General features: G+C 28.6%; 2 protein-coding genes across 2 annotated transcripts; both read left to right on the top strand.

Moving 5' to 3' along the window:
* Window positions 1-2,058: 2,058 nt before the first annotated feature.
* Window positions 2,059-20,196, top strand: LOC129981781 (testicular acid phosphatase homolog). Its single transcript, XM_056092787.1, has 8 exons — window positions 2,059-2,142; window positions 4,488-4,583; window positions 7,575-7,655; window positions 10,448-10,600; window positions 12,160-12,252; window positions 14,252-14,341; window positions 18,981-19,066; window positions 20,067-20,196. The coding sequence occupies exons 1-7, from the start codon at window positions 2,077-2,079 to the stop codon at window positions 18,996-18,998; spliced, it is 597 nt and encodes a 198-aa protein (XP_055948762.1). The 5' UTR covers window positions 2,059-2,076; the 3' UTR covers window positions 18,999-19,066; window positions 20,067-20,196.
* On the top strand, window positions 19,010-44,116 carry LOC129980606 (prostatic acid phosphatase-like). The gene is made up of 10 exons (XM_056090988.1): window positions 19,010-19,066; window positions 20,067-20,393; window positions 24,015-24,044; window positions 25,436-25,531; window positions 30,340-30,492; window positions 35,751-35,840; window positions 37,372-37,503; window positions 38,132-38,252; window positions 42,014-42,099; window positions 43,603-44,116. Exons 1-10 carry the CDS (start codon window positions 19,010-19,012, stop codon window positions 43,957-43,959), a joined length of 1,449 nt encoding a protein of 482 aa, XP_055946963.1. The 3' UTR covers window positions 43,960-44,116.
* Window positions 44,117-50,557: the final 6,441 nt, after the last annotated feature.

The following is a 50,557-nucleotide window of genomic DNA, read 5'->3' on the forward strand; positions in this document are numbered from 1 at the left end:
GATCATAAGAGTTAATTGCATATTGCTAATAAATTTAAATGTCTTGAGTTTTAATAAATGAAATAAAGAAAATAGTGCCGGCTTCCTGGCATAGGGGTAGCGCGTCTTCCCCGTGATCTGGGCGTCCCGGGTTCGAGTCCCGGTTTGGGCATGGTTGTTCTTCTGTTGTTCTATCTGTGAGATGTGTGAATGTACCCTCCTGTAAAAAGGGGTTGTGCAAGCGAATGAGTGATGCGTGAGTGGCAAAGTTTTACTCTTGGCCCTAGTTGGCGCTGCTATAAAAAATAAGAGACGTTCCCCTCAGGCTTAAATCGCTGTCTTCGTAACGGTGGGCTTGTCAGTGGCAAGTGCCATAAGAAACAAACAAACAAGAAAATAGTAAAAAAAACGTACTGAAACGGAAAATCAGGAATCTGCTTTCAGGCATTTCACAGAAATTATTAGTAAGAATAATATCTTTTTTTCCGGTTAAAGCACTTATTCAGGTTAAAAAGGACACTTTCATTTTCATTTAATTAATAATAAGCAGTTAACCTCTTAAAAATGTTTATATTATGAGTTAAATTGCAAAGATCAAAGAACCGATTAAAAAAATGTCATGTTGTTTCAGCTTGGGCTGAAAATCAAGATAAAAACAATTAATTAGGATAAGGCTAATTCTGAAAATAATATTCAAAATTAATAAAACGAATTAACGAATTTTTAATCATTAAAGTACGTCCTGCATATAATCAGGCATTTCATTTCAACGAAAATTAATACATCTTTATGCTACCACCCTAATCTTCCAAGACAAATAAAGAATATATATATATATATAATATAATATAATATTTTAAAAATCAAAAAATTGAAGAAACGTGTACAGTAGTTTACCTTACATGACAAAAACATATAGCTTCATGTAAGGTAAACTACTGTACACGTAGTTTACCTTACATGAAGCTATATGTTTTTGTAGATTAATAAAAGTATGGAGTTTTTTTGTCTTTCATTTCTGATACAATTCAACAAAATCTACTTTACCTGCATCATGGGAATTTAAAATTCTTTAAACAGAGGCGGCTGAAATACTTCACATCAATCTTAACTTGCATCACTAAAAATGGACATTTTCGACAGTATAAATGATTTTAAAAAAAAGAAATAAAGATAAAGATATCAAAGTCTCGCAGGAACCAGCAAACAAGTTAAGTGAAGTAATAAGAATAGAAATAAAAAAACTTTGCAAGAGAAATGTGGACGATTAAATAATATTTTGTGTAACGATATTTTGTATAGCGATATGTGTAATAAAATATTTTGTGTAACGATATTTAAACTACAAATATTCTCGTTTTTTGCCCCTTACATATTGATTATCTTTTATCAATTTTTTTACTTGCATTTTAAAGTTCTATTTTTTAAATATTTTTTTTATTATGTGCAAAAAAAATTGGGATGATAAGAATTGTATTTACTAAAGACAATCCTAGATATGATTGAAGTTCTTATAACATAAAAATAACAGTAATGAAAAATTAAGCCCCAAGAAGAGTAATATAAAGTACTGCTAGGAAACTATGTACTTTATAGAAAAATATTTGAACAATACATTAATCGAACAGATGGACAAATATTTAAGATTTTTTTCCGGATGATATCTGTGCCAGTCATTGAAAATATCTCCGAAAATATTATTTTTGGCCTTCACATAAAACATATTTTTTAAAAAATATTTCTGACAACGAATTGTGCCTGTTATTTCATAAAGAATATTCTGCAGCCTCCCATTACTTGATTTGTTAGAATATATATATTGAGTTAACGACAACCGAAAAAAATGCCCTTTAGAAAGTAAAAAACGGATATTTTTACTAAAAACAAAGACTAAATTTTGAACTAAAGTTGTACTATTGTCAAATTTATTGCATTTAAGCAAGCTATATAAGTTATAGCCACAGTTTGAATTTTCTCAAATAATACCTCTTATCACTTCACTTTTTACATTTTGCTACAACACCGAGGTTGCAAATCTAAGATTTGTCTTGTTTTTTGTTCCATTTTAAAAAAAAAATGCTTTGGCTGTTTCTTTTGATGAGCTCTTCTTTTTTTAGTCTATCGCTGCTTCAGGAAAATACTAAATTACTTTTAGTACAAACAGTAAGAAAATTTGTTGAATTACTCTTATTTAATTGAATAGCTGATTTTGGTTTTTTCTATAGATCATATTTTTTAAACAACTGAATTAAATATATTTTTACAATGTTTACCACAGATTTACTTCTTTAAATATACTGATTAATAGTAAAAAATATAGAATAATTAATTTTTCAAATTCTTTCTAAATAATTTTATAAAAATTGAAGTTTTAAAAATTACAGAAATCTTATGAAAATAATTGTATTACCAATTTCAATAAAATTATCATTGATTTCAAAATTAAAAAAAATATTTCCCTTTCCTAAAATTTAAGTTCTTATCTACGAATATTTCTTTGATACGCTAACGTAGGATATGAAATTTTTAGTTTTATTAATTATGGAATGGAATTATTAGTTTTGTTTTATTGCAATAAAGATTCGCAAAAATTTACACTTCCTGTTTCATTTTTACTTAAAAAAATGATTATAGTGGTATCTTAACAATTAAAATCTTATTTAGGAATTAAAATTTTAAATAAGCTTAGTTTGGTTATTAAGAACTAAATATAGCTTGAATGTTTTGGCTTCACTACTTTAGATTCTATCTAAAAGGGGATACTTTATTACATAAATCTAAATTTATTTTACAATGTATTTCTAAGAATGAAATTATTAAATTTAAAACAAAGCGGCATTTGAAATTTTCTTTATTGAATTAGGATAACAGTTGTATCTCAAAATTTGAAAATGAGATTGTTCCTTACTTGCATAATTGTGTTTAAACGGCATATCTAAAACCTAAAAGTATAATTAAAATGCTTAAGAATCTCCATAATAGTTCAAACATTTGTAGATTATTATAAGTTATTTATTGTTATTAGATATTATTGTCATTTATTATAATAAATATATTATAATATTATAATTCTCTTTTTTAAACCGACACGAACAAAGGATTCCATTTTTTTAGTGTTTTGTAATTATCGACGATTTAGCTGTTGATACTGTAATCGAGAAATTTCCCAGACTATCAAATGAATTAGTAATAATATCTAGAAATTCTTCTTATCTATAACATTGATAAATTTATAGTTTTAATTCTGACAGTACAATCAGTACGTGGTCTTTCCGTTAAACCTCCAGCTGCTTATTCCGCGAATTCCGCGGGTTGGCAATCGGTCCATTTTCTGTTGCTTTCCGCGTTTTTCGCAGTTTAGAGTCTATATTTTTACGATTACAGATTTTTATTATAGTATATTATTATCATGTAACATATAGTATCAGTTTACTTTCTTTGAAAAAAATCTTTGAACTTATTTGCAAACACTACATCTAAATAATGATTTTAAAGAATTATGCAACCAAAAGTTTAATAGTTTAAAAAATAATAGATAGTTTTTACTCGAACAATATCATCGATTATTAATAGCAATGGAACGAGATTTTTTTTTTACATATTTGTATGCAGAATCTGTATATCTCTATGTATATGAACATTTATTATACAACGTAGTTGAAACATACATGCTTATATGTATTCTTATATTATGCATGTTACCTACCTAGAATAATACAAATATAGTAGCATACATTAATATATGGTAACATAAATATAGTATCATACATGCATACACTACATATATGTATGTATATATGCATGTAATAAGCACAGATGTGGGATTTTACAGTAATGTGATGTGTACACATTTTACATATATATGTATATATATAGAAACGTATATGCAATATATGCATGTATGCACATATTACATATACGTTTACATATATACATACTATTTTACTTTTATAGTGAACATGCCATACATGGATAAATATATATAATGCATTATAAACAAATGTAACGCATTACGTTCAACAGGATATTTGTATTTAAACGTAGTAAAGTATACAGGTTTCTCATTAAAGTCTCTTATCATTTTTTTAATTATCGAATGGCTTCCCCTATCTTCATTAGAGACATCTCTAGTTAGGACTGCTTGATATAGTGCTTTTTGATCCACATGGCTTATTTATCACCTTAATTCATTTGGTAATTTAGTTCAAACTCACTCTATATAAGTATCTATGTATAGATAAGCATGTATCCTCAATTACGTACTCAAGTACTTACTGTGTTACGTATATAAGCATGTATTTATTATATATTTAAGTATGTACTTACGTACTTAAACGCATAAATATACATATACGAATGATAAAAGTATTGCTGATATCAACATCATAAATATACTGATCAAGAGTGTATTAATAATTCGAAAAAATAAATTGAAATGCCATCATAAATTAAAGGAAAAATTATAATTATAAAAAGAATGTATGAACAATATCTGGTTTTTTCTTTAGCTTTTTCGCCATGGCGATAGATCTCCTCTTGCTATATATCCCGGCGATCCAAATAACGCAACTTGCTGTCCAGAAGGTTTGGGAAAGTTATCATTGGTAAGAGTTGACCTATAGTAAAAGTTTCTATGTGTATTTATTTATATGTGCAATCTGAGACATCTGAAATTTATTTATTGGATGAAATTTGCTTTCATTCTTTGTTATCATACCCAAAAATTATTTTCTTCTCTCGTTTTTGTTTAAACAAATGAAACTAAATATTAAAAAATGCTATTGTAATGATAGATTTGTCTTTATAATAACAAGATATCTGTATTTATTATACTTTTATGTAAATGATGTCAAATCAAAAGTAAGGGAATTAAAAAAAAACAGGGTTTTTTTTTAAAAAATTGAAAATAATTGGTTAAGAAATACTGAAAATTTCTTTGTGGGCTGAATTTAAGTAAATTTCGTACAAGCCTTTTTAAAAAGACACTTTATTATATTGCTTATGGCTATTATTTTAAATTTTAATTTATATTTCAATATTGCAATTATTATAAAACATGTAAAACCATTTTTCTTAATTTTGCTATCTTGTAGTGCTCTGAGCATAGGATTGATGTTTAATTCATTATAACAATCAACTAAGTTCTCAAACTTCTAAATTGTCCTTCAAAACATACATATAGGAAAAACTTCAAAACTCTAACACGTAAGGAAGTCAAGGAAAACACGGTTATTGAATAATTTTAAGTATATGCAACAATAACAAGAATTAAATACAGAAAACTTATAAGGTTATTTGCTTTTTTCTTTCAAAATAAATTAAATTAAAAAGAATTTGCGAAAATCATTGAATGAAAGTTGTAAATTTGAATAATATTTTTGTAATGAATGCATATTATCTCTGCTTGAAGAAATAGAACTGAAAATAATGAAAATAAGTTTGACAAGAAATATTACAAAAAAAAAGCTTTATAATAAGAAGTAAAAACTTTTTTTTAATGAAATGCAAACATAGCGCATGAGTTTAAGATATATTTGAAAAATTCGTCAAGCACGAATTTAAAGAATAAGAAAAAATATGCTAAATAAAAGAAAAGGAAAGGAAAGATTTAATTGTCGAATAATAAATTAATGCCATGGCATAAAGGTATTTATAAATGAAATAATTTTATTTTTTCGTCATTATAATTATGAGATGATTATCAGTAGTCATCTCAGGAATTAACAGTACTGCAAAAATATTTATCAAGAAAATGCATTCAAAAAAAATGCCACGTTACTTAAGGAGCCGAAATTTTTCAAAATAAAATATAAAATTTTTCACAACCGCTATATCTATTCATTCCTTAAATGCATTTCAGAATTTATGGTTTTTATTTTTTTTATTTTTTAAGAAGATAAAAACATCGAATCATGGCATCTAAAGATCATCATCATAAAGATAATCATCCCCATCTTAAAGTAAACGTAACAGTTTATTTTTGATATTATAGTCATATCGTTAACTCTGTTTCGAATAAATTTGGAAGTAATATTTTTTTTTCTTTTTTGAGTCTTTTGAGCAATTTTTAAATGCAACATTACAGTCTGTATGCAGTCAAATGCAAATACAGAGATTGATCTGTATTTTTTACATTCAATTTTTCGTTGTTAGAAAAATTCGAAAAAAATTACTACTTTTATTGTTTTTACGCGAAATAATTAACAATAATATGTCCGACTTTATAGAAATTTTCATGAATAACATTTTAGAAAATAATTTTAATCCTTAATTTCGAATACCGTGTTGAAATTAAAGAAACTGAATATTCAATAAGCGAATAAATGAAATGTGTCTTGGTCAAAACAACCAGAAAAGAAACTGAAAACTGTGAACAACCCACGATTGCTACCAAGGAGAGAGAGAAAAGAAAAGAGAAAGAGAGAGAAAAGAATAAAAGAAAGAAAAACTTTGAGAGATCGAACGCAAAGTTCCGATGTAAATGAAAAAAAAATCAGTTGCCTGATTTTTAAGGTTTACTTGATGGAATTTCAACTCTGATACTTCTAAATTCTAGAAACAGAGAGGTTGAGTTTACCCGCCAAATCAGTCAATGAATTATGTTCGCAATGGGCTCTAGTAATTTAAAGTCTTACATACTTTCTAGTCTTATATCTTCAAAAGATATTAAATGTTTAACTCAATATAAGATATCAGTTTTAATAATCTTCGGTAAAAAATAATGTGCACTTGCAATTTAAACTGACAATAAACATGAATAGTCGACTATGAAATTTTATATTAATGCATTCATAAAAAGTTTGGTATATTAAGCATTCATAAAAAGTTTGGTATACTAAGCATTCATAAAATTTTCGGTATATTAATGCCTTGATAAAATGCCTGGTATATTAAGCATTCATAAAATGCTTGATATATTAAACATTCATAAAATGTTTGGTATATTAATGCATTCATAAAATGTTTGGTATATTAATGCATTCATAAAAAGTTTGGTATATTAATGCATTCATAAAAAGTTTGGTATATTAATGCATTCATAAAAAGTTTGGTATATTAATGCATTCATAAAAAATTTGGTATATTAATGCATTCATAAAAAATTTGGTATATTAATGCATTCATAAAAAGTTTGGTATATTAAGCATTCATAAAAGGTTTGCTATATTAAGCATTCATAAAATGTTTAGTATATTAAGCATTCATAAAAAGTTTGGTATATTAAGCATTCATAAATTTTGAGTAATATAGCCGGAATAATGAGACGAACGTTTGGTTAAGAAAAGAAATCTTTGTGCCCTAGCAATTCTAGAAAAAAAAAAATTGATCTCTGTATTCCATAACAATTATAATATTACGCTATAAATAAAAAGATCTAAAAAACAGAAAATAATTTAAATTAAAATATTTCTGCTTATTTGCACATCATTGAAAATGTGTTTCTAAAATTTCTATTTTAAGAAATTTATTTCTTCATATTAAAAGAACTAAGTTATGCAGATTTTTTTTTTCATTTCCTTTCTTTTATTTGAAAGAATGAAATCAGAAATTCCTCTTCTTTACTTTGAAATGTAATATAAATTATGTTTTTTTAGCTAGGAAGGAGGCAACAGTATGCTGTCGGAAAGTATCTCCGTTCTAGATATGAAGATTTTATCACCTCGAATCCAAATGAAGTAAGTCAAAAGGACGCTTAATTAGATTTTGGCGAATTTCCTCAAATAGCTTGCAGTCAAAAATACTGTTCTATTCGAGAAAAAACATACTATCTCATCCTTCTTCTTTCGTTTATTTTCTAATTCTGGTGAACTTTAACGCAACAAACGTTGCATAAAAGAACAAATAAAGTATACAAAGTATAAATGTGTTGTATTAATGGGCAAACAGAGGGTTGTGAGTTGTCATAAAAAAGAACAAAAATTGTAATGGGGAACTCATGTAATTGTTGTACGTAATTAACAATTACATGAACTCATTACGTTTATTTTGTAATTGGAACTCATGTAAAAATTGTGATGGGGGAATTCACGATGTTGGAATTCATGTTCATAAGGTGAGAATCGCAAAATATATGCACAAGTTTTGAATAACGAAGCCTCTGTGAACTTACAAAAAGCACACATGTGGACGAAGAGCCATCTCCATGCCAGTGTGCTGTAGAAATTTCAATAGAGATTTGATATCAATGTGTGCGGAAGAATTCTCGATGATTATCTCTTGAGGTCGTATTTGATACTAGAATACACGAATGGAAGAATGTGCCTTATTAGTTTACGATATGTCCTCTCGGAAATGCTGAAAAGTGTGCCGGCTGATGTTGTTACAAGGATATAGACAATACGCATAAGGTCCATTGCTTGGCTTTCATGTTCACCGTATCGTGATCTGTATCACATTTACGGATTTTGATGGAGCCAATTTAAATTATTCATTTTTGTGACGCCAATGGATTAAGCAGGGAATCCCATAACCCAGATTGCTGTTGAGGCAGACATCGAAAACCTACTGAGCATCTTCGCATGCGACTAAAACCTTTTTTACATCGTTGCAGATCGCACAATGACGTCAGAAGTTTCCCTTTCCAACAAAAATTGTAATTATTAATCAAACAAATCTTTTTTGTACTTATTACAGTAACTTTTGTTGTTCCAACGTGATATCGAAATCTGCCCATGTTTTCCACGGTTTTCACCTTTTTGACTTGGTTTGCGTCATCATGATCTCTTAAAATTTTTGTTTCAATTAAATTAATTAACAGTCCCTGGAGTTTGTGTGTCCATTAATGGAACACTATGCGTACATAAGTGTAACACTGCGCAACGGAACGCGATTATCTGTTATTTAAATTTGTATAATAATCGCCAAATCTTACCATTTTGAACAAGTGTTTTATTATTTAAAAAATAGCAGATTTTGAAATGAGTATAATTTAATAATTGATTCAGATAAAAATCATCAGACTTAAATCAAGTCAAGGTTATTGAGTTAATTTGTAAAAAAAAAAAAAAAATATGCAAGTATAATTTCGGTCTTTTTAAAAATTTTAATGGAATTGATTCATGTTTGCGTCATATATGGTATCATCAACTGAATTTTTTGGATATTTGATATGTAAAGAGTGATAACAAATCACAGCATAGAGAAGTATGCAATCAGACTTTATATAATATGAATAATGACTTTTGATCTTAGACTGTGGCAACACAAAATTGAGTCTGTTAAGTATTTGACAATGTTATATGCTTGAATATCACATAATAAATAATATTTTTTGCGTTCTACTGATTTCAATCTAATATTTTGAGAAAACAAGTGATCTAAAAATTGAAAACTATGTAAAAACTTACAGTTTATCATTTTCTGACTTAATTTTAAATCAAATCTAACATATATATTTATTGCACAAAATGAAATATGAAGGAAAATTGTAATGCCGTTAGCATGAGAATTGTTTTATGCTTAATTCGTCTGTCTACATTATATCATACAGTGCATTGTTTGTCAAGTGATTTCTGCATTACGTTTAAGAATAGAATACAGCCTGAAGGAATGCAATCATATTATTAAAAGCTTAGCTGCAAACTAGGAATCAATTAAAAAATATTTTAACAAATTAAAAGCAAGTGCTAAGATTGAGTGAAACTATAAAGCATTTCAACATGGATTAGGACAAAACAATAATTGTTACGAATTTTATGGAAAAATTATTTAAAAAAATGTTAAGTTATAGAAAAAATTTCACAAGAATAAAATATGACCCAATATTTTTTTTTTAATTTCAGAGTTAAATAAAATTACATTTTATAAAAACGTGAATTTTCAAGTAATTAAAAAAAATTAAGTAACATTTTATTAATTAAAAAACTAATTAATTTTTAAGAATGCTTTCTTTTTCTGCATGCATGGCATAGAAAGCACCATGAGCCGAATTTAGTGACTCTAAATCTAAATGAGTACATTGTTGCTTATAGCATTCTAGATAGAAAGTATTTCACTAAACATTATTATACTGATAAAACAGTTTTTATGTTGAAAAAAGCCGAAAGAAGAACAATTCATTACACCTAAATTCATTAGGAAATAATGTATTTCTTAAATAATAAAAACTAATCTCTCACGTTTAGAAAATATTTATACCTTGTCTAAAAATAGTTATTTATATTAAACAGGGTATAAATATTTATGAATAAAGAAATTATTTATTTCAATTTATGAATACGAGCATAAAAATTTGTCATTTGTCATTTTCAGAATAATTAAAACAAATTTCTGATAATTAACTAAACCGGTAATTAACTATTACAGGTTCTTTCCAATAAATGTAATTTTTTATAACGGCATCTAAAATTAATTTTCCTATTTTTTAAACAATCATGGATGAAGTGCAATCGCCAGAAATTGAATAAAAATATATTTATCTTCCATCCCAAAATTTGTATTTTATTCTTTATTTTTCTTTTTTCCGTAGATTTCTGTGAACAGTTCAGATTCAGATCGATGCCTGAGAAGTGCAGAAGCCAACATTGCTTCGCTCTACGCACCTGAAGGGATGTGGAAGTTCGAAGAAGGTCTCGACTGGCAGCCCATTCCCGTTCATTACATTCCTTATGCACAAGATAAAGTATAAAAATTTTAATTTAATTTTCGAAATGTTTCTCTTTGGAGCTCATTCTTCCATATAAACCATGACAATTTGAGTATATCGTAGAATATTGGATTACAATATCTTAAGAAATCTAATCTAGGGTCTGCCGAGTTACAGCTGGACAGGCCCTAAATTATTAATTACTCTTGCATTTTATGCTTTTACTAAGACAATAAAATGTTTTTGATTTTTTTTTAATATTTGAGTGTTCTTGCATGTAGCCTTGAGTGTTCTTGCTAGTTTTTACAAAATAAGGCTATAAACATTTCTCACCTATTAAAATGAACATTTATCATTAGGAGAATCCACTTTTCTTTGAAAAGTTTGGCAATATCACTTATAAGTCTTAATATATATTCTCAAATTTCCATAATCAAATTGAATTTGCTGCTTAATGTTATTTTGTATCATTTGTGATTTACATCAAAGAATATCGACGGATTTAAAAATTGTTATCAATTTAATTTTAATTATATTAATATTTCAAAGACATTTGATTTAATTGATATTGATATTCTTTTTAAAGAAATTGCCTAATAATGGTTTCTATATTAATTTTACTAACTGACTGTATTCTTATTTATGTAGTTTAGCAATTAAGATTTATGCTGTTTGGCATAAATTTAGAAATACTTATTGAATCTCACAAGTCTCCAATCATTGACTCTTACTTTTAACTTCCTATATTTATGAAATTTCAAATTATAATTTATTAAAAATTATCTGAATATTAATTGATGATATTTTTAAATTGTTTAGACACGTACGATGTGATATAGAAACAGAACTTTTGCAAAGTGTTCTGCATAATGATACAAAAACATTAAGAAACGTGGAATCCTTAGTTATACTCTAGTCTCTACCTTTGATTTACTCTTATAAAATTAACAATCTCATTTTATGCCCCTTAGATTCAATTTGTGATCTACAAGTTATTTACGATATATATCTTGATTTTTCAAAGCATATTGAAGGCGTTGTCTATAAAAAAAGTCTATAAAGGCTCGATTTTCTGATAAATAAAAATAAAGAATTTTTTAATGAATTGTTTTGAAGATTTTGTATTTTAGTACGTCCGATTTAATCTTAAATATTTCATTTATGATACTTACAATAAATTACTTATAATAATATATAAATTAATATTTTAAGTTAGCCTAAAAATATGATCAATTAAAATTATATATATAATTTAACAGGGGAAAATTATTATTCTTTCACTTGTTAAAAAATTGCTTGAATGAATAAATTTTAATTTCTAAGTTGTTACTCAAACGTAAATTTAATATTTTAGAATTTTTTTAAATAACGAAAGTGCAATGGAAATAAGTAAGAAATTCAAATTTATTACTCCTCATATTTCTGTATATCTCTCTTCTAAGTTATTTTTGCATTTTGTAGTCTGATAAAACATGTTCATAATGAAATCTTTTTGTCATAATAACTGTTGTATGAACACTGTTAAATAACGATAAAAGAGAAAAATCCATTTGTCATTTGATAAATATTTTTAAAAACTTATTACTTTTATTTAGTTCTTGAGTTTCCCTTCATGTCCGAGAGCTGCTGATGAAGCAATGGCATTATTTGAATCCGATGAAGTGCAATCCTTCTTCCAAAACAATCAGGTAATGCCATTTTAAATATTTTTGCTCAATGAATTATTCACAATACTATTATGCCCATGTTTCGGTTGTTTTTTGTACTTTTATGAACATAATTTTTTTCCTGATATTTCCATGTTTGTTGTAAAGAAGAAGATGTCAGCTGCATTTCATTAGAAGATGTCAGCTGCATTTCATTAGAAGATGTCAGCTGCATTCGCTTGATGATAATTATTCAATTCATATTTGGGATTTACATTTATATTAAAATCTAACATGTCCATACTAAAAATACCATTTTTTTCTGCATATAATAAAGTTCCTGTTACTAAAATAAAAAAAATATTCTTAAATAATATATAGGGTATTAATAAATGAATATCTCAAATTTGCAGAGCTCTTGAAAGAAAGCAAAACGAAGTACGACTGTACTATTCATAGGAATCAAAAATTACAGTTGGAAGTTTAAATTCAACACAGTTATAAGTGCTCATTGGGAATCTATCCATAAATACAAGCGAAATCGAGGTGGAATGATAAATTATCCCAAATTTCTTTCGGCATATCTGTTGTATCACATTGAAAAACTGTAGATATTTGTGTCCAAAGTTCAGTAACCTCAGATGGTAGCGGTGGAACAAACGTTTCTAGCTGTTTGATGTAGCTCTAGAAGAAGAAAAAAATGAATGTCGCCCTATGCGTATACCTTTCGCTTTCACAGTTTCAAACCAGACATGCAGAAAAAAGTGGGATGAGTTATCGCAAACGCTCAATATCCTTTGCGTTTATGGAAGGATTCATATTGAACATTTATAAATATCTTAAATTTAAACTTTCGACTGTTATTTTTTATATCCGATGAATAACGGAGTTGTACTTTATTTTGTTTTCTTTTGAAAGTCCTGAAAAGTTGGGAAATCATTTATGAACACTCTGCATTTAATTTCACATAATATACAGGGTGAGTCAAAAGTCTAAATACAAATGATGAAGGTAATGATTAACCCCTTTTTCGTTTTCAGGAAGGTAAATCTATTGAAAAAAAAGTCGCTATTAACTTACATCATGTTCCTTTAATATAAATACATCAAATATGATCTAAATTGGATTTAGTGACCCACTGGAAGTTTCCATTTGTCATACTTTTCTCTTTCTACCATTTTAGATTTAAAAAATGGAATGATAAAAAATCATATAATGGTTAATATTAACATCCAAAATTGACTCTATTTATCGCCATATACCGTTCTAATATGTAAAAGGAAGTATCTTAATTTTATTTCATGAACCAAATGATGTCTGTCTTTTCTTGAAGGTATTCAGTTCATAAAATGGAAAAATATTGTAAAAATTGTGTTTTATGGTATATATAACGCAAAAGGATTATGTAATTTGTTACTAACAAAATTAAGACCTTGACATACATAATTTTAGTTTTGAAATGTGTCATTTGATTTGTTATTCTAGTTTCAGATTTATGTCTCTTATGAGTTGATGGCTAAAGTAGACAATTCTTCAAAATTGTCTTTAACTTCCATTACAAACAAAGCTTCTATATTTTTTTTAAGATAAAAGATGAAGTAAAACTTAGTGAGATAATTCGATCTTCAAATGTATTGCTTCAAATAATACATACTAAAGGAATTTGATAATAGGGTTCAGAATATGAAATTTAACAGGAAATAAGATTTGGAATTAAAAAAAATCTATTTAAATATCGAAGCTACATAGTTTGGAGAAATAAATATCAAAACACTGAGTTTTGGATTATCTTACGCCTTTTGAATATAAATTATCCGATCACAAAGAACGCAATAATATGACAGTGCCTATAAGGCCATTAAAATTTGTTTGTAATATTTGTTTGATATGAATCTACATATTAGATTTATATATGCTAAAAGTAATATGCATTCTGATATATTTTGTTCTCTGAGTGAATACATTCTCTGTAACTCTTAATTAAATTTTACTAATAATTTGTCTGATTTCATTATACTAATTCAGGAGTGTTTTAATTTAGAAATCATTCGATGACCTGTCCCAACACGCAGGATTCAATGTTACTAAAGGTCTCAATGTTATGGCCTTCTATGATACTTTGAAAGCCGAGGTAAGATTATTTCATTTTAGGTTCCTTCTTGTAATTATCTGATTTTTCTGGACTTTCATTTGAATGTTTAGCAGCATTCAACGGACTTTTTGATAGATCGAATTCAATATTTTAGAAGGAACTCTATTTTACATGTTTTTTTAGCTGCCTTTTGGATGTGCGCCACATGTCATTGAACTAAATCGTTGCATATAGGCATGAAAAAGTACAGACCGACGGACAGTCAACCCGTTCAGAGATTTTGTTCAAAACTTGACATAAATTATTATTTGCATGATAAATCTGGGTACCAATTTTTTTTAATATAGTTCTTTACGTTTTGAAATTATTGTGTTCTCTTCTACTCTAACGAGTAGACAGATAGATTTCCTACGAATGGACTTCGTCCAAAATTTGAAGAAAATGTTCAATAAGGACAGTTTTTGACTTATTGTGTTCAAAAATAGACATACAGACTAACATAATTCTAAAAATATACTTTTCAGATTCGGAGAAGTCTAAAACGTGGAATTTCAAGAGAATCTCAAATCTGAATTTTTGGGCGATTACAATAATTTCTCTTTACATATTTCATATACGAGAAAGTGTCAATATTACTGAAGTATTTAGCTGCTATTGGCGATGATTGGCCGGAACCTTGCCACTACCTTCCTTTAGTTATTTATTTATTTATTTTGTTTTGATGCGTTAGATGAAGGTTGAGTTAATGAAGTGTTAGATGAAAGTTCATCTCCACGGAAAGTTATAATCTTTCTGAATTCTAAATATTTAGAGAATGTATGTGTTTATGTGATGAAACCCAAGCCAAAATTCCATTGTTCCCAGGGTGTTTTTTTTTTTTTTTTCCTGAAGACAAAACAAATTTGGCTGTCATGATTAAAGTCTGATATTTAAAAGGACAAATAAAACATAAAGAAAGAATATTATATAGTTTTTATGGACTTTTGAGCTACTACCTTTATAAAGTCCTATATTCTGAGCTTCTGAAGATGCGCATGCGCAATTTATCAAATTGATAAAGATTCTCTGTGAATAGTCAAAAAGTAGATCAATGTTTCGGCAGTTTCTGTCAGTACACAATGCTTTATATACATACAGGGCTGGATGTGTTTTGCTGACATCTGCCATTGTGGAAAGTTTCACCATTCATCATTTCTGTTTTCTTCTTTCCAATTAGAGATACAAAAGCATACAGTGGCATAATCCTAACGTGCTCGAGATTTATAATTTTTATTATCATTTGTTTCCACCAGGTTGCTATAAACATGATGCACAACAGCACAGGTACACAGCTAAACATTACTAAAAATAAATTAATTATTTATATTAAAATATTTCTGCTTTATAATATTATGTAAAATGAAAATTACCAAGGAAGAAGATCTAATCGAAATAGGCTGTGTTTCTGTGGTAAATTTCTCTCGGTTCTTACAAGATGCATATTAGCTTCAACAACATCTGGCAGAACAAACTTCTACATTCTTCTCTTGATGGTTCTCTAGGATTCGGTAACATTCTATCGAAATATCCAAGTTTAAATTATTTACTGCAATTATAAATTGGCATGCCGGCGTCCTGGCATAGGGGTAGCGCGTCTTCCCCGTGATCTGGGCGTCTCGGGTTCGAGTCCCGGTTTGGGCATGGTTGTTCTTCTGTTGTTCTATCTGTGAGATGTGTGAATGTGCCCTCCTGTAAAAGGGGGTTGTGCAAGCGAATGAGTGATGCGTGAGTGGCAAAGTCGTACTCTTGGCCCTAGTTGGCGCTGCTATAAAAAATAAGAGACGTTCCCCCTCAGGCTTAAATCGCTGTATTCGTAACATTGGGCTTGTCAGTGGCAAGTGCCATAAGAAACAAACAAACAATAAATTGGCATAACAATAAATATATTTTCAAAAACGAAACCTCTTCTCAAATTCCACAATTGTCAAATATTTTGCAATCTGTCACATTTAAACATACTATTGTGACACACACATCAAAGGAATGCTTATCATCTTCTGCCAATCTCATTCATTGTAAAGCACAAAACTTCTTTCTCGTATGAAAACAGAATTTTTGTTTTCAGATAGGACAGAAAAAAACAATGTGTCACATACAGCTTCCAGAATACGCATTTTCATTAAAAAGTATGTGTTTGTAGTATATTAGGGGTGGAAATAGTTTCAAAACTAATATTAATACATGCATCTTTAATGTTGAATTATCACTTATTAGCAATGATACTTTTTATCAACCGCTCTCTTCAAAACGTTTGACTGAAACGATAATCATAGTAAAATGTTCTTATCTGTCTATCTATATATGTCTCAATATATATGCTTTGCAATTATTCTAAATCTCGAAACATGTAGGAAAAGTTAAGTAAAAAATAATTCTGATTAATTAACCAAATAAATAATATTGCTGATTGATACTACATAATGCGAAAGCTCTGACATTTCTATTACAGTCTTAATTAAAAATTTTCATTATGAATTTTTATTCGCATATAAAATCAAAATATCTCAGTACATACGATTTTTGAGCACTTAGATCGGTACGACTTCTTTAAATGTTCTTTAAATTAATATTATTTCAAAAAATACACAACCTTACAATCCCAAGTTGGGTGGAGCCTTATTGGACACTCCTTGAAAAAGGGGCTTATTTGATTTCTCGTTGTTTTTATGGCTCTCCTGAACTTCTAAGACTTCGAGCAGGTAAGATATAAGATTTCAAAATTATATATATATATATATATATATATATATATATATATATATATATATATATATATATTTCGGTATTTTCGGGTCACGAGGAATCATTATTAGACAATGTCTGTATTTCCTCACAGAAAAAATCCCTTTCTTTGAATCCCTGCCTGAGGGTGACCCTTGAAAAAGTCTTCAGGCCGGATTCTTTTTTTATAATTTGTGGTTTAATTTTTATTTGTTTTTTTGTTTTTGTTTTTCCTATTAATTTGTTTCTAATACTTTTGTATATATATATATATATATATATATATATATATATATATATATATATATATATATAATCAAGTATTCAAAAAGGGATTAAAAGATGATTATGTTAGATATTGCTTTACTTTGATCATATATTCCTCATGAACTAGGAATAATGAATTACATAAAGCGTTTTAATGATATATTATGTTTAAAACATTATGAAAAACTGCGAGGTGTGCTGCATAATTATTCATTTATAGCTCAATTGTAATGTGCAATTATTGAGTCACAGCACAGATTAATGTGTCTAATCATGTGCTGCTGCATTATTTAGATATATTGTTTCCGTTAGGTATTCTGAAAATAAAAAAAAACTTGTGATGATGGAAATAAGATGAATTCTTGTGTGAACCTGGGAGAAGCTGTCAAAATGGAAAGATGTTTATTTGCGTTTTCGTATGCCTTGTTAAAATGAAGGAGAGAGTAAGTGAAATGCAGGGGAGATTAATTTGTTTAATAAAAACATTATTTAAATAATCAGATATTTATTGACTCTATCTACGATAGTATTTTGCATTTAAACTGTAAAATATGGCATTACATCAGTTAAAGGGGGATAATTAATTCCAAGCGTAAACAAGCCGTTAATTATACAACTGCACTATATGATCATATATAAACACTTTGAGATTTAGAATTATTATTAATATTTTTTCTAATTTCTCCCGAAACATTTGAATAATGCTCTTTCTATGTGGACTATATATAGAATATTCTTAAACTCGGTTTGTACAGAGAAGATTCCATCACGAAGACATGTAAAGGATCGGCGAGACATTCAGAAAGAAGAAAATGATTTTGGGGTTAAAAATTTTTACTACCGTCATATGCTATAATTCATTGCTGCCTTCAAAATTTCTACTTTGCACTGGCATTTGTGAATAATTGAAGGTAACAGCCAACGAATAAGTAGCACATTTAAAGTAGCACATAAGTAGCTCAACGATCATACATCACAAACTATGAGGGGGCTTTTCCAATAAAGAATAGGAATAATTTTTGGAGATGATGAGAAAAAACAAGGAAAATTAAATTAATAATACACGTGAAAGGGCACATGTTTCGCGGTTATGACTTCACTGCTGTTGCCACTGATAGCTGGTCGAATATGTATTATCTCACTTTCGCCTAAGCTAAAAGAAGATATGACATGTGACAAACGCATTGAAATTTTGTTTTTTCTTAAAAAATCGTCAGCTGAAATCTACGCTGATTTTTCAAGAAGGAGGTAATGCCACATTTTCATACTAATAAACTTCTGAACATGTGTTCTTTTCTTGCTTTGTAATTACGATATTAGATGCACGCTAATGACAGTTTACTTTCGCTTTATTTCATTACTTTTCTTTAAATTATTAAATATTTTTTTGTCAATATTATGTCGAATTATTCGTTTTAAGTAGATTAAAAAAAATTTCGTGATATACGAATTTAAATATATACTTCAGTTTCTTTAGATATATTTTATAGCGATCTTTACCTCCGCAGTTAGAATGTTAGTTTTTTTTAAATTTTCACTTCACCATGCATCTTGAAATAATTCAATAAACTCGATTTTCCATCTTGACAAAATACTAATTGTAATAACTTTAATTATTATCGAAAATTAAAGTTTTGCTTGTAATCTGCAGGGCCTTTACTTCAGGTAATAACAGATAATATGAAAGGAAAGCTGAATGGATCTATCTCTGATCTGAAACTGCAAGTATTTTCTTCTGTAAGTATTTTAATTTATTATTTATTTTAAAAATAATAAATAATAAATAATTTTATATGTTGTTATTTCTCCGGGATATTTGCTATCTTCCATTTTCGTACACTCCCAATAAATGTTAATTTACTTTCTTTTAAATTATTTCAGTCATCGTCCTTTCCATGTTCTAAAAATGAATTTTTTTCGTTTTTTCCTACTTGAACTTTGCTATCTCTTATATATTTTGTATCAATAATGACAAATTTATAAAATTATTTTTTCTTTTGTCATCTAATTCAACGAATCTAATTCACAAAGCAATTAAATTATTTTTTGTATTATAGCAATGCGTTTTCAGTACAGTGAAAACTTTAACTTAAATTTTAAACCGGCTACTTCGACCCGCCTTGACTCACACGAGATTTCTGAATGACCGGACCTCCGCAACAGCATCACTGGCTGTGGTTCTGTTCTAAATGCCATTACCGGCCACGGTACGAGTCTTCCCTTAGAAATCCCTTAGAAAATACTTCCCGTCATCAATGGGAGGAACCAACCCCCACATTTTTCTGTTCCCACCAGTGGCGAGAACCAACCACCATCCCGGAAGTTTCGCAGTGTAGTAATAAAGTCATATAGGTTTGATACTCGATTCCATGGAAATTTCGTTATGTACCGCTGTTATAAATTGTTTTGCTATGACAATGCATATAAGCAATTAATTGCCAAAAAATGTACCAAAATATCACAATTTATTCCAACCAATGATTGATCGTCAGAAGAAAAGCCTGTCAAAGATACCATATCAATCTACTGAGTACATTTGCTAATGATATGAGATTAATCCAAACCACGCTAATAGCTGGCAGTTAATACACAAGTACTGGATGATTGAAACAAATTACGAATCTTAATAACGACAAATGCCTATGTTTGCCTTCCAAGCTTTCGACAAAGATTTTTTTTTCTTTTAAATCAATTTGCTTTCAATTGCGATTTTGTAATCTGGCTTTTGTTTTTTCAGCATGACGACAATATGAGTGCTATGCTGTTGGCCTTGACATCAATATACATGCCACGACCTCCTTACTCGTCTACCATAGTGTTTGAACTACACCAGTTGCAAAACAAAACGGGAGCTGTACGAGTCCTCCATCTGAACTCTACGACACCAGAAATAGATGTGGGATACCCCCATGTTCTCAATTTGAAGGGATGTTCCGAGTTCTGTCCTTTGGACAAATTCGCCAAAATAACTCAGAAGTTTACACCAGACGATTGGGAGGCGGAATGTCAAGAACAAAGCCAAAAGAAACTGGAAACAATGCCAGACGATAGCAATATGAGAATGGTTATGAAACAGCAATTCAAAAGATTCTATCATTAAAACCATTCTAATAGGCCCCAAGACTTATGTCTGGATTCTTACTTTGTTCTTTAAAGATTATCTAATATTTCGTATCTTTATAAAACTTGTGCAATTAAGAAAAGCTTATTATATTCAGAATTTAAAATTGAATGGATTTTACCTGTTTATTAGAATAATACAATTTTCTCAAATATCTAGTAATTTATATGATGTAATAATAATCAAGAGATAGTAATTCATATAACACATTAAAATGCTATACCATGCTGCTGCTCAGTTAGAAATTAACCTCGATATATTTTACAATAATTATAGAAAATATGTTAGTGTCTGTATGAAAGAGATTTTAACAATTTCTTTCTATGTGTTCTGAAAATATTACCTCGTTCATTTTTATTCTTTTTCAAAATAAAAGATACTCATTTATTGATACTTGTTTAGTTATTATTGATATTTTTTGAATTTAGACAAACAGTTGGCAAATCAAATAATTGTTTAATAGTAATTTTTTGAATACTTTAAAAAGAAGATGTTCAGATTATGGTTTAAAGCAAACAATTCAGCTCAGATGTTTGTTTATTAAAAATTTATGATTAATTAAAAAAAGACTTCATTGTTGCCATAAAATACCATAAAATAGTTAATCCCGCAATTTTCATCTATATCTAAAAATTTGGGATTAAAGAAAAAAGTTTATGTTGAATGTTTGTGTAATTTTCATTATGAATAAGCCTAAGCAACTTTATAATAAATTACTCATATAGCTAGATTCCATGACATCATAATACATTATGATTTCACGGGATTTGGCAATATATATATATGTGTGTGTGTGTGTGTGTGTGTGTGTGTGTGTGTGTGTGTGTGTGTGTGTGTGTGTGTGTGTGTGTGTGTGTGTGTGTGTGTGTGTGTGTGTGTGTGTGTGTGTGTGTGTGTGTGTGTGTGTGTGTGTGTGTGTGTATTTTATCTCACCCCTATTTTGTCAAATTAAATCCATCCTAACGCATGCGCAACGCAGAGGGTTTCAAAATCCGTTGGCAAACAATACCTACCCAATCCTATATATAGAGTGTTAGAAACATATATAAGACATAATATTTCAATAGTATATATTTATGCACTTAGTATGACTCTTACAGCGGAATTTATTCCTGTACATAATGGATTGCATACATTCGAGCTTACGGATGTGTTATATATATATATAACACACACATATATATATATATACACGAAAGAATATGATATGTAATGTTCATACGGTCAAATAAATATAAATATGCATGTATATGTCGACAAATATTTACTCAAAAACAAAGCAAACGTAAGCAAGTATATATTATAATAAATTCTTTTGCATGGACTTACGATGCTTACATTAAGAATTATAAATATACTTATGTAAATGTAATCAACTGTATGAGTATAGTGACAATGAGCAAGTTAATAGTTTGAAATCCATGGACTGAAATTCATCATAAATAAAATTTCAAATTTGTAAATATAAAATATGCATTAATAATTAGTGTGTTATTATAAATTGAAACACACCCACTACGTCCTATTACATAAACTATGTGCACAATCCGACAATTCATATCATTTCCTCCACCCCACCAATCGTTCGGAAGAAACCATCAGACTACCCAACGAAACCATCCAACAAATGTGTGTTTCAAAACCGGATAAATCAGTATTAGCGAATAAAATTTCTTTTCTATGAATTTATTTCCTAATTTACATATTAGAACTATAAGGTACATCTTCATGATTACAAGACATTTCAACAAAATTATATAAACAGTGCGCACTGGTATGCAAACACTACTTGTTATAAGAATGGATGTCGATATGAAATTTCATTTTTATTTTCTCCTGTATGAAGTATGGTCCGAAAAACATAGTGTTGGAGCTATGTCCGTCTATCTGCCTGTGAACACAATAACTCAAAAACACGTTGAGAAAGATGGGTGAAATTTGGTATATGGGTTTAGGAGCAAATTTGTAGATTATTATAAAATTGTGTCGGAAATCCCTTCAGAGGATATACTAGTTGTCCGAGTATAAGTGGACTCAATAATTATAAAACATAATGAGCTAGATCGGTAAAATTTAATACACAACTTTAGCATCTATATGTAGATTTTGAACTAAATTTGTCCAGGAGTTGATTGTTTATCGGTCTGTACTTCTGCATGTATATAAAGACAATATGTCAAAAACACACTAACATAAATTAATGAAATTCAATATGTAATTTTGAGACAACTAAAGTTCCGTACAAAATTTGGTTGAAAAAAAGGCATCTGAAGTGCATATTTGCATTACATATTTAATAAAAATGCCAGATTCAAGCCAAAAATCTGTACTTGTTAATTATTACAACAGTGAATGCTATACAAGCTTTTTAAACTTTATCCAAGATTTACAATTTTATGCAGGGGGAAAGGGGATAAGCTCTTTATTGGAGAATATGAGAGAAAGCTTCTGGGATATCTTTCTAATTAATTATAGGAAGATTTTTGTACAATAATTATAAATCGGCAATTGCAAAAAACTGAATAATGTGCCCCAAATATTTTTTTTAAATATTCTGCTCTTTTTAGTTTAGTATATTATTATTTTGAATATCACATACAGTTCTAGACAAAATAAATATTTGTTCAAATGTGCTTATTTTACTTACCTTGGTGGCAATTTTTTTCCGTGTCAATTCGTACCGTATAAGAGCAGATCTTTAATCACTTCCACAAGAGTTGTGACTTCGTCATAAGTGCATTCTTTTAAGTGTTAAAACCATGAAGCAATGATTTGACAAAGCAAACCAGTACCATTGAAGAACATAATGTTTCCAGGAGTTGTATGTTTCTAGTGATTGATGTAAATATGACCTCATTTGTCTTTTGTTTCCGACGCAATACAAAAAATCATCTTCTTCCAACTGACTGACCACCCATGTTATTACGGGAAATGAAATTCTCCAAATTTATTTTTCTTCATTAAAAAAAAAAAAACTAAATGTTCTAAGAAAAGTAATACTAGGAAATGATACATGGATGAGAAACTATTTAAACAATAAAATATTCGAACACATGAACAAATATTTAATTTTGAATTTGCGATTGAAAAATGATTACAAAAATATCAAATTTCGACAGTAAATCGAAGATTTTATGAAGAAATATATCTCATAATGAATCACTATTTATCTTGTAAATCGTATTCCTCTGTCATCTATTATGTGATATGATTGAATATTTACTTAGTCGACCGCAACCCTGAAATAAACCCTTTAAACTGTCATTTTTTTATTTTACTATTTAATTAATTTTTATTTTACTAAAATCAAAGACTGAGCTTGAAAGTAAAGTGGTATGAATGTCAAATGTATCACATTTACGCAGGGTATATAATTTATAGACATAGTTTTGAAATCTCTCCAGTAACAGTTCTTATAGTTTTGCATTGTATTATTTCATTTAACATTCCACAGAAGTGCAAATCTCCTATTTGATTTTTGTCTCCAAAATTGTTTTTATGTACGCAATGCTTTGGCTGTTTCTTTTGACGAGCTAATCTCTTTTTGGTACGTCGTTGCTTCAGGAAAATACTACACTACTTTTAGTGCAAACAGTAAGTTTATTTCATTCCTATGATTTAAATTTGTTATTATTTTTGATTTGTATAATTGCATTTTTAAAAAAAAATTAAATGGGTATATACTTAGCATATTTTTCTATAAATTTACTTCTGCAAATATACGATCGGTATTAAAAAGATAGCATAATGCATCATTCCATTGCTTTCTAAATATTTTAATAAGAATCGTAGCTTTAAAAAATTATGGATCTTTCGTATAAATAAAAGAATTAATATGGACTATTTCTGTAAATTTTTCAGTATATCAGATAATTTTACTTCATATTTTTTCCTATCCAGTTTTTAAACTCTCTTCTGTGAATATTTTCTTGACTTCAGCCGCGATGTTTAAATGTTTAATTAAGCATTACATTTGCAATAATGCATTGTTTTTCTTCCTTTTTATTTTATTTAAAAAATGGGTGCAGTAATAGTGTAGATAGTAATCTCGAGTTGAAAATTTAAGTTTTAAATAAGCTAAGTAATTAGGAAAAAAATATCATTTTGTGCGCTTCCTTGTTTTAAATTCTACCTTATTGTAGATAATTTATTCTGTTAACCTAAACTAAACTATACAGATATTTCTAACACATTTTTTCTAACATTTTTAATATTGAGATAATGCAGAGTTTCTTATTTTTCTTAGTAAGTTACATAAATAGTTATAACTCATAAGCTGTATCGTGAAATTGGTCCAAATAGCATTAATGAATATGTGGAAAAATGTAACTTTCTCACTATATAATCTTTGTATTAGATCAAGCATAATTTATTGTATATATAGTAGAAAATAAGTTTATAATTTCCATACTAAAATCTTATTTGTTTAATGTAATATTTAAACTCACTTTTTTGTGATATTTTTAAATATTTTTTCTAGTTTTTTAGACAAAATAGAACTGTAAAAGTACATTTTTTATACAGTAACGAAATTGTTTATGAAATTTTTATTGATCTGAGGAATATGAATTAATTTAACATTAATTATCGGAATCTTGAATCCCAGCATGAAGATGGTAATATATGGTATTATTATTAATCAATTTCCTTATTTAGTCTAAAATGTCAAAGCTGAATTAAATTGAAACTATTTTGATTATCACCAAATCTTACAATGGCTACCATCTAATAACCAGCTGCTCTTTCTCTTAAGTTTTTTTTTGACAAATTATCATATTTCCTTTATAAAGAAATCCTTCATAAAATTGATAAATATATGAAACTGACTCCTTACTTCGTATCTTGAAAAAAAATGACTTTATTAACTAGAAGCATAACTAAAAAATAAGATTTAAAAATTAATTATGTTATGTTTAAATCAAAATATAAAACTTTATACGAAAATGCTATTAAAAAATAACATAACAACATCTTTCTCTCTTCAGCTTTTTCGACATGGGGATAGGGCTCCAATTAAAATATATCCCGGCTATCAAAACAACATTGCTTGCTGTCCCGAAGGCTTTGGAAAGTTATCTTTGGTAAGATTTGACCTCAAATACAAATCTATATATATTTATATATGTATCAAGTAATATTAGCAAAATAAAAAAACAAGAAAATAACGTAAAATAAAGTTATAAAAGAATTAAAAATAATTATGAATTTAAACGCTTATTTTTTTTCCTGATAATGGTATCGCTTTATCACGAAATAATAATTTTAACAACCTGTAGAAGTAAATAACTAAAAATAATTATGTTCTGAAAAAGGGAACACGATAATGAAAATAAAAAGTTTGTTGCAAATGATGCTATTAAAATTTAATTCATATAAAAATAACTAAGTAATTGTATCTCCTTCTAACTACGCTTACCATCTTCCAAGAATTATAGACAAAGCTCGTATCACTCATTTGTCACGCAGTCATGTATTTTTGGTGAGATAGGAAATTATAGGTTATTTGTTAACCTAGGAAATTACATTATAGGGAGTATTTAAATTATTGAAACTACTCAAACCGCTATCACTGCTTTATTTTATCAATTATTAAAAATTATAGCATCAATTATAAAATTAAATTTTTTTGCAGCATATATATATGTGTGTGTGTGTAATTGTTTGAAACCATTTGACAGATAAAATATAAAATTCGAAGATATTTAAAAATCATAATTAGTTTTGCATGAATCTGAAGTCATATATTAAAAACTTCTTTATATAATTGGCTTTTTTCTCCAGTTACTGACATACTGATTACTTACTGATATACTCTTATCATAAAACAATACTCTCTCCTCAAGTCAAAATATTTCATTTTTGAGACCACACTTATTAGTATATAACTAATAAGTGTGGTCTCTCTGAAACTTTCTCGCATACTCTCCAATAAAGATACGAATGTATTAATTAGATTCTACTAGCGGACAATAGTTACGAAAGAAACAATTGGAGTGCAATCTTTAAGAATTAATTATTGGAATGCGATTAATTCTCAACTACCAAAAAACCAAATTTGTATTTTAGATGCCTTTTTTTCGACTGATTAAAATCCAAATTTGATAATAACCATGACAGAGATACTACCATTGTAGCTACAGAATCTCATAACGGAATTCCTATATTTATATGATTGCATTTATGAGTTATAACATTAAATGCTTACGAAAGTACAGATCAACAAACAATATCAAATGAATTTAGCAAATACTTGAATTCAATATCTTAATGAATTTAGTCACAGATTTGAAACAAATCTGCATTTAAGATAATAAATCTGTGAACCAAATATCATCCATCTAGCACTCGACATCTCTTTTTTTATTCATCATGTTAACTTATATTCAATTCGGCGGACACACAGAATGTATTTCGCTCAAAATTTCACAGAAATTTACAATTTAAAGAAGATACCACGTACCAAATTTGGTGTTCCTTGCGTAAAGCCGTTTTGAGCTATCGTGTTCACATACAAACAAGTATAATTACAAAAATGTGTTTTTCAGACTCGAAAAAATCTGAAATGCGGAGATATAGCAAAATTCCCAATTAGATTTTTTTAACAATTACAATGCTTTCATTTTATATATTTCGTATTGTGAAAGTAGAAATTTATTTTCAGTATGAAACGGTTTCTTAATGATTTCTCCTTGTTCTTGATTTATGTTTTGCTTATGACCCTTAGATAGAACACCAATTCAAACCAAGTCTAAGAGATCGGGGAGAAACGAGTGCAGTAGCTTCTGAGGGCATAAGACCGACATATGAGGATGACACACACACTCGCTTGCACAACCCTTTTTTATAGGGGGGGCTCTTTCACAGACCTCACCGATAGAACGCAGAGAAAAGAACAACCATGCTCGAACTCTGTAATAGCAGATCACGGGGAAGAAGCTTTACTCCTAGGCCAGGAGGCCGGCGTTTTTTATTTATTTCTATGCTATAGGCAAAAGCGAATGGAAGCTGTTTTCATTCGAATTTGTATGGCATATTGATGTCAAAGAATGAGAATTATTTCTGGTATAAATTATATCAATTTTTATTTTCCATTTAATATTAATAAATATCAGTTTAATATTTCTTTAATAAGCATTGCTTACTGTAATTTGCACCAAAGAAAACATTTTTAAGGAAGTCTTACTGATCAAAACATTTCTGTACTTTTATATACTTTTAAATATATCCACAGAATATTGGGAGAGAAATTAAAAACTCAGCAATGTGTAATGAAATGTCACGCTGCCAATAAACTGGCACATATAAACACAGTCGATTTTAAAATATTTTCTTTTGTAATTGATTTTTTGATCGTAATATTTCGTTCTTAATACATGTCGTGTACTTAGATGAAGATAGTCAAGGCTACAGAAACTGAAATTTTGCGGAAGAAGCGTTTGAAGTCTTTTTTCAAGTAAAATAACATCATGTTATTCCACTAAAAGATTGGGATTTAAAACCTTTAAAGAAATACTTGAAAATAATGCCGTACTTCTGAATTTGTTTCCAAAGTCGACAATTTATTTATATGCGTTTAGATGAGATTCAAATGCTGAATTCAGTGCAAGATGACAGAATTAAAAAAAAATATTTTCTTAAAATTATAGTGTAAATTTATATTTCTAACTGATGATAAATATGAGAAGTCAACTGATTTTTATGACATAATTTTTATATTAATTACATACCAAAAAAAAGAAGGAATATTCGTAACTCATACATAATGAAAATTTTAAAAAAAATTGTGTTCATTGGAAAAAATGGACTTATTGGATAATAAATATTCCATTATAGATTAAAGACTGATAATTAATTTAAATAAAAATATTTCCAATTTTCACACCCTAATAAAAGTGTGTTCAGAAATGCTGTTTTTATTGAATTTATTTCTTTGTATTTTAAAGAACACCTTACAATGAGTTTTGCTTGAATTTTTCTCCATCTTTCCTTTCTCTGAAGGAGATGAGATCTGCTAATTTTACTCTTTTCATGAAGATAATACTAAAAATATGTTTTGTTTTACTTTAGCTTGGGAGGAATCAAATGTATACCATTGGAAAATATCTACGTAATAGGTATAAGGATTTTATCACCTCACATCCAAATGAAGTAAAAAATATTTCTGTAAATGTTGATGAATTTTATGAAATAGTTTACAACAAGTAAGTAACTGAAAGCAAAAAATTATCTTAATGGATGTCAAAATGGCTATCTCCACTTATTTATTTCCATATTCATAGAGATGCATTTTTAATTGCATAATGCTTGCTTATTTGTAGAAGTAGGTAAGAAAATGGCTTGTTTATAAATAGTTTTTATTTTATTAAATAACTTAAAAGTAATATTTGCACAAAAGAATAAAATTAGAAAATAATGATAAATAAAAATGAATATCAACTTTTAGAATTACACAGGAATTATAGGATAGCAAGAAAATCGTTTGCCGTCCAATCAATTTTTTTTTCTCCTTTAAACAACTGAAGGTGATTATTTACACATTTATTTCATACTTTTTATGCTATTGTCCCTTGTCTTATTTTCTTAATTCATTTCAGCCTAAATCTAAATGCTCTACACATAATATAAAAGAAAATATAAAGCGTATGTGAGTGTGGCACTCTGTAATGGAGGTCAAATATCTATAATTTACAATTGTATAATAATTTTCAAAACTTACTGTTTTGAAATAAAACATAATACATGGAGGATATACACATTTCGTTATAATACAAAATGTTTTTCATTAAAAATTTATTTACTTCAAAGTAAAGTTATAAAATTTTTAATTCCCGTACTTTTGATCACGTTTTTTCTAAAGCTTTAGTTTGTAATCGAACCATTTCATGTTCATGTCATACACATTAGTTTCCAATGAATTTTTGGGGCATTTTTTTACACAAGGCATGACGACAAAGGAAAATATAAGAAGGTATACAAATGATGTTAAATATCTTGAATTATAACTTTAATATCTGACTGTGATTCACCAAAATTGAGACTATTAAATATGGGATAAAATTAATGAACTGTTAAAAAATCACCCATAGAAACTGTATTACTGGAGTTTCATATTAGGTGTATGAATAAAATTCCGCTCGTTTTTAATAATAGATGGCGTTAGTAGTGCTGCTTATTTTTTAATTAATTGGGAAAGTTGTATTTGAAAGGTTTGATAAGAATGTTTCGGTGAGATATGATACATTAGTAATATAACTTTAGGTTGTTCACTCATTAAAATATTAATGACGAATTACAATCATACCAAGAAAATAATTTTCAAACTTTAGACATTGCTTTTTTTTAGAGCTAATCACTTTTTATTAGTGGTAATTCAGCTTAAGTACTAACGTAGCAATTTCATCTTAAAGGAATTCGAATTCGACTCTGCGTAGTATTTATTTCATTTTTTAAGATTAATAATTTAATTTTAACTATATACAAATATTAACTATATTATTCCTAACATAAATTTTCATTCATATAATGATTTATTTGTGTTTAAATTTTTAATTTTTCAGTAGGATAAAAAATTACAATAACTAATTTCTTTGTTACAAAAAAAAAACTATATTCTTATAATGATTAAATTTTCTAAATTATCGGAATACAATAGTAAAAAAAAATGATTTTTAACATATGGAATCGGTCAAAATTAATTATTGAACAGAGACCAGCTGTCAAAGTATGAAAAACTTACGCACGTGATTTAAATTTTGTAATTTGTTTTCTCGGAAGGTGTCCAAAAAATATTATTTTTATATTAATAAATTTCATACAAATACTATAGATTGTAAAATACTTTCAATTTTTTTCAAAGTGTTATAATATCTTGTTTCTTTTGTTTCGACAGATTGCTGTAAATAGTTCAGCCTCAGACCGATGCCTGAGAAGTGCAGAAGCCAACATAGCTTCATTCTACGCACCTGAAGGGATTTGGAAGTTTGAGGGAGGTCTCGACTGGCAACCCATTCCAGTTCATTACCTCCCTTATTCACAAGATAAAGTATAACAAATTTGTTTTATTATGTTATTGCAAAAAAATGGATGCTGCCAAAATAAAATTTATTGTGGAAATTACAAATGTAAACGTCGTAATTATTTGTATATATGTTAGGATTATATCCGGAATTACTACTCCCTTGGGGCACCTCGTAATTGAGGATGAGAAGCTTCTGGCATGGTGGTTGCTTCTCTCCACCTTGGAGGACGCACGAAAAGGTGGGGGTCTGGCTTCTCCCATCGATGATGGGACTTACTTCCTTAGGGAACGGTTGTACCGTGGTCGGTGATAGCCCTTGGGACTTAACCAGATTTCCCACCAGTGTTACTGTAGAGGCGGTCCGATCATTATGTTTTTTTTTTATTATTTAATTCGTGTGCCTTTGAGGTGGGTCGGAGAGTCAGTGATATGACATACTATAATTATTTAACGATGTGCAAAATTTGATTTTGCTGGTAGATTCATAGATATCATGATTATAGCACTGTATACAAGAAATTATATGTTTCCTAGCACATTATTGTTATAGAAATTCCACCAAGAATATCGGTAGTGAATATATAATTAAAGGCATCAAGGAAACTATTGAACAATTGTAAAGTCTTCCTACTCACTACAATTCCTCTTTATCGGACAGTCAGGGAAAAGAGCAGCAAACTTTTATTTAAAATCAATTTCCCTTAATTCCAAGAGAGAGGATAGAAAGTATTTCTATATTGTAATTGATATAAAATAAAGCAATAAAAGAGCAAATTTCAGCACAAAAATTGTTATTTTATGTTATAAAAAGCAACAAGAATTATTTTAAGTTGTCAAAAAATATCAATTATATTCATATATAGTTTATAATCAAGTAGCACAGAATTGGGAAATATAATTATTTTTAAACTTATTAAAATTAAATTGAATAGGCAATTTTTTTATTTCAAATTTACTGTTTAATCATAGGTTTTAAATTTCTGAGATTTCTTTTTAATATTGGATATTTGTAACATCATCCTAATTAAAATGATTCCCATATTGAGAGGCTACCATAATTAACATTTGAATTATATAACTTAAAATTATATTTTATTAACAAAATTATATTTATTTTAAAATTATATTTTCAATTAAACATTTTAATTTTTACTCGATTAGTATATTTGTGCAATAAAAAAAGTAAGAAATTCAGTTTTAATATTTTCTATACTTCCTCATTCCTTATATATATATATATATATATATATATATATATATATATATATATATAAATTCATTTTTCTTTTTAAATTTTGAATCTCATAATAAAAGGCATCAGCAACGAAATCGTTTTTGTAATATTCCTTCTTAATCTTTTGTAATATTAATTCTTAATAATAATTTTAATATTTGTGCATTCAATATAATTGAATAAATAATAATGTAATTTCTGAGTTGAGGGATAATTTATCATCTGACAAATAATCTTAAAAATTTGCTACTTTCTATTTAGTTCTTGAGTTTCCCTGCATGTCAGAAAGCTAGTGATGAGGCGATGCAGTTGTATAAATCCGAAGATGTGCAATCCTTCTTCAGAAGCAATAAGGTTTCGCTAATTTAAATATTTTTACACATTTATTTGCATATTAATGTGCATTACTATGTTTTAGTTTGTTTTTGAGAGTACGCTTTTATGAAATGCAAATTCCTATAAATTTATGTGCATGATTTCATTTCGTAATTAAATCTTACAAGTTAATGATGATGTTACTTTCATGTTAATTTAATATTATTACTGAAGTTTTGTAAAAATGTAATTAGCATTCATGTGTAATGTAATTATACACGATGCTTTGTAAATATACATAATAAATACTGCATTTTATCTAACTAAATTGATAATGATGGTGTCATGTCCGCGTTATCACTGAAAGGGGGTGCAGTAGCTTCTGAGGGTAAAGACACCTGAGCACCTAAAGGGCAGAAGTCTGACTTCTAACTCACATGAAGATGAAACTTACACATTCGCTTGCACAACCCCTTTTTACAGGGGGGCACATTTACACACCTCACAGATAGAACACAGGTGAAAAACAACCATGCCCGAACCGGAATTCGAACCCGGGAAAGATGCGCTACCCCTATGCAAGGACGCCGGCAACTAAATTGACAGATAGCTTAAAAAGAGAAATACAACATTCATGTGAGTCCTTTTGAAATAGGCCATGGTGGCCTGGTGGTAAGGTCTCGGCTTTGGAACCGGAGGGCTTCAGGTTCGAGACGATTCCACCGAAGAACCGTCGTGTAAGGGGGTCTGTTGCACGTTAAATCGGTCCTGACCAAACGTCCTCCCGCTGGTGTGGTGTGGTGTAGTGTGGAGAGGGGGATGCCAGCTCAGGTGTCGTCCTCGTCATCTGACCGTGGTTCAAAATGACGAGGTCCGTCCCAAAATATCCCTAGTGTTGCTTCAAACGGGACGCTAATATAAATAAACTAAACTAAACTAAACCTTCAGTAATAAAAATATTATTAATTTTTCAAAGCATCTTTCTAACATATCGAATACATGTTCGATGAATTAAAAATGCAATTCTTATTTTCTAGAATATCATTATAAAAGGAAATTTAATTATTACCTAACATTCCAGGATACTGTCTTATCAACTATAGAAATTGACAAAAACTTTTAAAAACTGTCGTAATTATTTAATTTCAGCCATTCTAACGTGACATAATATTTATTTCTTTGGTAGTCTTCATAAAAAGCATTGCAAAATAATTTTAAAAGAGAAGCAGAAGCAGTGCTAATTTCTACCAACAATTATTAAATATTAATACTTATGAGAAATGGAGCGGATCTATATCAGTAAAATATTGCAATGTGATAAATAAACATGTTCTATTCATACAATGACTCGTTGCGCCTTGCGTAACTAGATAAAGGTTTTTGTTCACAACTTTTCATTCATTAACATAAAATTCCACTAATAATAAAAGATAATAAGTGCTTGTGTGACAGCATGAGTGTCTGTTGGCTATATTCAGGCCAGATGGTTTGATTTAATTCTACCAGATTTAATCAAATGTATACTTTTGAGGGATAGAAATGTCACTTCAGAGCAATTTTTACATTCTAATCAGAATTTTAATTAACAATTAGGCATATAAAATAATGGATAAGCTGCGATAGTATGACTTTTGCAAGTTTAACAAAACTAAGGTTCCAACTTCCATTTACAGGATTTCATCTTTATACAAATTAATACATGTGCATTATATATGCATTAATACATGTGCATTATATATGCATTAATACATGTGCATTATATATGCATTAATACATGAGCATTATATATGCATTAATACATGTGCATTATATGCGCATTAATACATGTGCATTATATGTGCATTAATACATGTGCATTATATATGCATTAATACAAGTGCATTATATATGCATTAATAAATGCATATTATACATTAATATATGCATATTATATCTCTAACACTATGTATGAAATCTTTCCTTTGAAGCAATAAGGTAAGTCTACTGAAGGCAATGCACTTATGAGAGTATTAAAAAGAATGGTATTTTCGATTTCTTGTGGTGTGTGATATCGGTATGTGACACATGTTTTCCTATGCCTAATTTTTATAAAATATTTTTTGTATAATTAGTGTCTGTGTGTGGTACTTGTCTTCCAATGCTTAATTTAATATATATATATATATATATATATATATGTATGTATGTATGTATGTATGTATGTATATATTGGATAACTAATTGTGTGTGTTACTTGTTTTCCTATGCCTAATTTTTATAAAATAAGTTCTGTATTATTAATGTATTTATTAAAAAGTTTAAAATAATCATTCAATAAAAGTCAATCGTATTATTCAAGATGCTTTTGCAGTTTGATTGCAGCAATGCTTCTTACAATGTTAAGAATCTCCACGTCTTTTATAATACTACAGTGCAATGTAAGTCTGTCTGTTGACGCTTTATTGGAAGTATAGCACCAGACTTACATCTACTAAGTTTGGAATTGTATACTTCAAATGATGTAAATACGTACATTGGCATGATTTTTAAAAACAATTTTACTGTTAGTAATTCGTGATTTAATTATCTAAAAACTTTCCAAATTGAGCCTTTCAGAATTTTAATCAGTTAAAATTTGAAAAACATTTTGACGTTATTTAGAGATAAATTCTGAGATTTTTGTTGTTTGAAATTAATACTTATAGCATTTTATGGTTCAACATTTTTTAATTTATTGAATTTAACTTCAACAAATGAAATTTTCCTGAATTTTATCATTTCTTTAAAAATCAGTTCCATAAATTTCAACCATTCAATTCCTTTTTGTTATAAAACTCAAACCGTTTTCATTGATTCATAAAATATTTTACTGCTTATTTTTCATTGAAAAAACATTATGATTCGTATTTGTGCGTTTCATAGAAAATGAAATTCCAATACCATGGAACACAGCCTGCAGTTATAAAGCCGGAAGTGGAGTGTTGTGAATTGTATGGCGAGTTATGATTTTAATGGCGCTGTACTCATTCGATTCGATTCGACTCCAATAGAAATACACCAATGCGTAATAAAGTGAATACGTGTAAAGTAATAAATCAAATTGGTATTCACATGTATTTGACATCCATTAATCCCTCAAGAAATAATTTGTTAAGAAAATCATGAGCATCAGATAATGCATAAGAGATTCAATTGAAGTTAAGGACAACCAAACAATAAAAACAATTTCATTATATTTCTTTGATAAAAATAAATGTATCAGATAGATGTTGGAGGTAATAAAGTTTCATTCTTATTCATCCTGATACATTTTATTCTCTGGATGAACGCTTGCAATACGTTAAGATATAAAATATTGCTATTTATTAAGTTTATAATAATATAAATAATTATATTATTTACATTATGATATGCCGGCGTCCTGGCATAGAGGTAGCGCTTCTTCCACATGACTTGGGCTTCCTGGGTTCGAGTTCCGGTTCGGGCATGGTTGTTCTTCATCTATTCTATCTGTGAGATGTGTGAATGTGCCCCCCCCGTAAAAAGGGTTTATGCAAGCGAATATGATGCGTGAGTAGCTGAAACATTCTATTGGCCCTAGTTGGCACTACTAATGCAAGAGGCTACCCTTGGCTTAAAATCGATGGCTTCGTCCATTATAAACAACAACGTTATAATATATTAAATTATTTATATAAAATATTAATTAGATAAATAATTTAATGTATTTTTTTCAATTACATTTTTTATTTAGGAATCATTCGATGACATGTCGCAGCACGCAGGATTCAATGTTTCCGATGGCCTCTATACTATGGCTTTCTATGATGCTTTGCTGGCAGATGTAAGATAACTTAATTTTCTATCTCTTATTTCATACTTATATTTTTTTATGTTTTTCTCTTTTATTTCCCTTGATTGTTGATGCATTTAGAGTTTATTCATGAGAGGATATTAAGCAAATCCAATTGTACTTTATATTTATAAGTCACGGCAATTCATTAATCATTAAATGTCAGCAAGCAACTTGGATAAAATAACCCAGTTCAGCACAATGGGGAGAAGGCAACAGTCAAAGCATACAGAATATTGAAATTAATTTCAGGTGATTTTGTAGTCATTTGATAAAGATCTCTGCGTACATTATTGTACTTTGTGTACTGAATTGAAATTCGCGTTGCCTTTTTGACATGTATCATATGAGAATGTATTGAAATGAAAAGAATAATCTTTGTTCTCATTTTACAGGGATAAATTCAGACAATCCTCAAAAATAATCTTCCTATACAAAATAATACGCGTCTAAATAAGGATGTATCTAAGGTTCTGAAAGCTTACAGATATTATAATGATATGAGACAGATAATTATCCGATATTTAAGAAGTGAAGTCTTTTCCGAGTAATAATAAATCTTCTTGAAAGAATGGTTGTTTTATCTAACAATTTTTAGTTATAATATTTGGTTATTTTTGACGAAGACTGAAAGGCTGAATGGCTTTGTCCTCTCCTAATTTTTATGGCTTTACAGCATTAGAAAAAATTTGACCACTTAGGAAAAATATAATTTTTGAACATTGTTTTTTTTTTCTCCCTCTACTTTTTTGTGCTGGAATTGCATCTACACCAAAGCTCTGTGTGTTGAATTTTTATTTGTTTGGCGCTATTTTTTAATTTCTGATACAGAAACAGAAGCATCACTGTCGTTGTCATTGTTTTAATCTGAAATACAGGATTGAGATTAAAGAAAAAGCCTCTGAAAAGAAAATTTATATATAAAAACTGCTGTGTTACTACCCTTTAACTTCTTAAATGCTTGTATTCTAAGCTTCTGAAGCCTTAAAAATATTATAAGCTTATTAAGAGAAGGGTGATGATTAAAATCCAAAAGTAGATCAATGCTTCAACAGTCGTGACACTGCAGTAAGCCCTGCACACTGACTAGGCCAAATCTAATGAAGAAAGTTTTATTCTAGACACAGACACGGTCAAATATAAAGTATCACGTTGAGGAAAATTTTGCAATTTCCATTTTTGTTTTTCCTTCCTTTCGTGCCAACATAAATTAGAACATAATATCTTTAATTATAAGCTCAAAAGTATACAATGGCTTAATATTAATACGCGGAAGGCTTATAAATTTTTCCTGATCAGCTTACTGCATTTGTATCAGCATAATGCTGCTTTTATGATATGTTGCGCAACGATACAGCTAAATACTAGTTTAAATAATTAACTTATTTCTATAAACTATGCCTTTTTCTAACATTATGTGAAACAATAATTGCAAAATCATTGTCAGGATGGTCTAACTAGAATGAGCTATGTAATTGCAACGAGTCTCTTTTAAAATATCCCATTTTTATATTGTCCTCAGAAATCTCTGGTAGAACAAACTGGTTCCATGTTCTTTTCTATTTCGACTTCTACTCCCTTGGAGGATTACATACTTCCTCTGAAGCTGGACATAGAAATAAATATAACTTATTCAAAGAAAACCGTCTCTCAGGTAAAACAGCTATAAAAATAATCAGGTCTCCGCCTCTCTTAAACATTCCTCTGGTGATATATTCATCAAATGAATGTCTATCGACATTTGCCTACCACAAATTGTGTAGACCAGAAACATGTTCTCGTGTGATCAACAAGGTTATTAAGAAATGATGATCCACAGGCTTTATAGACATCTTTTATTATTCTTATTTCAATAAAAATGTATATTTGTGCTGTATGAGGATTGAAATATTTTGAACTGTTGATTATCAATAATGTTATCTTAAATATGGAAAATTGGAATAATTTAACATTCTTATAATTTTATTGTGAAATTTCACCACAGTTCTTGTCGAAAATTTTATTCAAAACATTGTAAAAATACAACATTGTTCATTTGTTTATGAAAATCATGAGAAAAGAAAAATAAGGAAAAATTTAATGTTTAGTTAGCCGAAGAAATAAAATTTCTGGCTACATATTAGCGTGGCTTTCGCAATTTTATTCTAACCTTAATTACAAACTTTACTATGATTTTACAATAGATATAAAAATCAAGTTACCTCAGTAGATATATTATAATATTTAAATTGACATGATCTTTTTAAAAATATCATCAATAATTCACTTCTGTTTTTTTATAGAGAATACATAACCTCCCATTCCCAAGTTGGGTGGAGCCTTACTGGACCCTTCTTCAAAAAAGTGTTGATATGATTTCTCATTGTTTTTACAACTCTCCTGATCTCCTGAGACTGCGAGCAGGTGAGGTTACAAAATTTGCATATGAGTAAGGAAGTGAGAAATTAGGAAAATCGAGGCTGTATTAAAAAATTGATAAAATGCAAGTTATGAATTTGCATTTCATAAAATATTCATTATATACAAGGAATAATTACTAATATAAAGTATTATTGAATTAATGTGTTAGAAATTATGAAAAATGTAATTGTTATGTTGTCGTAGTGCAGGTGAGATGTTTAATTATTCAATTACTGTTTTTAATGTTGTTACTATGTTCAAACTGTTAAGGTGTACGTACACACTAGAAGATTTTTTTTTCATTTTAACTTTAAAAATACAGTTTTTCCACAGTAGGTCATTAATATATGTTTAAATTCTTTTCAGTGAGAAAAAACAATATTACACTAATTATTAATTAATTAAATAACATTTAATGAGCTAATTAGCCTATTTTTTGAAACATGATATCTTAAATTCTAATTTGTACATACACTCAATTCTAGTTGGAAACGATGCCTTATATTAGTCTTCATGTTGTCTGCCTCAAACAAGTTATAAAAATGTATAGTTTTTTTTAACAATTTTTTCATCAACGATAAATAGAAAAAGCGAGATATATTCTGCAATTTGAACTTTTAAATATCTATTAAAAATTTATTTCTATAAATATAACTTTGATTGAGGCACAAAACATCCGCTATTTCATACAGATTATTTTGATATGTAAATAATTGTATTTGGTTCATTTCTTGATGAGTTATGATTGTTTGAATGAAGCAACACAGTGGAAAAATATCATTCTTCATAAAATGAGTTTTAAAAACACCGTAACTAGAGTTTTTAATGAAAGCACCTCAAGAAAAATACTTATAACTCGAGAAATATTTCGAATATTGACAACATCTTGGTATCGTTTGAAAGATAAAGGATCAGAGAACATTATTAAGCAATAAAAAAATATTCGATATTTTGAACGATTTTCGAAGTTTCAAGTGTGTACATACACCTTAATATACAGAAAAATGAAAGAATACAATTCAGACAATAATAGAAATTTTTCTGACTCATATTTCTTTGGGATGGCACGGAAAGAAATTATTCTCTATTTTAGTCTGGCCTAAAAGTACCTACTATTTGATTGATTTTTTAAAGAACATTGAATCCTCCTTTTAACTAACGGTAGAGTGGGATGAAAATTATTGATTGATCTAATATTCAAATAAAGTTAAATCAGGCATAAAAATTTTGTTGGTAATTGTTCATATTACTAATGGATTCATCAAGGAGTTTTGTTCCAAACTATATCCTTCCTAATAATTACTGAAGAAGAATGTGAAAGTCTTATTCCAATCCTTTCCAATGTTAATTATTCACGATTTTAAAAATGTTTTATTAATTGTGCTTATTTATGGTCTCTTTGATTTGAATGATCCCACAGAATTTTGGTCAGATTCAGCTGTGATAATTAAATTAATTTCTTATTTAATTATCTTTCTTCTGTTAATAAATTTCTTTCTTCTGTTGGGAGGTTCCTTTTACAATGTTAATGTTTACAATGTTAAATTTCCAGTTCTACCTTTGCGAAGAGATGATGTGAGGTTGACTCGTCTGCGTGTGGGACACACGCGTTTTACGCACAAATATTTACTATTCGGAGAAAAGGCACCTACATGTCCTACTTGCAATATTATTTTTAGTGTTAGTCATATATTGATTGAGTGCCCAAAATTTAATACTCAGGGTATTCATTTTTTCAAAACTTCATCACTAACAATGTCAGACATAGTGGGAGTAAATCACCATTATAATCTTTTTCAGTTTTTAAGGGCTATTGGCTTTTGCGAATATATCTAGGTTTTACTATTTTATCTAATAACACTTTTTAACTGTTTACCGTGTGGAATTTAATCTTTTAAAGTAATTCTTTTACAAATCTTCTGATACAATTATTTTAACGTTGTTTTTATTCCACGATCGTCAATAATCTAACCATACGACTGGCGCAGTTTAGCCAAGGTTCGCTCTTGCGCCACTAAAATTCACAACTCACAACCTTTTACAATTATCAACAATTTCTATTCTTTATGCTGGCTATCTGGGCTAAAAAAATTACTTCATTTTGCAATAAGACTGTAAAAATGTGACTTCATCAGAATGAGAACATATGGTTGATAAATTTCATCACGATTGTCTCCTGCCAGGATGATTAAAAGCCAAAAATAGAAGTTTAGTTTTAAATGCTATTCCATATAAACAGAATAAAGATATCTTAAAAAGACAAATGCAAAAGAACACCATTGATCATACTTGACCTTGGAGTAGAAGATAGCATTATATGTAACATAAGTATTACTAGCATGACTAGATGTTTATCGTCATGAGTATTTTCTACAATTTAACGGAAAAAAATTCCCCTAGCATTTTCGTGATGCTTCTATTACTGCCTATCTAGAGTTCCCTAAAATGTTACATAGGAAATAGCGACGATATTTTCGGCATGTCCTATATAACGTTTGTATCGGTAGAAATAGCTTGTAGCGTATAGCTATGAGCGATGATAGAACCTGGGACCTTGTGGTTCGCAGCCGAGTAACAATACCACTAGACAAAAGCAATTGCCCGTGTTTCGTAGCTGTTATCTGGCTTATAAGCTTTCACCACAAGCACTCTGCATCTATTCTATATACATTTAAGAAAGATAAAAGCAATATCGCTGGTGATTTATCAGATGACAGGGACCGATATTCTAATTCTGTATTCTTCAAGTTAACTTAGTTTTTACCTTTTTTTATGTGTATGAAGATTTGAGTTGTTATTTGAATGCATCGGTTATTTGTGTCTTCTATAAATCATTACACCATGCAATAATTTCTGAAGATATACTTTTCAATAGCACCTTAAATACGACTACTGATTAAGGGCACATCAAACAATGTCATATATTGAACTGTTCGATGCAAACAAACACCAAAGATAGAAGAATATTCCATTGTTTCTGCTGGGTCGTGTTTGATATCATTATTGTTCACAAGGGCTAATTTTCACCGAATTGTAATAGATATCGTTGGTTGTTTCTCAAAATCATACATAAGATGTAAGTGGTTTTATAAATAATTTGAAACGATTATTTGACTTTATATGTTGCCACGAAAGCATTTTCTAGAGCACATAAATTAATGAAATTTCTCCCGGAGAAAATACTACTGACACAGGAATCTTCTAGAGTTTAATCAGTTTGTAAAATTACATTTTTTAAAAAAAAAGTGGGGGAAAAATTTCAGAATTGTAATGTAGGTCGCTGGACTACAATTAATGTAGTCCTAAATGAATTCTTGACTGAAAAATTCAATAAAATGCTGACTGATAATGTTGTGTATTTCAAAATTAAAAGGGATTATAGTTTTCTTTGAATTATTAAAGATTTATTACATCGTGTACATTTTTAACGTCGTGTACACTTTTTTTCCGTGATTTTTTTTGTAGTGTACACTTTTAAAGGTTTCAAAAATTTCTAAATGCCATGTAAATTTAAACAAATTCTTTAATGTGTTTGAATATATTTCTTTATGGCTCATATCTCTGTAGCATACTGAGAGGTTTTTTTCCTTATTTCCCATCTTCGAATAAATCAATTTATTTAATAAATAGAATTTTTTTATTCACAACTTATATGTTAAATTATAGCTTTATTATTAGAAAGAAGTATATATTTTAAGTATTTTATGTGTTTAGTTTTAAAAGAAGTTTCGCTTTATGAATTTAAGTTTTATTTAAAATTGCAGGGCCATTACTTCAGGCAATAACAGAAAATATGAAAGGAAAGATAAGTGGATCTATTACAGATCTGAAACTGCAAGTATTTTCCGCTGTAAGTATATTAATTATGCATCGAAATTTATTTTTTTCTATTCTTTACTTATTGAATATTTTCTGTTTATTAGGTATTTTTTGTTAATAAAAGCAAATTGGTTTTTAAAAAGAATTATTTCTTTTTTATAACTATCTTTCCTCTTATTCAAAATGTCCAGATTCTTACTATTTGCAATCGTTTGTATATTTTCTAAAATATTTTATATCAATAAAACTACAATTCATATAATTATTAATTTATTTCAAAATTTCCCATTCTAATTTTAAATTTTGCTTTGATTCCTATCATGAACGAAACTTTTCACCAGTATAATTTTAATAAATCCAGATTTAAATTTCATTAATCGTTTTCAAGGTTATGATAAGGACATGCTATTTCGAGACTTGACGTCCTAGAAATTCGTCGTTTGTTTGGTCCCAGAGTTAGTAAAAAGTTTGAGTATCATATATTTTTAGGTGTTGTGCGGAAAATTGGAGAGAAAATATTGTTCAAATGCTAATTTCATTAATTCAATGTTAATCTCAAATGTTAATCTCATTAATTTTCATTAATTCAAATGTTAATCTTGACTGGCTGCAGTGTAAAATAACTAGGTCCGTCTGAAATTTGCCCTCAAGTTTCTTCAAAAACCAGACGTTTGCCATAACATACTCGCCATACATGCTATAAATTGCATTAGTCTTTGTTGTTAAATGTGTTTGTATGACAATGATTCGTAATAATTTAATAATCTTAACCATTGGAATAAGGAATTCGTCCTCCAGGTTGCCGATAGGAATACTGACTTTCTAGTATACTAAATATACAAAGAGAAAATATTGTAACCATTAACGCATTTTTTTTATTATTATGTCATTATGCCTACTTGTAAATACGAAAATTTAAAAACGTTTTAGAATAGACGGGAGGAACTTCGATTGTGGTTTTTGCACTAAATTTGTAGATTCTATTAAATTTTAAATAATGCATTCAAGGGAAGTTTGTCTGTCTAAATCCAAGTGAAACGATAACTGTACAATGCAAAACGGTTAACGAATAAAATTTGATACAGAATTTCAGCATTTAATTCATAGATTATAAAAGAAAAAAATTTACAAGATCGTTCAAGAGACTGACCATCTATAGTTCTGTACATCCGCATGCATGTAAACGCGATATCTCAAAAATGCAATGACTTAAATAAACGATATTTGATTTATAATTTATTCGCTAAAAGTTTAGTTTGTGTTTAGTTGACTTCAAAGAGATGACAAGAAAGTTTTGAAAACGCGTACTCGAATTTCTTCTCCATCATACGAAAAGCAAGACAGTAATGTAAATAAAAATTTGAGCACTCATGGTCCTTATGATTTGCTCTAAATCCACAATTTTTTTTCAAGGGGGAGGAGTAATGAATTTATTAAGAAGAATGTCAAAAAATTTCTGATAATTCACTGTTCTAAATTTTAATATCCTGTTACTTCCTGTTGCAGTTTTGTAATCTCATTAATTTTTTTTCAGCACGAGGACAACGTGGGCTCCATGTTACTAGCCTTGACATCTACGCTCATGCCAAGACCACCTTACTCTGCTACCATAGTGTTTGAACTGCACCAATTGCAGGACAAAACAGGGGCTGTCCGAGTCCTCTATCTGAATTCAACGACACCAGAAATAGATGTGGGGAAACCCCATGTTCTCAATTTGAAGGGATGTTCTGATTTATGTCCTCTGGATAAATTTGTCAAGATAACTATGAAGTTTATTCCCGACGACTGGGATGCTGAATGCCAACAGCCAGCCAAGAAGAAGTCAGTGGTTGTCAGCAATAGCACGAAAGCAGAACTCAAACAGCAGTTCCAAATATTCTATCATTAATATCTTTTGAATTTGCCATGCATCCTTTGTTATTTAAGAACTAGGAAATATTTCATATTATTCAAACTGGTGCAAAAATTATGCAATAGAAACCATACTATATTTAAAATTTAAAAGAAAAATTAGTTTACCTAATTATTAGAATAATAAAAGTGATTAAAATAAATTCCCGTATTGAATGCCTTACAATATCCTATAGCAACTCAAATGGAAATTAGCTTCGAATTATTTCTAATAATGATTGAGCAGAATATATATGCAAATCTACCCAAATGAGATTTTAAGGCTTTCTTGCAATAAGTTCCGAAAATATTATATTTATTGTTAGTATTGAAAATATTAAAATAAAAATGTTATATTTATTTTTTATGCAATTTTAAAATTGCAGAAAATTTTCTTTTTAATTATTTAGTTTTTATTCAATTTAGATGATTATTTAAAAAATAATTGTTTGATAATAGAGCGGGTATTTGCCCAGGAATTTTAAAATTTGACACAGATATAATTTGTCGATTAAAAAAGTGAATCTCAGACATATTTTTTGAAATTTTAATCAGAAATTCAATTTATTAAATTTTAAAGAAGTTTTTTTTGCCTCTTTACTTCGATGTCTTCCGGAAATTTAGTTTTGATTACTGCAAAAAATAAATTTTTATTTCATTTTTGAAATTAAAAAGATTTGATTAAATCTATTTTACTGTCCTGAGATTTTCTGAAGTTTGAAAATTTTTTCAAATTATTTTTTTTGTATAATTTTTAACAATAAATTTTGTTGTTGCAGTCACTTTTTTTAAAAAAAAATTATTCTATGATTTTCTTCCATACATGAAAGATAAAAAAGGATGATTATATTTATTATTAGAATAGTTTTACATGAATATAAAGATGAAGCTACAGTACAACGAATGTTAGAAGAATAAGAATGATTCCATTGCATTTTTCGTACAATAATGCTGTAGGACTTGACTTCACCGATACGGTTCTTGATCATAATGAGCACAGTAAGTGTAATGCTATTAAAATAACCTAGATTTAATGTTTGTTGAACTCGTGGATTTCTGACAAATCTTGTACGAAATTGATTTCTAGAATTTTGTTTGTCTCTCTGGTGGATTACAAGTGAAAACGATAACAATACAACGTAAAGAACTACATAGATAAAATTTGGTGCACAGTTTTAATATTTAAAAGTGTAGATTTGTATTCAATTTTGTATTAAATACGTCAATATGTTTATCGTTTGCACATTCATATGCATGTAATTAGCTCAAAAACAAAACAACAGATAACTAAAATTTTGCGTGCCATTTTGTGACTAAAAATGTAATTTTGTGTCGAAATTTTTTTTCAATAGGTGCGAAGATAAGCATCCAAAATGCATACTTGGGTTTCTTTACAATACCACGAAGTACAAAGTGCTTATTTGTTGAACTCTAAAAATTAAAATATGTGCACTCGTGGCGTTCAAAGCTTACCCAAGGTCAATAATATTTATTCTGGGAGAAAGGGGGTAATATGAAAAAGTATTTTTTAGGGAATATGCGAAAAGACTTTAGGAAAAGCAAACTCACTGGATATTATTTCCTTTTTAAAAATTGAAATGAATTAGTCGAATTCACCTATTGATTAATTCGGAATATTACAAAAATAATAACGAAAAGAAATATCTGCAATACACGAAAAATTTAATCTTGATTTCACTATCGAATAGTTTTGATGGCTTGCTTAAAACACTTTTAGATAAACAATAACAAAGCACTAATTATAGAGGGGGTAGAATGGATTAATAACTTTATTATGGAACTTAAGGGGAAATTTTACAGCATCTGTTTTCTTCTCAATACGCAGAGCAACATGAAGGATATTAAAATTAATGCAAAGAACATTAAATCTTAAATAATCAACAATTATCATTTAGATTGTTGAGATTTTAATGTCTTTTGAGTGCCTTTACAGTCTTCACTAAATGAAATATTCAGCAATAACTAATTCCACACGCTTAGAAATACTATTATAAATAAATTCGAAATTGTGAAGTGTGATGTTTTCATCGCACGGCTTTGCTATCCTACTGAACCCAAAATGAGATGTTATCGAGCATATGGACAAAACATTTTAAAAGCGTTTTATGTCTAGGTTATGGACATTTGAAGGTTCTGGTTTGATTCTAGGAATCACGACTTTGCAAATAGATCAAACTGCAGCACAACACACTTTTTCGAGGTTCTCGACTGCTTTATATTCAGACTACACGAGATTTCAATAGTGTTTCGTCACAGTCACTGGAAATGCTTTTTTATTATTTAGATGACCAACTTATAGAATACATATCACATGCACAAAACTTAGAATCATTTCAATAAGCCTAGACGTTCAAACTTTTTTTCATCGAACTAAAGTGAGCAACCACCTGAAATTTCGCGGCTACACGCGACTAGGTCGTAATTGTGTCACTGTCACATGACATAAAAAATAATTCCACCTCAAAAGCCGACACCTTACGCACTCGTAAAGAATCCGCAACCGTTTTTATTTTGTTGCTCTATTTCGTGCTCGAAAGCCAAGTGTTCGAATCGAGCCGATACAAAAGGGAACCTGAAAAAAAAATATGAGCCTCCTCTGCGTGATACTGAAAATATTTCCTTTTTGCCCGATCCATGCCCACAAAAATTGACTGTATATCAAACCTCGCTTATGACCCGTAACTGAATAAAAATCAGGAAGCTTCACTTCCGCCTGCACACTCCGCAAAAGAGACGAGAAACAAAGAATTGTATACTGTTGGTTGCTTCCTATGCTTTTATGCGTTATAAATGGATTTCATTACAACTATTTGAACGTTCATTGTTGATGGAAATATTCCTTTAGTATCCGCTTAACCGCATCTAAAAGCTCGTTAAACTAGTTATAAGGATCACAAATGTAAAGCATCCTTTGCTATTGCAATTGTAAATATATTTCTATTTATGGATGAAACTTAATTATAATATATAATGAATACATGAATATTTTCTGTTATCGCTAAAACTAGCTCTAAACTTAATCTCTCGCATATTTTATAAGCCTAATAATTAGATGTGAAATTTAAAGGTTAAGAATTAATGAATCTATTCATAGAAAAATTTGTGTTATTTGTTTTCTTAGACATTATTTCGTGTAGAATTAATTTTTTTTTCCAAAGAAAAATAATTCTTTAAACACTTTTATTTTGCTTGATTTGTTTCATGTTTGAAGAAAAAGAATTTTATAACTTATATGTTTTAAACTTCCTTGTGCTCTAGAAGACTGAAATTTTGCTCACTTGTATATTCTTGATAAATATTGTGCCATTTTTTTTATATTTCCATGACTTATTCATCAATTAATCATTCTATAAATTGTACTTTGATTCCATGATATTACAAAGTATTGAGATATAATATATCTCAAGATTAAGAGTTTGAAAATAATTGAATAAAATGAAATTGTGTTGTTTCGCACTTTAACAAAGGTATAATTTAAAAATTGATTTGATGTAAATCTATTTCTGATCAATTCCTTTCTGTCCTATTTAGTTAGTTTTATTATTTAGGATAGGCATTTCTCTTATGGTTTTTGACATGTGCGTTTTTAATAATTTTATGTTACGATATTATATATTATTATATTATTATGTTAATGATATTATAATAGTTTATGTGGAATTAAAATATATTTTTATTTTTAAAGAAGTTGCATTTTGAACAATCCTTCTTTGGTGATTAGCTTCAAAGCCGGAATAATAACATCATAATAATCAAATTAATATGATGTATTTCGTGCTCTTCAACATTTTTTGCGGAGATGTATTAATTTCAAATCATGACGTGAATTTAATACTTAGAATTTAAGAACATATTCATTTAGTTTTCTCATGCACTATTCTAATTATTTATTAATTCTAAAATTTGAGTTTGATGTAAAATTAACTCATTATAAGTGATTAAGCTTTAATTTTATAACAGAGTTTCCTCATTGTGCTGAACATGTGTCAAATTTAGATAGTATGTTAGAGAAGCTTCGCTTAATTTCGTATAAAAAATATCATCTTTTACAATGACTAGAAACCATTGGAACTGATCTCTCTGAAATTTTCTTACACATTCTCTAATGAAGATGTTATTCCCCATTCATCGACATATGAATTGTGGACATCGGTCAAGACTGTAAATTCCAAAAGAAATCAGAGTTTTATCATCAATTCTGCATATAAGATTTTGCCCTTCGTAGTTTTGTCAAAGAAACGGAGAATGCATTTTGAATAACTTTTTCCGCTCAATTAGATCTGGAAAATTTGACATATAATTGCAACCTTAAAATTACATAAACTTACATACCAAATTTCATTTATCTAAATCGTCACGTTCTTGAAATATCACATATGCATGAATTTGATATAATATTTAATAAGGATCTATACTTTAGATGCTAAAATTCTATACAAAATTTGAACTTTCTAACTCCTTATGTTTTGTGAGCACAGATAGACAGATAAACTTCCTATAAATGGATTTTATTCAAAAAGTAATGGGAATATACAAATTTGATGGAAATTAAACCACTCATCAAATAGCCTTCATCTGGCAGAGAGCCTTTTTTAAAGTATATCGTTCAAAGGCAGACAGAGAATTCACAGGCAATTCCAAAAAAAAAAGTATGCCAAACTTTGTTAGGTTTGAACTGTAGGAATTCGTCTAGATCTTGATGTCGAATTTCTTGATGATTACAATGCTTTATTTTTATATATTTCACATAAAAGAAAAGAAAAAGTAAAACTTTAAGGATTAGGATTAATAGGAATAGGATTAATTTTTGCTTTTGCAATTTTTTTTAAAGATAAACAAATATTGATTGATTTCATTTTAAATAAATGTGTATGTAGCTTCCTTGAAATAATTTTATTTCAATGCGGGCTATGAATTATTATGTTAATAGTTAGATCAATATAACATTAAACTTGAAATGGCAGTTATTCCAGCAAATTAAAGTTTAACGTTAAATGTAAAACTAACCACATGTTAAATGAGTTGAAGCCTACAAGTGAAAAATTAGCAAATACATAATACATTATTATTCTGCTAATATTGCCTTTCTTAGTATTTTTCCCGTCGTTTACAATATTTTTGCTGCTCTCTTCAGATTTCTAGAGCAATTTTGTCTATGAAACTGGTTTTCCCCATTTAACATTTACCACCTATCAATATCATTGCAACTCATGATATGAAAAAAATGTGTAAAAGTGGTTAAAATTTAATGGATACATTTTAATTACTTATTACCATATAGAGATTTTTTTTCGAAATTTCAGAAAACATGAAACAAATGTAGCATGAAGGCATAGCCCATGACCACGTTGGCAAAGAAAATAACAAAATAAGAATCATCGCTTATGTATATGTTTTGATCAAGGAAAGAACAATACGTGTTCAAATATTTGTAAGATCAATAAAAATCTGTTCGTATTACTTACAAAGGTGAAAAAAAATGTTAGGGGTAAAGTTTAAGAAGACTTTCAAAGATATTTAAGGTTAAAAGTGTAATCTTTAATATTCAAAACTTAAAAATATATTTTATTTTGTTTTATGATGAAAAAATATTATTTATATCAAGTATTCTCTTCTAATGCTAAAATGAAAAAAAAGAAAATATTCATTTAATTTTAATTAAAATGTTGTAACCCCCCCCGGGATGACGTTCTTACCTTATAGAAAAAGAATTTGTACAAATTCAGGCAACTATAGGTCAAACAATGCACTCTGTCGAACGCCAACAGCCACACAGTCATGCAAACGCAGAGAACTTATCTAATAGCTTATGGATATAACGATGCTTCCACCATATGAATCCACCAACAGGATTTGTCTCCCCGAAACATTCTCATATACATTTTAATAAAGGATTATAGCCCTTCCCCTACCTGCATAAAATTCTGCACCCTCAACAAGGTCATAAATGTCACTATGCTCAGATATTTATTTTCAGAATCCACACATGAGAGTTGCATTTCATAATATAATAATTTAAAAAAAAACTGTATTTGAATATTATTAACATCATGCCATTAGTGCGCAGTTATGACGAAAAGCCTATCAGAGTATAATAATTCGAGGTCATGTTGTTTTTTTTTTCATTTTTTTAACAATTGATATATAGGAGGCAGTTGATACACGAAACCAGAAAAACGAATGCGTATTTTGGGCGCCTTTAATCAGGCCTATTGAAACTAAAATTTGCCAAAGAAATACAATTGTAATGACAACATCACATACTAAATTTCTTTTATTTAAATCATTGCGTTTTTCAGTTTTCGCATTTATATATATTTGAAAGTACAGACAGACAGACGGTCAACTCCATGATGAATTTGATTCCAGATTCGTTGAAAATACATAATTTGCAATCTAATTCCGCTCATTTAATTATATCTATCTAGCTCTTTTCGTTTTGTACGTACCTGTTCACTTGTTTTTCAGCAAATGGGCCGACTTTCTTGGAATGGATTTCGTTCAATATTTAATTAAAATCTATTAATTTTGTGAGAAACTCATATAAAAAATTTCATCCATATAGACAGACAGAC

Source organism: Argiope bruennichi, chromosome 8, assembly GCF_947563725.1.
Source record: "Argiope bruennichi chromosome 8, qqArgBrue1.1, whole genome shotgun sequence".
Lineage (NCBI taxonomy): Eukaryota > Metazoa > Arthropoda > Arachnida > Araneae > Araneidae > Argiope > Argiope bruennichi.

Excerpts from the sequence above, each read along its gene's own strand:
- LOC129981781 (XM_056092787.1), top strand. The coding sequence starts at position 2,077 with ATGAGCTCTTCTTTTTTTAGTCTATCGCTGCTTCAGGAAAATACTAAA. Across the intron at positions 7,656-10,447 it reads TCACCTCGAATCCAAATGAA|ATTTCTGTGAACAGTTCAGA; the intron begins GTAAGTCAAAAG and ends TTTTTTCCGTAG. Across the intron at positions 12,253-14,251 it reads CCTTCTTCCAAAACAATCAG|AAATCATTCGATGACCTGTC; the intron begins GTAATGCCATTT and ends GTTTTAATTTAG.
- LOC129980606 (XM_056090988.1), top strand. The coding sequence starts at position 19,010 with ATGAAAGGAAAGCTGAATGGATCTATCTCTGATCTGAAACTGCAAGTA. Across the intron at positions 20,394-24,014 it reads ACGATAGCAATATGAGAATG|GAAAATACTACACTACTTTT; the intron begins GTTATGAAACAG and ends TCGTTGCTTCAG. Across the intron at positions 30,493-35,750 it reads TCCCTTATTCACAAGATAAA|GAATCATTCGATGACATGTC; the intron begins GTATAACAAATT and ends TTTTTTATTTAG.